Source organism: Ammodytes marinus (genome assembly GCF_949987685.1).
Source record: "Ammodytes marinus genome assembly, chromosome: 15".
In the NCBI taxonomy this organism is placed as follows: domain Eukaryota; kingdom Metazoa; phylum Chordata; class Actinopteri; order Uranoscopiformes; family Ammodytidae; genus Ammodytes; species Ammodytes marinus.
The window spans coordinates 21,501,543-21,555,117 of NC_137219.1; the positions used below are offsets into that span (position 1 = coordinate 21,501,543).

Genomic DNA, 53,575 nt, shown 5'->3' on the forward strand with positions numbered 1-53,575 from the left:
GACTGTTTTCTATTCTCATACTTTGGTAGTCTCTAGTCACTATACTAGGTGACCTTTAAACATAACACCAATACTGTTTCTAACACAAAAGAATATCTGTACAGAATGTTCTTCATGGCTTAGCCTACTCCAGCGACAGACAGGGGTAATGGAGGGAGCAGCGAAGAGCACAAAGGCTTATCTGTAGTAGATTAAGTGTAAGTCATTGCCGGCAGGGCAGAGCATATCCTGTCAGTGTGTCTGTTAGAGACACTAGACACAGGTCTGCACACTGTCTGCTGTTTGAAAACTAACCTGGATCAATTATTGAACACGACAATATCAATTTACTGTTTGCCTGTTTTAGCTGTTACCATGGCAGGAGGTGCTCATCTATTATTAACCATTTGGGTGTCTAGTTTTTGCACTGTCTGTGTATTTTCGGCTCATTTCGACACCTCCATGGGGATATTATTGTTTGATAATTGCACAGCCGCCTACCGCTGCTATGGCTCACGCTGAAAGAGCTTGTCTGGCTTCTCTGAATGGGATGGTAAAAAAAACCATGTGAGGACATTCTTGTATTTCAATGGAGAGGCCAAAGTTGAAACAGGAGAAAGAAAAGGCTGCGGGGAAGACAGTGCGCTTTAGGGTAGCGTCTGCCAACAGCGGCCGGGTCCTTACGGAGGTGTTCAAGGATGAAGGGGCCTTGAGGGGCTCGGGGTCGGGTTCGGTGAACTCTGACTGTACTAGCAGCCCGGAGGTAGAGCCCGGGACTAGCTCACATCCCACCACCACCAGTAGTGAGGCCAACAGGCATCTGAACGGCCTGGCTGTGGGGACTGCTGCTGGGGACCAGAATGGAGGAGATCCAGAAGATGACCTTCTCCTGTATGCCAGTGCCAAGAGAGAGATGGTCTTCAGCAACAAGCGCATCAACATCTGCAGCAAGAACGGGACCATACGCGGAGTGAGGAACAAAGTGAGCGCGGGCCACATGCTTTTCAACAACCTCTCCAACATGTACTCTGTAAGTAGAGCGTTTTGAGGCATTTTCATCGTGCGTTAACCTATGATGACCTATAAAAAGTAGCCTATAGAAGTTGGTTAGGGGATTGTTCAGTCATAACCGTTATTCTCTTTCTCTTCGAGGGTTCTTTCCGTCAGAAGAAAAGGAGGCCCTGGGAAAAGGAGTGAACAGTTTGGAAGTAGCAGTTTCACACAATGTGGTCAACAGGAAGAGATGGCCACGTGGAGGAAGATTGTCTTGCAGTTTGGTCTACTCATTTGGTAGACTCATTGTTTCATTTACAAGTATCTGTTTCAAACAAACTCTTTCCCTGTCTTCTCTTACAACATACAAAAGACAATAGCCTTAGTGAATAACAGCAGTCTACTCGGTTCAACTTTTTGATTTAAATAATAAGTAATAACATACTATAATGCAGTGGAAGGCAAATACATATCTTTTAACTTCAATATGTTATTATATATTATTTTGAAAAAACTTTCCATCAATACATTAGTTGAATGTGTTTAAAAGTTTTTTTGAATACATACTATACTGACTTGTAGCCTAAATAACTTAACAAAGTAACTAAACATGTGAGTTCACTACTTGACCCTCTGAGACTTTGAATGAGTTTTGTATTTTTCTAAGACGTTGCGAGTATGACTGTGACCTTGTATTTCATATGATTTTGATATTTGGTGGAGTGTCGTTGATGAATTCTGTAAACATGTTTTTCTAAGTATTTTTATGATGATGTTCTTCGATTGCGTGTGATTCATGTTATTTGTAATCCATAATTACACATATGAACAGTGACTAGCCTGTACAAACCTTCTTTGCTTTAAGAGGCACATATTCTTCCTTGCTGCTATGTTGGAGAAGAGTGTATGTCTTGTTGTACACCTTGTTTGTTACATTTATTAAATGCTGACAAGTTTTTGAAAATATTTGACACACTGTGTGGCAAACATTACTGATGTAGACTTTGTGGTTCAAAGTCAATTTCAACAACTGAAAATGAGTTCTAGAAAGGCTGTAGCTTTGAGCATCTCCTGAATTAGCAAAGGTCACTTATTATGCAAAATGCACTGTTTCATGGTTTTTCAAAATGTATATGGGACCCGGTGTGACCAAAGACTCCTAAAATATGAGAACATTTTTTTTTTCTCTCTTTGGCCGTCTCGAGCCAAAAACCCCAGTCAGATTTATCTCCCCTTATGATGTCATAAAGGGAAAAGTCTTGCCCTTCATTGACCTAACTTGACACTACCTCCACCTATGTTTGCTAAACCCCCAGATACCCCTGAATCGAACTGCCAGTTAGATTCAAACGGGAAGTTTGAGACAGAGACAGGCACTAAAACGGACCGTTTCAGACTGAGGCTGAAAATGGGAGATTCAGCAATGGCACTGTGAGAAATTGGAAGGGTTTTTTGGACATTACACCACGAAAATAGTTAGACTTGATTATTTTAAGATCGGGGTTTTACTACTGAGTACTAACCCCAATGCAAGATGTGCCAAAGTCTTTGAATCTCGTATTATTTATCTTCCAAAATTCTCAAGACTAACTTACTCTGCATATTTCATTAAAGGCACCAACAATAAACCAATAACTTGATGAATTTGATGCATTTATGGGCTACTATACAACCACTTTAGACTATTACTGTAAGGTTCCTACATGAATGTCTGCATTTTGTAGTTTTTATACCCTGTCCCTGTAAATAGTGGGTATTTTATTTTGTAAAGTTCACACGGTAAAATCCACCTCAAAATCGAAAAAAAAATTCTGTAATATTGAAGCAACCCCTCGGACTCTGATAATTACCTTAGATATTTTCGAATTCACAACCTTTACATTTAAATGCGATTTCATTTGCATATAATATTAGCCTACTAAGAAAAATTTGATTAGTTGACAGATTCAGATTGATGGTTATAGCCTATTGATGTCAACAAAACGGTCTCTTGAAGGTATTGTTTTCACCTGCGCTTCACTTGAAGCCTCGGTGGTTTTAGGGTGGACTTTCCCGTCAAGACACAGATTGATGCAACATCATCTCGGCGTATACACCTGCCTCAGTCAGCACCATGGACAGCGACCCCGACAGCTCTCACTATATAGCGGCTAGCCTTTAGATGTCCTGGGGGTCCGCGCACGCTCTTATGGTGATGGCCACCAGCTAATACAGCATGCTCCACGACCATGTTACTGCGGCACTGACAGCTTTAAGCGTATAAGGCAGGATGCGGGCTTCGAAGTAGACTCCCCCCTCTCTCTCTCTTTCTTTGTTTTTTTTTGCACCGGGAAGATCTCCTCATTTTAGGCTTGACCAATCAACATGCCGTCGATTGGTTTTGGGCTTTTCTTAGGGCTGCAGCGGCTCTAGGTAAATGATAACAGATGTACTACGACATGTAGCTCGTCTTGCCCGAGGGACTCTGCAGCAGAGCAAGGTAGTGAACCCTCTTCTTCCTCTTCCTACTCCACGCCCTGTCATCATTATTATCAATAGCTGCCCGGCACCATGTCCCCTCCAGCTTCGGCCGCCACAGCGAGTGAAAGCAGCACCACCACCACCACGGTGGTCCTCGACGAAGACACCAGAGAGGAGGTAGATATTGTTTTCTAGCTTCCCCCTCAAATGTGCAAATGCATTTTGGTCTGGTGTGTCGGTTGGATCTTGGCGCAGGGCTTCGAGGAATCCCGTGTCACACACTGCAGGTGAAATGTTTGGTCTCACAAATAATCTCCCTGGTGAGAGCTTCACAAAGGAGAATTTCCAATGATCTTGGTACTACCTACAGTAGGCTAATAATCCCAGCATCTTTACCTGTCTTTACCATCTGCTTAGTGGGCCAGTATAGCTCATCTTAATATCTCTCCAGGTCTTTACTAAAAATTTCATGAAATGCCCAAAAATACCTTACCTGTTATCACAGTGCAGACTATTATAGATAAAAAAAATGTTTTGTCATTTAAAGGTGTTGCTATTATGTTTGCATGGCCTGTTCGTTCAATATCAGTTTGTTCAAAATCCATATTCTGCTAAAGATGCTGCAGTGATCAATTAGCATCGATGTAGGCTACAGTGCAACAAGCAAAATGACACATTAAGTCATGGGTAAATTACTGTATATTTTAACAGTTCTTGTCTCTTTCTCTTTTGTTTTGTTTGTGCTTCACCTCAACAGCAAAAACCCCTGAAGCAGTCTCTGAGCAAGTCGCTGTGCCGGGAGAGTTTTTGGAAATGCCTGCTCCTGTCTATCCTCATGTACGGCTGCATGGGAGCGATGGTTTGGTGTCATGTCACCAAGGTGACCCGCCTCACCTTTGACAGTGCCTTCAAAGGGAAATCCATGATGTACCATGACAGCCCCTGCTCTGATGGCTACATCTACATCCCTCTGGCCCTACTGGGCATGCTCTATTTGGTCTACCTAGTGGAGTGCTGGCACGCTCATGTGAAGCACGAGCTGCAGCACAGAGTGGATGTGGAGGGCATCTACGAGCGAATCGAAAGGATGCAGCAAGCTAAGCCCTGCATCTGGTGGAAGGCCATCAGCTACCACTATGTCCGACGAACACGCCAAGTCACACGCTACCGCAACGGAGACGCGTACAGCAGCACCCAGGTTTACCACGAACGCGTCAACACCCACGTGGCAGAGGCTGAATTTGACTACAGCCATTGCGGTGTGAAAGATGTTTCCAAACAGCTCCTGGGCTTGGAGAAGGCGGCTCTCACAAAGATGCGGTTCACCAAGTGCTTCAGTTTTGCCAACGTAGAGTCAGAGAACTCTTACCTTACACAGCGAGCGAGGTTTTTCACAGACAACGAGGGCCTGGATGACTACATGGAGGCCAGGGAGGGCATGCACCTGAAGAACATCGATCTGAAGGAGTACGTCATGGTGCTGTCTGACCCGGACCACCACCCCTGGTACCTGTCTCACTACGTCTTCTGGTGTGCCTCGTTCCTCACCTTCTCCTGGCCTCTCAGAGTCTTCACAGAGTATCACACTTCATACGTCCACTATCGCGTGGAGAAGCTCTTCGGCCACGATTACCTCCCCGTGACCCCGTGTGAGGAGCGGCCATATTGGCGACGCATCCCTCGAGTGAACACCATCGACAGTACAGAGCTGGAGTGGCACATTCGCTCCAACCAGCAGCTGGTGCCAAGTTACTCTGAGGCCGGCCTGATGGACCTGGCCCAGGGCCCGTCCAGCTTCAGTGGGACACGTCAGAACTGCGAGCGCTGCCACAGAACCATGAGCTGCTCCTCGGTGTTCTCCAGGAGCGCCCTCAGCATCTGTACTGGGGCCAGCTCCCGCATCCCCTTCAGTGGCAGTCGCTTCTCCTTGGCGCGGCGCTACGGCTCCCAACGCAGCTGCTTCTGGAGGAGCGGTAGCCTGGACGACCACGAGAGTCCCAGTGAAAACACCCGCTGTCTGTCCGAGCGCGTCGCCACAGACGAGGAGGGACCACCGGAGTATGACGACGCACTCTGCTACCCGGTGCTCATCGTCCACTGCAGCGAGAATTGCCACAACCACCGGTCTCTCCACAGAAACGGCTCCTGTGTGGAGACTTCCCTATGACACTGACAAAAACCACAGTGGCATTTTTTTCTGTAGCATACAAACACTTTGGACATGAGTGTGTTAGACAAGTCTTAATGCGAGAGCTACACAGATAGATCCGTTGCTGTGTTGTCATACTATCTGAAACCAATGCCTGAATCCTGAATGTGTGAGTCACCAAAGCAATAACAGTGAAGAAGTGAATGGAGAACAAAACATGGAAAAATGATATCTGTCCGGCTTCCAGTGAAAACAAATAGGACGACGACTGTTACACTGCACATCGATACCATAGCTTTTAGGGGTTTCATATGTAGCCTGTCGTAAATATGGAACTGAAACTGAAGCTGCAGTTACCTCATAAGACCTTTTTCAGAGGCCACGGACGAGATAGGCAGGTTTAAACATCTCATCTATTCAGGCAAATCTCACACCAACCCTTCAGAAAGAGCAGAGAAGATAAAGTTAGAGCTGACATGCTAGGAGGATCTGTCTACAAGTTTAACCTCCTTCGAATTACATGAATAACTGTGTAAGCAAAAGCCGTCTTCTCAAGTGACACGGTAAAAGGTGACATATAAGTCAAATGTGTTGCGCTTGATGCAGATCACAACGATATGTTAGTCGATTATGGAAAGTTCAAAAGAGACAAATGAAGTCGTTGATATTCTCACTCACTGTTATATCAATCTGTGATGTTTAGACATTTGCATTACTTATGTGGAGTGTGTGTACTTGTTTCGTGTACTTTCTGCATTTCCCAGAATGCCTTTTGATAACTGCAGTAAACGGGCCCAAACTATGTGTTGTGAAAAAATAGACTTGACACGAGGATAGACAGTAAGAACAGAGTGAACTATGAGCTGTTTTGATTGTGATAAACTAAGACTTTTGCCCTTTACTCAGAACGAGCCCATCTTGTAGCAGCATTGCATTCTGGTCTATTGAGCCTACTTTAGGATGGAGAGTTTGGTATATCTGATGTGCTTTCTCATCAATGGAATTTATCCCTGTTTGACTGTTGACTGATGGTGCTAAATGGCAGCTCCACAGACAAAAAATACCTTTCTTTTGGATGTCATTGGACTAACATCTGAACCTGACGTTTACAGTTGGTGTTTTCCAAACGTTCTGTCCCACAGACCTCCACTGTATTTGCAGGATTATCTCAACGTGATGACACATTGTCACTCTTTGGGTATCTGCAAGGAAAGGAGAAAGAAAAAAAAATCAGAATGAGGAAAGCATTTGGCATTGTTGAGGTGTTTTAAGGTTGGGTTTTTGCTATTACCTTTGATACTGATTTGACGTGACAGTCCCAGACACCCAGTCATACGAGCCTCCACCTGAACCATCTAAAACACATTATTAAATGTCAATCACCCATACAAGTACATGAGCGGACTCCAACATTACGTCTTAAAACTGACTTTTTTTCCCCTACCTACTGCCACAACAAAACCTGCCACAAACTGTGGTGCAAGCACACAAACACATCGTTACATTACTTTTGGGGGTCAGAAAAGACAAAGATAGGTTTACATTGAATCAACAGTGCATTTGAACAGGTGGGTGTCACATCAGTCACTACCATTGTCATCAGTCAAACAACAAACAATGGTGTGGATTTTACTTGCAAAAAAAGATCATAATGTTCATTCAATCCAGGCTCAGATTTGCATGATTTCCCTCTGTGTTAAAAAGATAGAAAAAACATACCTGAATGTAACCCACCAGCATACATGATGGATGTGTGGTATATGTCCATTATGTTTATATAGTAAAAGATCTTTCATCTGTTAAATGAAGATTTCACTGTTGTGTGTGTATTGAATGTGCTCTGCGAGTGAAAGAGCACAGCACACCCCAACATGTCACCATGTTTTCTACAGAGACTTTGGATGTTGACTTTTTGACCATTTATCTGGAGGATCCCCGACTCTTTTGAGTAGAGTTTACAGGCAGTATATGCAAGAATGTAAATGCACTTCCGTTTACACGTGGACAGCAGACAAACTTTATAACGCTGACTTTTTTTTACAACACCTAACAGGAATCTATTGTATGCATCCTAGCACAGGACATCCCGTTCTTACATTGTTTTCCAATAATGTAGTGACAACAGTATTATGCACTTGAAGTGAAACTAGACCTTATGAATTGTAGTGAAGCTGAATGTTTATGTAAATTCCCGTAGAGTACAACAGTATTCAAGCTGATATATTGACAAATACGTAACTGCTCAGACATGAACTTATACACAAGCAGTTAAAGCTTCTTGTAAAACTGTTAGACATGTCCTTGTTGTCATTATAACCAAATGGGCTGTATTAATAACTTGGTTACCTTTTAAAAATGTGTAATAAAATTGATCTTATGCTGGAAAAGTAAACGTTGCAATAAATGTCTCTAACAAACTGTATGGAGGCTTATTTTCATTAAGCTGATGAAATATGTATATTTTTAAAATCATGGCTGATAATTATTAGAAACATTAGTTTAAATATATTTGAAAATGACATGTAAATGATGCACAGAGGACTGTTGCAGGTACTATAATAGCAGAGAAAGAAAATGCTGAGACTAAAGTAGACTGGGGAATTACTTTGTCATAAGAATAGAAAAAAAACAAGGAGGAGAGTGATTAAGAAATTAAGAAATAATATTCTAGTGAATTTGGACTGGTAGCCAGTGTATTCAAACGTATTTTATATATAGTCTTGATTAAAATGTGAAAAACCCCATTGTGTTGCTGTCCCCTCACCAACTTGGCCATGTTATGTCGTTCTCCTCCAGTGCTGTAGGTGGCAGCAGAGTTACATGGGCCCGGTACACAAGTAACCCAGACAGAAGTGGCGATGAAGTACAGTAACAAGCTATGAAAGGTTATTCTATAGGTGAGTGTGCCACCAAATAATTATTCCATGTTTGTAACTCCGCATGACGCAACGACATGTAACGACTTCTGTGCTGTGTTTGTTGGTCAACAAGCTCGTGGTGGGCTGCAATTGGACTGAAATATTGACTCCACGAGCTTCCTGAGGGAAAGGTGAAGCTAGCTAGCCGTGTTGCTTTCAACTTCAGCCTGAAAAAAATGTAAATTCCAGTTAAACGGGGACAGCCACTACAAACAATTATGAAGGGAAAGTACACAAACAAGTTACTATTTGGTGATGTTAAAAATGACACAATGTTATTCAGCTGAAGTGGGATAGTTTGTTGTCGAGTGTTGTCAAGTATAGGTTTGAAAAAGAGATAGAAATCATTTCCGGAAAATATAGCAATTAAACATTAATAGTTCAATCCAGATGGTGTCCCTGGTGCTATCATCGTTTCACAGAGTGAACATTGCCACAGTGTTCTACTTTTACATGAACACAACTCGGGGCTAGAAATAAAGCGAGGCTTTTATTTTGAAGGTAAATGTACTTTTGGCCATTGCTGTACATTATAGGCCTAATCCAAATAGTTTTACTCTTACGAAGATGGTTTAGTAATTAAACAAAAAAAAACCCCATCATATTTATGTAATAAAATCACACACTTGATGTTATAAATTTAGAATTAGGATTAAAGGGGACATTAATGAGAAAGTTAAGACATTGAGATTTATTCTTGCACTTGTGGGCCTAAACAGCAGAGTTGTAGAGGTGAGATACACCACAGCCCCCTGATAGCAAAAGCTTAGTAAGTTATTAAGAAGCTTTCACTCATGAATGCCTATTCAAGGTGGAGTCAGCGATTCTGCAGAATGCTTGTTGACAAAATCGCTTTTTGTCAAAGTCAGTGAATATCTCCTCACGATCCACTACCAGTCTGTACTGTGTGCTTGCTGAAATCTGGTGTCAATACACAGACTAGTCACTGTAATGTTTATGTAAACAAAGGGGTGGGGGGTCACAGTAGCTAGCAACATGCCTGCTTAGAGAGCCTAGCCCTTGGCTGTGTATTTAACACAGGATTTTTTTTAGTGCAAGGCAAGCATTATCCAGGATCGCTGACTCCATCTTTAATTAATGGTCTAACATTGCTGATACCGCTATAATGTTGATGCATTGACTGTTAGTCACAGGACAATCCATATTTTTTTCTAGTGACTGGGTGGAGTGCCAACATGCAGAGTTTGGTGGTGCAGGCCCTTGCCATGAGGCAGCTAGGGAGACTGAACCCCCGCCACCTGCTGGCTGCCGGCTATGGACTGAGGCAGACAGAGTGGTGTCCCCGGGCCATCCACACACGCCAGCTGTGGGGGTGCTCGGCTTTCCCTGCACTCGGCTGCCACAGGCCAGCATGCCGTGGCAGAGACGCCGTCAGGGGTTGGTCCGTCCATCCACTGAGGTTTAAAAGCAACAAGAAGAAAGGAGCTGCCAGGACAGCAGCGCCGGAGGAGGAAGAAGAAGATGAGGATGAAAAAGACCCGGAGGACAGTGATTATGAAGGCGAGGTGGACGAGAACCCAAATCTACCCAAAGACTATAAAGACATGGAGAAACATGTGCAGTCCTTCCGCTACGACGTCATCATGAAGGCCGGCCAGGACATGGCACGCAAGTGAGTCACAGCTCCCGCCGATGGGAAGGAGACATGCTGATACATTCCCAATCATTATTTTCTTTGTTTGTTTTTAACACCAGTAAATGTAAATGTAGTGCAAACCAAATAGGATGCAGCTTTTGTAACATATTTGTTTTTGTCGTTTACCCCCCCATGCTTTTAGTAGCGTTTTAGTTTCAAAGTAATAACTGATGGATTTTGGAGGAATGAACATGCTCAAATGTAACTTGTAGACAGCAGGGCCTTAAAAACTACTTCCTTTGTCTTATAACAGTAAAATTGAAGACGCTTTCTATAACAACAAGCTCAGGCTAAATGGACAGAAACTCATCAAGAAAAGTAAATCGGTGAGTGACATTTGGTTACATATTCTTTGGGCAAAATGTCAAGTCTTTCCACCTGTGTCTTTAGCCTAATTTCTCATACTGTTTTCTTTGTCAGGTGAAAGTAGGGGACACCTTGGACCTGGTGCTGTCCGAGAACCGAGACACAAACACTGTTACTCTGATGAGAGTCATCCTCCGGAGGGATTTTGGCGAATCAACTCAAACAGAAAAGCACAAAGTTGCCATACGGCGCTGGAAATGTTTAGAGCTCTCCAAGGATGAGGCCTTTAAGCCATGAACTTGAACAGGACAGTATTGACTGTAGTACCATTGGCCAGTGAAGGCGCTGCAACACTTGCAGAAATAAAGGCCATCAAATGGGGTGGCGTTTGAATGGCCTCCCAGCAACTTTCAACTAGAGTGGATAACAAAGGTACAATATAAAAGGTTGTCAATGGTTGTAGATGTAAAGCAGTTGGTAGGAAGCTACATTTTGAATGTTTACCCTTCCCTGCTATATTGTGAGACTCTCCCAATAAAGGTGCACGATGGAGATTTTGACATCAGAATCTGTTTGAGTGACTTGTGAGCACACCATTTTGACTTCTTAATGATCTAAATCATTAACTTTGTGATATGTTGGGATACCCCTAATAACTTTTTTCTACAGGATTTAGGAAAGGTCCTCCACCTAATGTAAAACTTTGGTCAATCAATACCCAATAAGTACAAGTTGGGTACCTCAACATGTACAGTTTGATGCTATTATGAATGTAAAACAGTCCAATCATATCTCATTTATAATTGTGATTTTATTAGAAATAGGTTATCATGATCCATTGTCATGTTAAATTGTCTTTACAATATAAACTTCTATAAGAAGGCTTAACATAAGCACATTGTTATTAAAACAGTGGTGGCACAATGCTACATCATTAACTGCAATGGAAGTAGATCACATCACTGTGATCCATTTCTAGGTAGAGCAAATGTGTGCTGATCTATGCTATTGGCTGCTATCATTGTTATTGTTAAGGCTATAACATTGAATAACACATTTGTTAGATAAGCTATGACAGTTTCAGCTTATAAATAGAAGCAGTTATAACTCTATGCAACAATATTATACAGAAACTATAATATCTACTACTGTTGTCCAAAAGTAAATTATGACTTAAGAATAGTACTGAAGAAACATAACAGCTTGGCTTCATCCTACATAGGACAATTTGAAAAAGTTCAACAATGCGCTTTCAGCTTATATAATGTGCAATATTTCTTATGAGAAAAAGTGTTGCCTAACAGAAAAATACTGCAACTAGGACACAGTGCTTGACCTCTTGGCCTTCTTGAGAATGTCACACTTCTTGCGATTGGGGCGCCGGCATCTTTCGTCAATACTTGGCACACATTCATAGTGCCACACCTCCTCCATCTTATCCACAGGATACACTGCTTCCACATAGTGACGAATCAAGCGAAGGCGGACGGGGTCGAGCTGCTTCTTGTTGCAGGCTCCTGAATGGTTGTACTGCAGCCGTAGGTTCTCCTGGGTGAAGAGCTCGGGGAAGAGGCGCACCAACAGGCGGGCGGCAAAGTTCCCAACGGAGAGACTCTCCCGGACGATCTTCCGTACCTCGGTGTCTGAGAGCAGGTAGACTGGAGGTACGGGGAAGTCAGGTGTGGATACAGACAGTTCGTCCAGGGGAATCTTACAAAAGTCTTTGCTACTTTTCTCAGGCGGTAAAGATGGAATATCTGGATCCTCCCCCATACTATCTTGGTTGAGCTGGTTGAGCTGGCATAGAAAGTCCTGCTCCGAGTCTTGACCGTACACTTTGCGTTGCTGCAGGTAGGATCTTCTCTGCTCCGTGTCACGCCTCCTGCACCTCTCGTCCAGTTTGCCCACAAACTCCAACATCCACACTCTGTCGTTCTTGGCCCGAGAGTAGACCAACTGCACGTAATGACGGATCAGATTGATGCGAACGGGGTCCAGCTGTTTCTTCCCGAGAGATCCACTACAGTTGTACTGCTTTCGCGTGTTCTCCTGGGTGAAGAGCTCAGGGAACATGAGCACCAGCAGCCGAGAAGCAAAGTTCCCAATGGACAAGCTACATTCATAGTTGCTCTTCAGCTGCTCCCTGGATAAGAGGTACTCCTCGGGAACAGGGAAGTCAGGAAGCGGAAGCGGAAGATAGTCAAAATCCACAGGTGGAAGCAGGGACTTTTTAGGCTTGCGACCTGGCCTTTCGTAATCGCCCACCTCTGGAACCTTAATAATAGAAACATCTTCGGGAAGGCTGGCCAGGTCGTAGCCCTCGTCGTTGATATTTTCAGGTTCACTACCATTGCCATTACTGTGAGGACCTTCAAGGGCATCCTCCATGTTCTGAATGCACACCTGAAGCCAGCTGTCCTCAGGCACATCAGGAAAATTTGCTTCCATGTACTTTCTTATTATGTCCATCTTGTCAGAGTCCAGAATGAGCTGAGTCACGCTGCTGTAGCTGCTGGATCCTTCAGGCAGTTTCCCCTCTTCGAAGACCTCAGGGAAGAGACGATGCATGAGGAACATAATAAAGTCCTCGGGGGAGGAGAACTCATCCAGCTCCTCAGTAGCTTGTGTATTGAAAGCAAGGTCTGACGCAGCCAGGCTAGTCTGCTGGTTATCTAGAGAAATCTGCTCCTCCCGGCCCTGCTCATTGATGAACCGGTAGGTCTGAGGATCCTCAGCCTTTATCCCAGCACCTGTGATTGTCTGCTTCCTGAGCAGCCGCGCACTGTCCATGTCCCTCTGGGCCCAGAAGCGATTAAACAAGTCATTTATCTGAAGCAGGCATTCCTCTTGCCAGACGCTGTTGGTCTTCACCGAAGGGTAGCATACCTCAACATAGTTACGGATCAGCTGCAGATGCAGAGACTCCAGCGTTCTCTTGCTTGCCATGCAGTCATGAGAGCAGTCCCTGGCTTTGAAAAGCTCCGGGAAGAGATGCACCAGCAGCCGACACCCAAGCTCCCCGGCGCTGGTCGTCTGCTCCATCAACTGATTCAATTCGTCGCTTGTTAGCAGATATTCCGGAGGAGGCTGGAACTCGGTCACCATATCCGCTGGCTTGATCTGCTTCTTTATTCGCATGACCTCAAGGGTCAACAAGTCCACCTTGCTGTGCAGTTGTGTCATGCTTGAGTTGAGGGTGTTGAGAATGAGGAACATTTTCTCAATCAGCGGATAAAGGCTCGAGTCCGTTGACGAAGCTTGGCCTAAAAGGTCTGCGGCGGAAAAGGTCTCTATTGAGCCGTTTCCCTGTGAACATGGGAGCTTGGATGGAAGGAGGCCGCTGTAGTCCAGATGATTCCCGGCACCCAGACTGGCCTGCTGCTCCAGACTGGGTGTGTTCCTCTTCTCCGAGATCCTGTGGGAGATGCTGAAGAGGGGCTTTCTGTAGGACGCTCTGGATTTGGGCTGGACGCAATCCCTCTTCTCTCCGGTTGTGGTGAGGCAAAGAGGCTCGTGTTTGCTGCTCTCCTCTAGCAAGTGCCGCCTCATCTAGACACAGTAAATAAGATTAAAAAACACACATCTACTGTAAGAGACACCTTTTCCTATATAACTGCATACTAATGTTTTTGTTTAGATAAATGGTCTGAGATTAGCTTACCTCTGCAGAGACTCGGACTCTCTTGCTAGTAACGGACTGGTTTGTGTTAGGGCCCATCTCTGCAGATGAGCGTTTACAAGCCTCAATGGCCCCCGGAGATCCTCCTCCAAGACCTTCAGTTGGCTCACAAATAACAAAGTCCTCCGTTTCCTCCTTAACTTCCTGGACATGCTTGTGTTCTGCAAAGAGTGACAGATTGTTTGGTTACAGCGTTTGTCTTCTGGTTATTTAATACACATAACCATGATGAGCCTCTTTTTTGACAATTAAAAGGTGTATTCAGCAGTTGTCAGCGATGCTCAAAATCACTTTTTGCCAAAATCAGTGAATATCTCCTCACGATCCGCTACCTGTCCGTACTGTGTCCGCTGAAAAAAAATCTGGTGTCATTACACAGTTAAGGCTCTGTAGACTTGTATGTTAACAAAGGTATAGCAATACAGCTATAGCAACATGACAGTTTATTTTCATTTTGACAACAAGCATTCTCCAGAATTGCTGACTCCACCTTTAGAACATGTTAAGTGAGGAGGCGTTTGTGCTGTTGCAGAGACACATATACAGTTACCTTTCTCAAGCATCGCGTCATCTGAAACTTCTCCATGCTCAGGGGAATTCATAGCCTAGAAAAACAAATAAAACATTTGAAGTAACTGACACAGTTAGTCAATCTCTTGATAAATAAGAACGTCATTGACACCAGTTTGATGATAAGTTATTAATTACGTAATTTCCTATTGGAAAGTTGACAAAAATACTTCAGTTGCAGCTTCTTATGACTAATCTGACGATAGGATTTGGACACTTGCTCTGACAAAACATGACATAATACAGACTTCAAACTATTCCGTTTTTAGTTAACATACAGACGGTGTTGTATGTCAGGTATGCTGCCGTTATGACGCTTATAGCATGTGATCAGCTGCAGGCGAACACAGAGCTGGTATGCAGCCTGAGCTTGCGTGCCACTGCTGCCAAGCAGGTTGTCAGCGTCTGACAACAATCGTCTGTAATGCCAAACTATTGTCTGTTACAAAGAATAAGTAGGTACGTCATTGCCAGAGACTGTAGGCTACTTCGCATGCCACCGTACAGTGAGTTGCCTCCTAGCTCTCCTCCAGCCTTCATTAAGCAGCTACTTCCTCATTCTTCCGCCCCATGAACCTTTGAACTAAAACACAAGCGCTAACTCTGCACACAGCCCCGTCACAAGAATGTCATTTAAATTTAACCGACCATGCATTGTCATTATAAATACCATTGCACGGTGTTGCTTTAGTAGCCTAGTGCAACATTGTGTTTGTCAATGTTAATGACGCGGCAATGTTTGCGTGGACGAGTCCCCCCCCCCCTCTCCTGCTCTGACTCTTGTTAGATTAACGGTAAACGCGAGTGACCGGCGGTTTGAGCTCACCTTTACGAGTCCATGCGATCCCCGGGGGCCGTTAACGAGGTGTTTAACATGTCTGCGGACTGTTGCAGCGGTTTATTTGCAGGTTACTGTTTGTTCGTCTTGTTGATGTTTTTTTCTCGCGCTCGGGCTCCTGTGCTTTCTCGCGTGACGTGACGGTGCGCGCGCCTGCTGTGTCACTTCCGCACAGCTGTGGAAACGGACGAGGCAAAATAAACCGAAGTGCAACAATATTTATATTAGCGTGTGTAAATGAAGCAACATTGTCGCCAAGCCCATGTAAGTTTATCGAAGCAATAGCCCCGCCCTAACAGTTTTTAATGTCAGCTTTTTTGTCAGACTTGTTGCTGCATCAATAGCTAGGCTACTATTTAAGAGGAGTCAAGGATACATTGCATAGGCCTAATTTTGGATAATTTTTCTACTAATGTAATGCTTATAACCCCATTATATGCAACTGCCTATATGTTTATGTCTGGGTTTACAAAAAAGTTTTGTAGGCATATTTAAATTTCTTTGAGTAGCATATAGGCTACTACTTAGCACTTGTAGTTTATACTCCTCTAAGTTTATCGAACAGCAACAGTACATTTGCATTGTAAGAAATAAAAAACATACAGTAAACATATAAAATCGGATGCATATTCAAACATTCAATTAAAGCATTTACGGTATCCTAAAAAGCTTGAATGCACCTTGGCCCAACTATTATGTTAATGAATTAGTTATAATGATCTAATATATATACCCATAATATACAATACAACTTGGAAAGAGTTTTTTATAATGCACTTTTCTTTACTTTGTGTAGGCCTAAATTATTATGCTGATAATCCATCTGGATAATACTACTCAAATTATGGTACGAGCCATAGTATAATGGCATAGACAACCCCATATAAAACATAGTACTCATTAACTACAGACATTAACAGGAGAGTAGGGTTTTCACTGACTAGTAATCCACAGTCATTACTGTTTATATTTCTATAGGCATATCCTGTGTATATGAGTTTGTATACATTTAGCAGTAACATAAGTACGTCACCTTACTTTCATACCCTCTGTAGTCATAAAAGTAATACAACAACAGTAGTAGGTAGGAGGGATACCTCTTGTTTGCAGGGATATTCTCTGTTCACCTTGAGCTCCAGAGCCCACATCGTGTGGGCTACATCGCCATCAAGTGGAAAGAGACTAAATGGCACACACACTCCTTAATACACATGTTAAGACCATGGAGGAATTGACCGGATTCCTTTTAAAGTGTATCTAGATATAATGACAAGGCAAAGACTGTGACGAGGATGAGATGGTTACACAGAATTACTCAAACTATGTTAATCGCAATGGAATTGTAAATAGGTTATGTTTAAAGGTCACATATTATGCTAAATGCACTTTTTAAATGTGTTCTAACATATCCATGGGTCCACGGTGTGCCTAGAGACTGCCAAAATATTTAAAAAAATAACAATCTCTCCTTTTCTCACTCTCCCCCTTTCTGAAACCCCCACCCCTCCCCCCCAATATACTCCAGTCAGAATTCTCCTCGTTTCTGACCTCAAAAACTGGAAAGCCAGAAGCTTCCACTGTGCAGCCCACACCCCTATTTCTTATTGGTCCACGGCCCTGACAGACAGAGGGCGAGGCGTATCTGGCTTCGCTTCCGGACAGGGGGCGGGGGGAGCTCAAAGATTGTATATTTACGAGGGGAGCTGCAGCTCTTTTTAAAAAATAGGCCATTGTGAGATTAGCTGAACATCAGCATAGTACAATAAATTATCTGAAAGTTTTTTTCAGCAAACAATTCAAGAAAAACGTATTAGGGACCACTAAGACCATATAATATGGTGTATAATAGTACCGAAAAGTGTATAATATGGGAGCTTTAAGGTTAAACTCTTTTTTTCCCCGCACTGCATCTGATTTTGATAATCCCCCTCAAATATAGGCTACCTGGGGACTGATTTAACCTCATTCTATATCATCCTCCATACATTCCTATAGGCTATACATCACTTGAGGTAGTCATCTTTAAATGCTTTTCAGAAAACAGTTGAAGTAGAAAAAGAAGGTATAGCAGTCATATGTATGACTGCTATACCTTCTTTTTCCACCAAGCTGTTTTAAACTTTTCAGAGTTGAGGAAAGCATATAGATACCTTGAGATTTCAACAGGAAGCATACTTGTTAAGGAAACCAACAGAACTAACACATTCTGATTTGTGAGAGGCAACGGCCTTTAAGACGAACTGGTTACCTGAGCTGGTAATCTGGTTTTCCTGTGATGAATAGAGATTTCAATGAGTGAGAGATGATGAACCCAAGACCTCACACGTGTCATAATTCTGTTTTAATCATTGGCCATTCCTTGCACACACTAGCACCCAATGTTCCGTTCCTATCAGCCAAAAATATGTCGATATAGAGATGATATAACAAGACAACGTGTGGCTGGTGTGGTACTCATTATCTGACTAATGAGCCGTCTCCATGGCAGTCTGATCTGTCAGCCAATGGAGCGAGCAGGGCCCTGTGCGGGGGGGAAGCACGGCCCGGGGTCAGCCAGGCGACGGCTCTGCGACGAGGGGCCGGCGCTCGGCACTTAACACCGGGAAGAGCTCGTTAAAGTGTCATCTCTGCCCAATATGCTTCGTCTGTGTGGAGGAGGCCAATCAGCCATACTGTTCCCATCGCAGGAGAACGACTTTCATCCATCACCGCCATGCCATATGATGATATTAGCAGGTGTTTACTGATAGGCCATTCACAAGGAGACAAATGGAGCTTCTAATATCTCTCCACGCACTTGTATTCACTCAGTCATTTTACCTACTGGCTTAATCCTAATAGGGCCATAGGGGCTGCTGGGGGATCGATCCCAGAATGCACCTTGACTAGGTCAACGCATCAATCCATCACAGAGTTTAAACACTGACAGTCAGACGATCACGCACATCCTGTGTTTGACTCTCCCCTGCGAGTCTTTGATCTGGTAACTTGATACCAACACTTTTAAGTGCGGACACCAAAGAAGTAGGCTAATTCAGAGATGATCAGAATTCTGTTCACTGTGAAAACCCTCCAAAGCAATGTGTTAAAAATGCATATTTCGGTACCAGTGTATGAAAGAGGACTTGACTGTTAATAAGTAGTTATTTGGTTATTAAAGGGGAAGTCAGCAATTCTTGTGTTAAGCCCTTTTCAATTGTTTTCAATTTGTCAAAATCAGTGAATATCTTGTCATGATGCACTACCTGGACGTATTGTTTTGCTCTGAAAAGAAATCTGGTGTTAATACACAGCCTAGGCTCTGTAAACTGGTATGTAAACAAAGAGGCCCACCATAGCAAAATGCCTGTTTACAGAGCTTAGGCTGTGTATTAAAATCAGATATTCTTGTCAGCGCGCACACACAGTATGGACAGGTAATGGATCAGGTGGAGACTTTCACTGATTTTGACAAAACCTATTCTCCAGAATAGCTGATTCCACCTTAAATGAGTTATGTGGCATTTGTAACAATTATTGCCAAGATGTGAGAAATCACTTTGGTAGGCATGATTCATCTCTATTTGTTAATAATGTTCTTTAAATGCTGGCATCAAGTTAGTTATAATCTATAAATAAATGTTTTTTTTTTACAACTTGGAAACACAAATATTGTTCTTATAGTTTCTGTTTCACGCTGAGAGGAAATAACTTCTGAGAAAAGACTGTAGAATACTGGACTTTCATAAAAATTGTCAAATGAATGTTTGCTTATTTGCTTGTGTGTGTGTGTGTGTAATGGAATCTGTGTTGACGGACTCTCTCCACTTGGCCCTTCTGTAATTACAGCACTCGTCGTCTGGACCGGGCACACTAAGGCTGCTAAGCCTGCTTCATGTTTTGCATGTAAACTCATAGTCTTGCCAACTCTGGCGTTCATGATACCTAAGACTCTCCAAATGGAATAAAATGTAAGCAAAAACAGAGTTGGGTTTCTGTACAGCTGACACACCTCTCTTCTTACTGGTTCTGCTCTGCATCGGGGCCATGAGAAAGATATCAAAAAGATTCATACTGGCACGGAAGAAATAAAAAGCTAAAATGTTGTGTTCCAACATTAAACATTTAGCCTAACACTGGAAGAACTGTGTTTTTTTCTCTTGATGTCAAAAACAACAACAAAAACAACTCATCCCATCATATCCTGGTCTGCAGTGGCAGTTTGATGTCTACTGGGAGCGTCTATGAAACTCTAAAAGAAGAGTACTGTTTAGTAGTTGTGTTTGTCAGTCTGGCTGTGCCCCAGCCCCCCTCCCCTTGTTTGGTCCTTTTAACTTTCCATGTAACTTTCCTCATGTCACCTCACAGCGAGGATACATATTTCATGAAGAGCCCGAGGCTTTCCCTGGCACATGCTGTACCCGGGCCTGTGGTACCCAGGAAGCCCAAGCAGCGGAAACCTAAAAACAGTGAAAGGAAGAGGACCTACAAGCCAGCAAACAAGACAGCAGCTTGTTTTTGAAATGGTTAACGCCACATCACTTCCTTCTTTTATATCCCACTGTCCCTCAAACCCCCTCACCTAACCCTCCGCTTCTTCCTTTCACTTTTCCACCCTCTCTCCACCACTACTGCCTGGTGTTTTTAAAAATTGTCACGAATTGAGGAATCTGATCAGAAAATCGTCTGAACAAGAGCTTTGAAAGATAGCAACACTACCAGTGTATAGCAGCGTGTAGTTTTTGAATGTTGTTACTATTGTTTTTGTATCCAACAAGAAAACATTTGTTTTACAGACATGATAGGATTTATATTTCCTTTAGATGGTGCAACAGGAATGCAACTTCTACAAAGTGTTTTTTTTAAGGGGGAACTAGTCGGAAACAAGACTATTAAGAGACCTGCTTGATGCCGGGAACTCACCAAAGTTATTATGATTCATCCCGAAGTCTGTACCAAATGTCACAGCAATCCATCCCACAGTGTTTGAGAAATTTTACTCTGAATTGAAATAAATTTCAATGTCAATATGTTGCAAGAGAGAGGAGAGGTCAGGCGGTCACCATGGTTAGAAGGCTTCTTCCTCTGGGGACAGTGACTGCCCTTTTCAAATTTCATGGAAATCTAATATTGTTGAGATATTTCAGGACCAACTTCAGGACTATCCATCCCTAGAGAGATGTCGCTAGCTTTACAATGAGTTGAACAGATAGTAATTGTTTTAGTAAAATGTTCTGCGAATACATCTACTGTAGTTACAATTCTTTTTGTCTCCCCCCTCCCAGAATTCCAAAGGTAGAGCATAAGCCTTACACAATATATCATTACCAGAAACATTTACTTTTTTAGAATATTTATGATCTCATACATTATTTCCAATACCCAGATATCGGAATTGGAAAAATAGAAAAATAGTGGATTGGTGCATCTCTACTCATACTCTTCCTTCTTCATGCTAATTTAAAGTCTCAAAGACATGTCCTGATTTGGTGCCAGCATGTGTTGCTGTTCTCTGCCACTACCCAGACTCCTGTGTGTGAGCTGTGTAGCCCTCGGTCTGTCTCCTGTGCTCTGTCCTTCAGGTGTGGCCCTGATGTGACAGACAGCTGCCAGCGGTGGCCTGCTTTCACACCTTGACTCCCCCCTCCCTCCCTCTCCTCTCCTCCGCAGACAGCAGCAGGGAAACCACAGGCCACCAGGCTGGCGCCAGCCTGTACAGCTTGGAGCAGGGCAGCCGGCCCAATCAATACCTCTGCATTTCCTGTCCATTTGCTCAGGTCTCTTCATTAATAATTACTGCCTGGCGGAGCTTCAATGGCTGGGCCAAGGGGAGAGGCTGTGACCTTTCCCCGCCCATGGCTTGACTTGGATCACATACACAGGCATGGGGACAGACATAATAAAGCAACATAGATGACATTACTCCTGATTGTTGCCATATACCCCCTCAGTGGAAGGGATCTCACGCCAAGCACCATTACCAAAATACTGATTTTTTGCACCTGTGCTTACCAGCAGCGCTACATACCTGATAGAACATGGCTTTTGGAAATTTTTACAACTGGTTTGGAGCGGCTCTGCAATTTGGCAAACCACTGCTACATCCAGCAGCTATGATTTCAGCATCATCTGAGGTGTGCTGTATCGAGCAGGGTGAACGTGCCTGATTTCTAAAAATGAAATTTTGACAGAGTTAGTGCTGCTTGGGCCGTTCATGGCTCATTTTCTGGACGACAATAAAAACTCCTCAAAATATCTTGAATTACGTTCTGCCTGGTATGTGTCTTTGCTGATAAGCAAGGTAACAATAAACCGCCAGCTTCTAAAAATGCAGCTTGGCCTGATGTTTTCTCCACACAGGAGAGGAAGTATTGGAGCCAACACAACGCATGACATGATGCTGAAGTAATGTGTTTGTAATTCTCTTTTTAATGATGACCGTTTATGGATACAGCCTTTGCATTTCTGATGCACACTGTCATCCCCAGCAGAGCAGAACGCTTTCTCCCGACATGAGCCAGCACCTGGCTCAAAAGAAGTTCATTTGTCTCTCAAGTGTCAACTGTTCCCTGGTTCTCGTCCCGCTGCCTCTGCAGACAAAGACACCGCAGGCATTTAGAAGCAGGAGTATGTGTGTGTGTGTGTGTGTTTGCGCGTGCCAGCACGGGTCAGAATTTGGTGGTGGCGGAGGCGATGTTCTCCAAGGCAGATCGAGCCTCGGAGGAGGGGAAAGCCTGGATGGCCTCCAGAGCCTTGTTGCCATGGTAACAGCATAAGTCCTTCGCTGAGGTGACGCCTTTCTCTGACTGAACCGCTGCCAGGAGCTGAGGAGGATGAACACACACGTTAGTCCTGTTACTGTCCAGCTGTCAACACAACTAACTGTGGGGAAAGTTAGCGTACTCTACTACTAAGAGGAAGAGCTGCACCGTGCACAAACAAAGCATTTCATTTAATGACAGTAAAACCCAGTGTAAAATACAGTCATGTATTTGCATGGTGTCCCTGGCACCGCTGGAGGCAGCTTACCACATTTAACTACAAGGGGGAAATGTCAGGCACATCACTCCCATTTTTATATTTAAAACATTGGCTTTCCTTTTTTGACAATGACAAGGGAGTGCTTATGATTTTTATTTTTCTCTAGGCCTACATTATACAGTTAAGTCCAAGCTCTCCTGTCTAATGATGGCACCAGATCATAGGGCTGCTTCATGGACAGTTTTGTAAGTTGCTGTAAATAACTGTCCAACCCAATCTTTCCTATGATGTCCGTCCTTGTGTGACTGCTTACATTTTTTTTAATTATTTAAATTCCAATTGTATCTCAATAAGACTAAGTGCCAACCAACATATACATTTTATACATGAGGAAGTGGCAGACCTCAAGTCAGATCAGCCCCAACCAGCAGCTTAAACTGAACAGACTGAGTGAATTTGGGCGTCTCCTGCTAAGGTTTTGGGACATCTTTTTGCTTTAGGCGTTTTACCTCATGAATTCTGGAGGTGGAAAGCCCCGTAGGCCTTTCTTCTCTTTACAAAAATGCAGGTGTCGAACTCAGCATCACTCTAGCAGCTTATTTCATTTAGGAAAGGTTCTTTTTCCCCCTCACACCATCTTATTTGTTATCCTCAGTTTGTCCTGCGTTTGCCTTATAGATTTACTCAATACTTAAGCACCCTGGTCTTTCTACACACACTGTTACCAAATTCTTCTCTCTTTACAGCTTCAATTGCATCCCTTGCGTTCAGATCTCAACAATAATATAGAATAAAGTATTCTAGCCAAGACATTACTTTGCTTACACTTCAGGTGAATTTTTTCAATCTTATTTGTACTATGAAAAAGATCTATCAACTGTATCTGTTAGCATGAACATTATGAACATTAGGCCTGATGCAGGCAGCCTTGCTTTCTTTTTTGTTGGTGTTGCCATTTTTACTCGCCTGACTTAATGATACAGAAAGAGTTTTAACCACAGCTAATTAAGCCGACATTTATGTCTACACTGATGTAGCCACACAATGTTCAATGTGAAATTAATAAATAAATTAGACCCAGTGAAATAAATCATATAAATAAATAAAGCTAAATAAACAAACCAAGAGCTTGTGAGAAAGTCAACTCATTATAATACTCATTACTCACTATAAACAGCTGTATGGCAAAAGTGTGTCATCCATCCCTAGTTCTTTCATTCGCTCCGATGTTCTTAAATTATCAGTGCAACATATTACTGTCTTCAAATAATGTTTATTTCTACCCGGGCTCGACTCTCCTTCTCCTGTAATGAGTCATTCTACAGCTGGCAAATCTGTTTCTTTGTATTTTCAGGGCAATGTTTCTAATTGGGAAATATTAGGTCACTATCATAGACTAAATGCTAAACAGTATAAAATGGGAGTTTCTGTAAAGGTTTATGGTCATTTATCGGAATTAAAGGTGGAGCTATTCTGGAGAATGCTTGTTGTCAAAAGGACTTTGTCAAAATCAGTGAATATCTCCTCACGCTCCCACCTGTACGTACCGTGTATCCGCTGAACAAAAAAAAACGAGTGTCAATACACAGCCTAGGCTCTGTAAGCGGGCACGTTTCTAGCTACGGAGGGCCCCCTTTGCTTCCATACCTTTTGTTTTCATACCAATTTACAGAGCCTAGGCTGTGTATTAACACTGGATTTTTAATTCTCCAGCGCGCACACAGTGAGGACAGATAGCATATCACAAAGAGATATTAATTGAAGCGTTCTCCAGAATGGCTGAGTCCACCTTTAATGAGATGAAGGCAAATTCTATATCATGTAGAGAATCTGTGGATGTCACAAACACACACGACACATTCCACTAATGACATGTTGCCACCTTTGATCTAAATCAAAGAAAAGTTTCACGCTCACGGGCCCAAGGTCTCTCTCTTCCTTTCCTCCCCCTCTCGGCCCTGCCCTCATCTCTCCTTCCCCTCAAACTTTCTCCCCGTGTCCCCGTGCGTTCCGACAGGTCTGCTGAAGGAGATTCTCTCACAATGCCACTGTCTCAGAGCCTCGGTGTCTCCTCCACAAATAGGCCTCGGTAACTAATCCTTCCTGCTCTGGTTTCAGCCTGGACCAGATAACTCAAACACCATCAGACCCCTCCTCTGGTGCGCCACAGTCTCCTCTTGCACCCCTATTACCCCTCCCCCCCATCCCCAAATCGCACACTGACTTTGGAAAGCTCATTTCTCAACTTCCATATAGGTTACAGTGAGAAGAAGACGTCCGCTCTCTCTCTCTATCTCTCTGATGGCTATGTCAGATGTGGTGCACATAAGTAAACCAGGTGAAAACATAAACAGTGAAAAATTTAGCTTCCTGGGATACTTAATTCAGCCCTTTTGGGAATATAAGTCTTATATGTGACACAGCTAAGGTTGCTACATTGGCTAAGAACATAGCATGTGTGTAACATTGTCAACCAGTAGGCTTACCTTTGAGTAATCCAGTTGGTTCCTCATTGTCTTTGCCTTCGGAGAAAAGAGAGGAATTGTTAGTTAAATTCAAGGTTGCGTTAAAAGTATGATAAACCAATTTCTATTTTCAATTTGATGATGTCAGGAGCTTTAAATGAGCATATTTTACTGTACATCAAATTCACCTTCAACCAAGTATACAATTGTTTGAATTTCTCAAGGCAAAAACATAATTTTAATAATCCTGTTGCGACAGTACCTCACAAAAGCCAATACATGGTTTTCCTTAAGATGAAAAGTTTTAATTAGGGAAAAATGTAGAAAGATGCTAGTCAGAAAAAAATAAATAGGTAAATGAAACGAGTAAATCAATAAATTCAGTGGATTAGAGGTCGTCCATTCATTCTCTACAAACCTTATTTCATTTCAATATCTTCACGGCCAACATTTCTTGAAAATCAAGGTTGCATGCATTGAGCGTCACACACAAAATTAATCACGAGAAAAAGAAAAAATGCCAAACATTTTCAATTAAAGTGGTAAACCCAACCAAGGTATTCTAGAAGAGTCTGAAGACTGGAATGGACGTTGCGCCACAGGAGTGCTTGGAGTTCAATGGCATTGCTTGTATGATAACTTGCTCACAATGTTAACCATGTTAGTTTAACATGTAAGCACAATGACGTATGTAAATGCCATTAGTTTGGCAGGTGTAACGGACCTGATGATCATTAGAAACTAGATTTTCTAAAAGGTACAGTATATTCCCATAATTGAAAATACAAACTTTCCTCATAGGAACAATTGGATCCCTGGAACACTGAAGTTAGAAAGCTACCTGAAGTTACTTTTTCGCTGTTGTTGTTAACAGCAGCAGGGCCCACAGTTTTCTTTACAAACATATTCTAGTCTTACTTTTGGCTCCAGGTGAACTCAAAATAAATTAGTTTTGATTATGATGATAGAATTATTCAATACTAACAATTACATGTAGAGAAAATATATTTTGTAAACTAACTATCAACTTAGAAACCCCTTCCCCTGAACTGCATAGTGCACCTTTAATAAAGCTACTTCAGCTTTACCTATGAGACTGCACATGTTGAGCTAAGACAGTTTATTGTATACATATTCCAGGGACAGAATGACAGTACCAGTAACGGTGAGGCTACATATTTAAATGAAAGGTAAATGGTCAATGGTCTCCACTTATATAGCCGGTTCCTGCTTTTTCACAGACTCAAAGCACTTTACATTGTTTTTTACACATTCACCCAATCACACACACATTCATACACCGATAGCTACAGCTACCACGCAGGGTGCAAGCTAACTAACGGGAGCAATTTCGGGGGTTCAGTGTCTTGCCCAGGGACACTTGGACATGTGGCGGGGAGACGGGGGGATCGAACCACCGACCGACCTACCCACTTGACCACAGCCGCCCTACTAATAGTGAAAGATCTGCTGCAGTGTTGTACCTTCTGCAGCTGCTGATGCCACCTCTCCTGGCCAACGATCTGACGGTGGAAGACCACGGGGGCGGCGCTCAGACTGAACGCGGCCGGCTCTCCCACGCCGCTCCTCACAAACGGCTGAAGGTCAGAGTTGAGCTGTACACAAGGCAGAGAGCACACAGTGTCAAATCAGGGCCCAGACTTTGACTTTGTAAAGCAATTACAACCGAGCCGGGCGGAGGTAATGTTGTGTGGACAGGTGAGTCTGCCTTACTATATACTCTGAGTGACCCTGTTAATTAGCAGCCTGAAGAAGACACAGCTAGGCATGATTTGGGGACGCTTCTCCTTCAAAGACCTAGCTCCAGCAGACAGACAGCTACAGGGAGCCACAGCGGGAGAGGACGTGTGAGTCAGATTGTGAATGACTTTAAGGCTAGCACCGATAGCGCTCAGCTGAAAGCCTGGGAGCCCTGAGAAATGTTTGAGCATCTGCAATATGCGGTTCATAAACATAACATATTCATTTCCACACTTTTTTTTTGTTTATCTCTGATATTAGAATATAATACTACACTTAATTCATTTAAAACCGGCAAGAAAGTATTAAAAACTGCTCCATCTACACAGGATTGAGTTGAGTTATTAATCTGTATTGTTTTTAGTGCAAAGACAACATTCTTTTTTGTATCCAATCAGCTAATGTGTAAGGCGTTGGGCTAAAAGACACATATGTAGTGAAAAACTAAAATAAGGTCAATTGTATTTCACTAAGGGAAACAGTCCTAAGTGAATATTTATTTCTTAAGAGTTTAACATGGAAAAAGAAAACTATGTGGCGCTGGTTTGATTAAACGACCCAACAACTGCTATGAAAAGTTGATGCAAGTGTTGCTTCACTCTGATTGGTGTACAGAAATCTGTGACATCACAATTTCCCACCGGAGCCCCACCCAGTGAGAAAAGCAAGGACAGGAACACATACAGGCAAGTCTCTCATGAGAAATGACCCTATACGGCTTTTAGATGTATGCAAACAAAAATTTGTATTTGAGGCCTTTAAACCAAGACAATTCAACCGTGATTATCAATAGTGTTACAGTTGACCATCATTCACTAGGGTTTGCTGTGATTGGTCAGATTGGACTCACCTTGTGGCCCAGAGACAGGTGCTTGCCGTACTTGTAGGCCAACCCTTGGAACTCCTTGTCGTGCTCTGCCAGCTCCATGGCAGCCTGACAGCTCTTGGCCAGCAGCGCCCCATGAGCCAAGAAGGTCTGCTCCTCCCACGTCTCCACATCCACACCATCCGTCAGACTGTCCTCCTGTTGAAGCACACAGAGCTCTCTACCTCACTGCCTGTACTGGACAACTTCAAACAATCAAAGCAGCTCAGAAAGCCTCAATCAAAACAACCCCTTCCTTGCTCTGTGATTTAAAAAATATATATATTTCAGGATGTAACTTGTTGTGCACGAGGGAGTTACAGCAGTTTATCAGTTTTTTCCCCCATGAGTTCTTTGGTCATTTTGACATAAAACCTAAAAACAAATTATCTTGTGGCTTTTTAATAAGTTACACTGCAGTTTTATTTTCTTAGTAAAACAATGATTTTGTATATCTTTCTTATTGTTAAAGAATCTAATGAAAAGAACAAAAAAAAAAGCCCATTGGTTTCTACTGAAGGTGTCAATCTTCCAAAACACATTACTCAAACAGGAGTAAACAGTGCGTTTGTTTGGGACTATTTGTAGTGGTGGATTAATCCTCATTTGGTGCTCTGGGAGTATCTTCCTTTAGCAGTGTGGTGTGTGTGACTGACTCAAATATAGGCCCTTGTCATGGCACAGGCTCACTGATGTGTTTCAAATAGTTTTTCGAACACAATGGGGCTCTATGACACAGAGGAATAAGACAAAGACAAAGCAGGCTTTGGATACACACACAATACTTGTTAGAAGGATCAAATTATTCTTGGTTTTGGCTCTTTCATTGGATTTATTGACAATAGAATGTCTCTAAATGTGTAAGGTATTGATTTAGCGCACAAGGGCGCACGCACAAATACACACACACACACACACACACACACACACACACACACACACACACACACACACACACACACACACACACACACACACACACACACACACACACACACACACACACACACACACACACACACACACACACACACACACACACACACACACACACACACACACACACACACACACACAGGAATTTGCCTTGCCTCAAGTTGCTCAGCTTGTATGATTGTATTCAAATAGAAGGTTATTCTATGAAAACTATTAAGCTCTACTGCCCCACATCTCAGTTGGACTATGAAGGAGAATAGATGCTTTACCTCAGCACTGCTGGAATTCTCAAAGTAGACTCCTTGAACTAAATCACCGATGGCACTCGAGATCAGTTCAACAACCTGTCAATCACAAAACACAAAAGACCCTGGGTTAATATGTAGCCTATATCTTTAAGCATTGTCAGGACACATACACATACACACACACAATCCACTGTGTGTTAGGCTACTTGTGGAACTTAGAAGAAGCCTAGTTAAATAATGGCTTTGACCTGCCAAACAGTTAAAGTGTCCATCAACAGCCACGTGTCCTTGGCCATGGGGGGCTAACTGAATGGCTAACGTGCAACCTGGTTATAAATCACTGTGGGGTTAACAGCATGGAATAAACTCCTGATATGTAGCCCTAAATGAGGTTGATCAGAGCTGACAGTGCTTCACTCAGTTCACCCGTGACATTTGTAATTAAAAACCACAATTTGCCTCCTGATTGAAGCGCCAGCATCTGAACAGCTGGTTTGGTGAATAAATCAGAGGTGAGACGAGGCTGAACTGCTGCAAACTCAGCTGCTCATTATCAGGCCGTAGGGGTGTGTGTGGTGTGGTGTGGTGTGATGTGTGTGTGTGTGTGTGTGTGTGTGTGTGTGTGTGGGGTGGGGGGGGGGGGTAGCTCTTGTTGATTTCCTAAAGCCGATCCGGGGCTCGCCTTCATTCATTATACTTTTGTATTTATAGAGAGAGAGGTCCAGTCGATAGAGAGAGACGGGGTCGGGTGTCTGTCCAGTGGAAACGGAGCTAAAAGGCAGATGGTGGGAGACGAATTAAGAGCCGCGTCCAAGAGAGCAGAGAGGGGTTAACAAGGTTTTTGGAGTGATGATCCCACTACGGGGGTCTTTCTTTCCTCTCCTTTTTCCTCCACACATTTGAAGATTTATTTCACGGTGAGCCCCTGAGCGATGAGCACATTGGTATCGCTAATCTGTTGATACTATATCTTGTACCAGTGCCAGAGAAAGATTAAAAAATGAAAATGAGAAAGATTTTTTTCCTATCACAAGGCCATACACTGTTTTTGGTACAAGTTGAACAATACACTGCATAATTGTGTCACAAATATAATTGTCTCACAAATATAATTGTCTCACAATATAATTTTTATCCTGGGTAAATCATTTTATTATGTATTTTTTGTTCTGTTTTTGGAAACATGTTGTATGTTGATTGTCCGTTATTGTTTTGCACCGTTGTGTTTTGAACCATATCTAAGATGATTTTCTGTGAAGACAAGACAATAAAGATTTCTGAATGGGAATCTGCACAATAAACAAAGTGTTTCTTTGAGGAAACTGAAATTAGAGAATATTTTGTTTTCATTTTGCAATCAACTAAAAACGGGAAACTAAAAAATAAATAAATAAGCTAAAAATGCTTCCATAGTGCCTTGTTCAAGGTCTGAATGGCTGTTGTTTAAGACTGCAGTTGCCCGGTTCTTCTTACAGGGGGCATGCATGACTACATTACAGCTTACAGAAACACTACCGGTCCCTCATCAAGCCCCTAGATGAGAGGCTGCAACTTTTTCAAATGATTATTCAATATCTGGGTCTAATGAATGAGTCCAAATCTCAAGTCCTCTCTTCATTCACTGTGTGGACAGTTGATTCAGGGCCATGCCTGTTGGGATGAATGAGGTTTAAATTTAGAGCTCCTTCAGCTCATCCCAGACATCCTTGGTGGGTGCATCAGAAAGAGAGAGAGAGAGAAAGAGAGAGAGAAAAAAAAGAGTGTGGTGACGCTGGCTTGCTCCGTCAGCCGCGCGGTGTCCTTTGGGTAACTGAAGCCACCAGGGGAAAAATATTGAGGAAACCGGAGCTTGGCCCACAGAACCTGGAAGGACAATGTGCCTACAGTATTACCAGATGTGGTGTCTCTCTGCCTTGCCTTGGGAAAGTGGGGGCCGGTGGTGTGGGGGTCTTTTTTTGGAAAGTATCAGATAAGCTCTCCCCCTGCCTCCCCCGTACTCCATTCCCAAATCCAGCCAGATCGTGTTTTGCCGACAGGTCTGCGAAAGAAGGGGGGGGGTAAGGGGAGGGGGGGACGAAACCGGAGCTCTACTGTGAGATTACTTTACAGTTTATACAAGTAGCGGCATAGGTTTTCCTCTCAAGGCCACGACACACAATCTCCATCGCTCTCGCTGACTTAAAAGAGCAAAATACAGAAAAAAAGGGTCTGGTTCATGAGGTAGAACTTTGAAAGTTGCAAGAACTTCTCCTCTGTCAACTTTTGTATCAAAAGGATAAAGTACAATGACCACACACACACACACACACACACACACACACACACACACACACACAGAGCACGGAAAGAGAGGAGAGACAACCTGCTGTTTTAGTAGACTGTGATTTTTCATCAGTTTAACACACTTTGAAGCTGCTACAGAGTTATAAATAACAGACAATTAGCAGATGTTAATGAGTGAAAAGGAAATCGTTTTCAGCCTTCAGCCTTAGGGTAAATCTAAGCTTAAAACCGCAACTGTCTTTTTGTGTTCAATTTGTTCGACTTTTTTTCCATTATGAGGAGCTAAACCAGGTTGGATGGCATTCAGGGTTAGGTTATTTGATCAATGGAGGAGTAGGGTTTTGAAATGAGTGTGCTGAAAGATGCTTTGAGTTTTCGGCGCTTGACCCATACTAAGGATAATGAGGATATCTTGTTGTCTAGATTTTGACCACTTTTTCTCTCTTGTGAGCGCCCTGATGTAATGGAAGTGCAACACTAAATGGTTGTTAGCAACTTCATAGCTCTCAGGAGGCCGCGGGCTAAATTCCCATGCTGGTTACAGTAAGCCTCAATGCGTCACTGTTATTGTTCATTTGAAATTATTTTACAAATTCAGACTTTTTTTCTTAACCACTGAAGTCTCCTTGAATTACGACCATACGTTCTGTGCAAAGCCATTCATCCAACACAGTGGTGTTAACATAACAAACCCCTTCTTAATGTATTGTACAAGGTGCTCACGAGGAACTGACAATCACTCTCATTCAAGGGTTCACTTATGTGTTTGCTGTGGGGTTGTTAGTCGTGTCACACCGTCTTATCAGCAGATGATGATTGATCCATTTTTTTATTTTGAATTTTTTTTTGTGTCAAACATTTCCACAGCATTCATCATAGCTTCTGTGTGCGCTCACCATTGTGACATGAATAGTAAAAATTAGAAAAAGTCTCTCAAAAGTACACGCATACCGACACGTTTGATCCATTTTTGTGGATGAATAGATGTTTCGGAGCACCTCTGAGACTTCTGCTTAACCTTTATTTAAAAGAGGCTAACAGTTGACTCTGTCTGCTCACAGAGACGAGTGGACCTTCAGTGGCTGTTAGTTGGCAAACCTTGAGAGTTCATATCATATGATATCGGGCAAAAATATCTTGAGATAAATATCACATCCACAGATTGTCTTTCTTTCATCCACACCGAAGAAAAACGGACACATATTTAGTTTGGGTTCAGTTACAAAAACCCAAAAAGTCAACGTGAACTCCACAAACAGGAGGTGAAGGGGACGGAATTTGGGTCAAAACTTTGGAGTCAAAAACAGATCCCGTTCCTGTAACGTTAGCTCAGCATAATGGACCGTTTGCAGTCATCTCATTTCATCATAAACCAGCGAAGGGAGAGCTTTTCCTAAAACACAGCTGAATATGAGCATCAGCGCGGCATACTGCGGTTTGCCCTCGGTTCATAATGTTTTGCTAACCTTTTCAAAACATGAGTGACTGGCTGGCTATCGGATGTCCATTTCCTTATTATCTTTATACACTTCCTTTGGGAATGTTTCCTGGTGTTGCTCCAGATTACCATTGGCTCTCCTTATAACCACCACAAACAAACCCCTTAACTAACAGCAATCATTTTCGTGCATTGCCGCGGTGTGGCACTTTAAATTGGCCTGGCATTGTTCACACCTTGACATAAACCCCACTATAAAAAGGAGCAGATGTCTCACGACTCCAAATGAACCGATGCCAACTTGCTCGGTGTGAATATCCACTTAACGGGATTGAATTGTCATTAGCTCAAGTCATCATCAGATCTGCCCCTCATTTCATTCTCACTGTGTTTTATTCCAACTTCTAGGCAAACAACAGTATCAATTCCATTACCGTAATTTGTAGTTTAGCCACTCCGAGTGACAATTATCTCGCATAGTACCGCTGCAGTGTCAAACTCCTAATGGAGGCCAATCAGCACTGTAAAGCTAACGCCACACCTTTGGAATTCTCCTTAATTTATTACATGAAATGTTGATTCTGGTTTACTCATGCCATGTTCCGCCATACGAGAGGCACCTCGGATACTAACCGCTTACATCATATTTCAAGAGACTGTCTCTCTGGTGGCTGCCATAGAGGACACATAAATCTAGACGGTTAGTGCTGAATAAGAAGCGGCAGGGAAGGGGATAAGGGCTGGTCTGGACTGATGGCACGAGGGCTGGGCGGGCGGGTTGGTGTGTGTGTGAGTGTTTGTGTGTGAGTGTCTGTGCGTGTGTGTGTGTGTGTGTGTGTGTGTGTGTGTGTGTGTGTGTGTGTGTGTGTGTGTGTGTGCGGGGGAGTATTTTGATCCACTCAGGCAACTGCATTCTGACAGAGCAGCATGGTGACAGCATCTGTCAGAGAGCGCTTACCAGGCTATGTTCCAGATATGATCTGTGGTGCACGCACGTTGTCCAAAACTAAAAACTCAAAGTAAATAAGAAAGGATAGAAAAGCAAAGGAGGGCAGGAGTTCCAGGTGCAATAACATGACATCCAACGAAAAGACCATCAAACAATTGCTTTTCAAATGTTCTGACTCGGGACCCTCATCAAACAACGTTGTTTGTTTTTGTTTTGCCCTGACCAATCAGTAGCCAGTGACCTATCCGTCCAGGCGATGAGTCAGTTGATTTGTCGAAGCTGCCGTTTAAAGGTTTACTCTGAAGTTTTTTTGTGGTAAACAAACAAAAAATTCTGTTTACGTTTGGAGGTATGTTATTCATGCAGGCGTGACATGTTGAGTGTCTGTGTGACATAAGTTGGAGAAATGATATGAATATGAATCTGATATGAAGTGCTGTGAACTCCTATGAAGGCAACAGTGATAGCAAAGATGTCAGGTCAGATATTAGGGGTATACAGTTTGGTACTACTGACAGACAGACAGACAGGGTTATACCTTAGTGTTATCGAGCTGGGCCAGTCCGGTACAAGCGTTGGCTAGCAGGAAGTCTCCGCTCAGGACGGCCATCTTGTTCCCAAACTGCATGTCCTTCAGTGGGCCGTCCGACACCGTCCACTCCCTGAGGTCCACTATCCCACGATGCACCAGGAACGCCGTGTGGATCAACTCAGTGATTTCGGCCAAGTTCCGCTGGCTATGAGAGAGGGGTTGAGAAGAGAAAAAAAAGGAAAATCAAAATCAGTTTTTTTTTTGTATAGCCCAATATCACAAATAGACATTTGCCTCAGTGGGCTTCACATTCCATACGGCATACACTTCAATATCACAGCGGTTTTTGTCAACACCTTTTAGAGGGGGGGGGGGGGGGGGGAGGGGGTTCCAAAGGCTTGACGGTTAGAGAGCTTTTTGACAGAGACCCTTTCTTCCATCTTAACGCTGCTGAAATAGGCAGCGGCTTGAAAAACTAATTCACAGCATCAAGTACAGGTGTGATTAGAATAACCACACAAAGGAATCAACCGAAACAAAAGGATTTGTGGGTTGAATGTCATCTTTTTAGTCAGTAAGACTGGAATGACTAGAACACTCACATTGGGGATTCTTGTTTTTTTTTGGCTAAAAATATTGAAAACTGTTTCAAACGACAGGCTGCTGGGATCGTCACACTCAACTCAGACAACTTAAAAAAGGAAGAATTGACTGTGTGTCTTAGAAAATAACAAGACACTTCTCCACTACTTAAATTGTGATTTCAACCCCCTTTCCCAGTCAAAATCAGTGTACTACTCAAGGGCATAAAAACCAGCAGATGTGTCAGACATCTTGCCACACAAGCATGTCAGGGGGCTGCGTAAAAAAAAGAAAAAAGAAAAAAAGAAATAAACTTATCATTAGCAAATAACAGCCATTCTTGATTATGAGAGAAAAGACATAAAAGTGGCCTTTGAATAGAAGCCTTTTCAGAGCAGCCTTATGGGAGGATATAATCAAATGTTGATTCAGCCATCGGTGGGGGGATAATTAGACCCCTCTCCATATGGAAGGAGCTCGCCGCGCTTACGACGGGAGGGATCCATCCAGACGGGGTTGGGTGCGCTGATAGCCACTTACGACCTTCTTTCAGCCGCTGTGAGAACCTGATGAGCCAGTAGTCTGCCCTGGGTTCCAACCCCCTTCACACACACACACACACACACACACTGACACATGTCTTGTAGCCAGGTAATTGCCGTGTTCGACGTTCGGCGTGGTAAAAAGATGTGATTAAAATTCAATAATGTCTATCTATCTGGCCTCTCAATCACTCCCATTGTCTGGTTGGTTTCTGTGCTCGGTGCCGCTGAGGAACAACACAAGTCGGCTGCCGAATGAGAGTTAATAAGTTCAGGGTTTTAAATAAAAGGAAAATTAAGGGATTGATAGTCGCGTGTGAGCTCAAGGTGCCTCTGAGTGATGATGGCTCAAAGCTTTTCAAGAGGAGAGCTCATTGTTAGCAGGGAGCAGGACGACAAAGAGCTGCATCTGATTTCAGGTCAAAAGAAGAACTTTTTCAATTGTATCAGCCTTACAGTGACTGTTCATCTTGGTTTGTTGCTTGGCAAAACATTTTTTTCTCCCTTTCTTAAACTTTCAAATCTGAATTATTCATTGCTTAACAGAGCTGATTCAAGTGACATCACTTGAGGCAATTCAGCAGATTTAAAATGGCTCCCTCTGGAGACACAACATCTTTACTATACAACTTTTTAACAAATGCAGAAGTAGGCTACTGAAAAAAGAATTTAGAATTGATTTATTTACTTTCTGTATCGATGGCTCTGAAGATTTTTTATTTAAAAAAACCTAAGGGAATAAGAAGGCAATATGAATATATTCCACTACATAAGTATACTACATTGCGAATGTTTTGAATTGAAAAACTCACTTCAATGAATGGTTTTGACAATTCCTCAAAATGGCCCAATTCACCCTAAGATATTAGGATAGCAGTGCTGGCATAGAAAGTATGGTAATATCAATACGTCTGTATACATACCGCCTAACCCCAACTCATAGGGTAAATGGTTCTGTCACTACTTTGAATATTTGATTTTTAAGTATTGAACAACGGCACAAAGTCCCAGCCTTAAAATCAGTAGAATCCTGGTGCACACACACACACATCCCAAAGCTGTGCCTCCAAATCCAGCAGTGCTCATCAGTAGCAGTGGAGCTTGGGGAGGGAAAAAAAGGGGGACAAGGGGGCTGGTGTATAAATAGCTTCGCTGGCCAGTTGCATAGCAACCGATGCCATCTTGCCGAGGTGTAACGCCCCTCCACCACGCCCCTTGTCCTGACTGTTCTCTTCCATCTCTCCCTCTCTCCGCAGTCTGCCTCACCATCAAATACAGCATGCAGATATGTGTGTGATTTAAAGACATGGCCTGTCAGTCATTAGGATGTGTTCAGTCAGTGGCATGCCTTTAATTTGTCACAAGAAATTAAGAGGTGTGGTGTGTACAAGTTGGACTATCTGTTAAGTGTGTGAGAATCTATCTATCTATCTATCTATCTATCTATCTATCTATCTATCCATCCATCTCCGAGGTGCTTTGGTAAATCATCAGTGTCAGGCAGCAGAGTGGGAAATGTTTTACAAATGCTGGCTGTCAGGAGGGAGGAGACCATCCCCCGGAGGTTTCAATCACCCCATCCAAAAGCCGCCCCACCCCGACTCCCTCTATCCCTCCATCTCCTCCATCAGAGGTGCTAATGAGCCCCGGAGAGGTTGGGGAGAGAAAGAGAGAGCAAGATAGTGCAAATGAGGTGATCAAGTCATGCTGTGTGTGTGTGTGTGTGTGTGTGTGTGTGTGTGTGTGTGTGTGTGTGTGTTTGGACCATCCATCAGACGAGTGAGGGAATGCTGCATGTTGGGCGATGTGAGTGCCAGGCTGTGACACGAGGTGAGGGTGAAACGACGCGTCCAGTAGTGAGAACTTGTAAGAAAAAAAGTATCGGGGGCGCCTTTAGCTCAGTTGGTAAGGCGTCCCCCTCCCGGGCCGGGCCCAGCAGCAGACCCGGGTTCGATTCCCACCCGCGGTCGTTCTCTGCATGTCACTCCCCTCTCTGCCCCATTTCACCTATGTCTCTCTGCACTATCAATAAAACATAAAAATGCCCAAAAAATATCTTTAAAAAAGAAAAAAAAAAATTAAAAAAGAAAAAGAAAAAAAGTATCTTTTCGGGAGCCGATATCCAAGTCAAGGTATCGGTATTTGTATCCATGTCAAAAAAAAAATTAAACGATACCCAGCCATACTTGAAAAGGGTGGAATTTGAAGCACTTCCATGGTGTCTGGTTTATTCTAATCAGCTCTAATATTAGGATGCTTATGCACAGAAAACGGCTCCACTACGCACATGTGCGTGCTGCCAGCTAGCAGTACGAGAGAAAGAAAGAAGGCTTTCAGTGCACAGCCACGCCAAACACAGCAGTCACTTCTGGAAAGCACTTGGCACACACACACCCACATCCCTGTTATCTGAGCTGCAGTGCACGATGGTAAGGTGGTAAAGGTGTGTGTGTGAGAAAAGCCAGGGAGGACCTCGGGGTGCTACCGCGAGCATTTTAACAACAGAGTATTAAATCCACATTTAACTCTTTACACTTAGCTAGTATGAATAAATAATGAGCTAAGACATGTTGAAGTCTGCTACATTTATTCTTGCATTTTCGCTATAACAAGTCTCCGGAATCCACAGCCACTCTTGCCGCTCTGTGAGGCTATTCTGCACCCTCACCTGTTAATTAATACAGGGTGAGACAACAAATAATTATTTGGGGATATTTAAATGTTCCTCACAGTGTAGTGAATGTCAATAAAACATTTGCAGATCATTCATTTCAAATAATGTTGGATTGCCAATGCCTTGTCCAATGTCACCATGTTTATTCAGCCCCAACAAGTAAGTTCTTTAAGCTGACTTACTTGGGTGTACATTGCTAGGAAGAATTGAGAGACGGTCTTTTACATGCAAAGATTCCTTAGATGAAACAGCTGTTTGTATGTTGATGAATGATGGTCACTTTTTAATTTAAAAGACTCTTTGGGTGAGCTTGCCTTGAAAAAAGATTTTTGTACGCCATTTTTCGGTCTGATCAACTCTTCATTATGTGACTGCAATTTAAACACAAAGCTGCATCTGCAGGGAAGGATATTTTCTTCTCCCAATTAGCCAAATACAACCACATAAAATGAATACAATCCTGTAAAAGTGGTTGTATTGCTCCGACATTCCATCATATTTGCAAGATGGAGTGCTTCATTGACAGGAATTGATACGGACTATAACCACCGAGGACATGATAGAATTACCTGACACAGAGGTTTCGTTTCACTATTTATCCTTCAGCATGTGTGTAACGGGGGCAAAAGTGGCATTGCATTTCCTTGATCTACTTGCTGTGCACATTTATGGCTCTATCATCGTGTGTTACACATGTTTACTGCCCACACTGCATGTTTACTGCCCACACTGTTTTTTTTAACACATAAAAGAGTATAGAAATAATTTGAAGCTAGACCGGTTGTCTGCAAGTGTGGTCACAGATGCAACACAAAAAAAATGTGGATATGAAAGACCAGTTTGTTGTTGAAAGAATTGAACCAAATAAGTTGCTTGGAGTGAAACTAGTTGTGGTATGACATGACCACAATTCATATAACGATGCTGTGGGACTGTGATTAAGGTTGGTAGACGCCACTTAACATTTCTGATCATCCTCGCGGGGATTATCTTTTAAACAGTGTTTTGCCAATTAGCTCCCTCGTTAGCACAAAAGCAATAGCAAGCAATTACATTGTTCACAGTTAGCCGGACTTCAGGGTATTTCTTGCATAGGAGGAATATTCATCAGTGAATCCTGCTGATGGTTAATAGTTGCAACATTTAGAGCCGTAAATTCAAACAAACAGAAAACAGAGCCATGCTTACTGTATAGTGGATGCTTTAATGGACATCTAATTATGTAGTAAGAGGCAAGCTGCCGTGCACACACAAACACACAGACACAACCTGTAGTCCTCAGCTTGCCATGGTGTGACTCAAACCAATGTAAAATGGTGCAAACACCCAACATGGTGTCAGTAACGTCAGCTGGTTTACCTGGGGTAGATGCCGCTGACCATGTCCTGAGATCCCAGGAGATCAGAGACGGCGTGGCTCGGCCCCGCGGCTTTGGACAAGAGCAGGACCACCAGTCCACGCATCTGGAGGTTGTTCTTGCTGTCGTAGACAAAGCCCCTGTAAAAGACACACCGCCAGTTGATTCAAATGCAATATGATAAATGCCATTCATTACATTTTTGGGCTTTAAAAAAGGTGCCGTGTGTAACAAAGGTGTATTCTGGCGTCATCTAGTGGTGAAAGTTCTAGATTGCAACTAGAACTTTGCAACTCAAGCCCTTCCATTTCGGAGAGATTACAGAAACCATGGTGGCCTTGTGAGGCTTGTTACTAAAGATGGCATCATCCACCACTGCCTCAAGTCTAAATTATCAAGTGATGAGGTGAAGATGTATTTAGCTATGTATTCTATAGTATTTCTTCCTTGTCTTCCAACAGGTGCATTTCCCCAGGACACCGCCTAAGGCCGTTTAGTTTGTTTGTCTTTGCTATAGCAACATGGTGATGCAACAAGTCTGTTGTGAAAAAGGCCAATTCCCTTTACACGCTCAGTGGCATTAAGTAATAAGGACATATGGTCCAATTTAGCTTTGTGAGAGAGGGTTATATCCAACCTTGCTCCACAGCAGCAGATAAATAAATAAAAACGTAACATGTAAAAGTGTAACACATTTCTCAACACACTGCTGCCGTCTGTTGTGAAGACCTTGAACCCAATTGCACCTGCTCCCACAGCCACACACTTCACTGTGTTTTAATGAGCAACATTTGAGAAGAACCAGCAAACAGCTTGAAAGCAGAAAGTCTGCACTAACATACTGGAAGGGAAATACTGGTGGCTATTACTACCCAAAAGTAAAACTGGTTCTCCTTTGCGTTGGGAAGCAGCCTCGCAGGTTTTAAGGAAAGATCACATAAGGACATACTGGTTGTTAAAAGCAATGTAAAGGTCAGCAGATGGTACTCATCCTCAAGGGTTATAAAAGTGTTAACAAGAAGTTGGCAACCATTTTCTCATCCAGGAGAGTGAGAGCTATATCAGTTGTCATTGGTTCATTGGTCTCTTTTTAACTCTCTCCCCCAACTTTTAAAGGAAAATTGGGACTCCTTAGCTACTAAACACTCTTTTTATTTGTCTCCGATTTTCTTGAGCAGACAGTTAAAATATGCTGAAATCCTACACAGACCTGAAGAGAAGTACAGAGTCAGTTGATCATTCTCTGTGGGTTTGTCACAATGAACGATGGATTTCACAATACAATTAGTCTTTTGAACAATCATTAAAGTAACTATGAGGAACTTTCTGTTTTTGTTGTTTCTAGCCGCGGCACCTTTTTTTATTTTTTTACGCCACGAGCACCTATAGGCACGTGCCAGTCATGTGTGAATTTGTTTAGGAAGCGAGTGAAAGAGAGGCTGCAGTATGTATTCCGATGAGGTATTTATATATGATTATGTCAGATTAATAATGGTAATATGACGATGGTGAAAGATGTTGTACAGTCCATAAACACATGATGTACCAGTCTGCCTGCCCTATACGTTTTGTCTAAGTCCCTGGGAAAAACCGGACGTGTGCAAAGGCATTAATAATAATAACTATATAGAAATTTGCGTTGTTTTCGCTGATGGTCTGGTTTGCTGTTACATGGTCATTCATGATCATCAGAGGAAAAAGGAAACGGTTTCATAAATATTAAAAAGTTCCTCGTAGGAGGTTTAATATAAAAATATTGATTATATCAGTGTTGAAGGTGTTTTTACCCATCATCATGTTCTAAAAGGAATATCAAAGGAACAATTCTAATTCAAAACATACACATGCACACACACAAACACACACAGGTCTGGACAATGTATAATGAATCGGTTCATTCCATTGGACCAATACAAAAACAACAAAAACACATGCAACCCAATGACACAACTCAAATTGTCCAAAATGTTCAACCTGTATTTGTTGTGCACCATAGAAAGATAACGGGAATATAATTGATCAGTGTTGCTGCAGGACTGTATTTTTCTTCTTTTTGAGGAAGGGATGGGGGGGTTGTACTCCCGCCCCCTTATCCAACAACCTTCTGACACATTCATAGAAACACCCACACAAAGACAAGACACACACACACACACACACACACACACACACACACACAGCCTGGTGGTAGCTGCCTGTGTGGTGGTGGTGGTGGTGGGCAGATTAAATATCTTTTTACTCTCTCTGGGGAGCGGTTAGACAGAGCACCTCTAATCCTGTCCCTATGGGAGCCCCTTGTGCCATGAATCACGCCCTCGTTAGGGGCTCCGAGGCAGACAGGCAGACACGCCCCCCTCCGCTTCATGCCCAGACACCGGGGCCCAGCCACCTCCACTCCCCCCTCACCCAGCCCTGCACCACAGGAACCACACACACACACACACACACACACACACACACACACACACACACACACACACACACACACACACACACACACACACACACACACACACACACACACACACACACACACACACACACACACACACACACACACACACACACACACACACACACACACACACACACACACACACACACACACACACACAGCGGATGTGAGAGATACAGCGTGAAGAGAGGGAGGGGACGGAGGAGAGAAATGGAAGGAATGGAGGGCCAGACACAAATGAGGAATGCGAGAAAAGATGACAGGAGGATGGGAGCTATTCACAGCGCTCTGGTGCTGAAAGGAAATACACACACACACATCCTGAAGCTTTGTTCCTCCCCACCAAAAAAAGCCCCAAAAAACACCTCACACTGTTTCACTTTTCCATACATTTCCAATAAAACTGATGTTATTTAGGGAGTGTTTTTCATCACAGCACGGGTCTACATTTTCTTTTAAAAATGCCCTGTCTTCTTATTATAGAATAAACTGTACCCGTGTCCATAACACCTCTACTATACCTTCATATTGCTGTAATTACCACTCCAAGTTAATCCTTGTTTAGTCGCGCCCCAGAGTAAGATTTCCTAATCTTGTTCATTTTTTGAGCCTTTTTGGTCTTTTTTGGATAAGTATTGTTTTTTTGTTGTTGTTGTAGATGTCTTGTTAACCGTCCTGTCTAGTTGTGATTGTACTTTATATTTTTATCTCCAAGGACCCCCTCTGAAACAAGGCGGTACATCTCATGGGGTTATTCCTAGTAAAGAATTGTCATATTCCTGTGGACAGTAGAGACTGAAGCCTGGCACATTGATGATGAACACAGAGGCATCTCCCCACTGAACATAAACAGCCACAGAGCAGAAAACGATGAAGCCGCTCTCCTCTTTGGGGGGGGGGGGGGGAGTCTGGGTAAAGCCAGTGGCCTGAGGGTGGCACATGATTAATATTTATGTCACTATCCACACCAGCATACATCAATCCATCACAGCCGCCCTCCCGCAAAGGGGCGGAGCGGGGATGATGTGGAGAAAAGAGAGGGAGCTAGGGCTACAGGGGGAAGTAGAGGTAGAGAGAGAGAGAGAGAGAGAGAGAGAGAGAGAGAGAGAGAAATGGGCTGCTGTCATTTGAAAGGGTTGTGAGCAGGTCACACCACGCCTGCTGCTCCGCAATTGCAGCGTAGGAATTCGGGGAACTTCAGCAGACGTGTGTGCAAAGGGGGGCCGGAGTTAATGCATGCAAATGTATGACCTCGCATGTGTGGTTGACATATTGATCCCTTCCTCAGTTTGCCTTTTTCTCTCCCCAAAGTTTTGACAGAATGAATTAATGCGCACAATATGTTCCTGCACTTCTCCCAAGGAATGAACGTACGCAGTGCAATCGTCTCTATTGTGCACAGCAGCAGATGCATTATGATACGTGTAAAAAGACGCCCAACGGTTCATTCTGATTTCCAGGATTTGATTTGGTTCATTTACAGGTAGACTCACCAAAACGCATTATGTATACACAAGGTCTAGAGGTTATTTTTCTTAAAAAATATCTACAAATGGCAGTTTTTTTTAAATATCTTAAACTGTGCATTGTAAAAATCCATGTCTACTAGCTAGCAGTCTCCTTCTTCCCTGTCTTTTGCTGATGCATGGCTGTGTTTCTTGGCGCATTACCAACTGTCAATCAGTGAAATAATGTGAAACAAATGGCTGAATTGTGGATTGCATTACCCACCTGCACGTAATCCTTCCTGCATGTACACAATATATCTAAAAAGAGGGACCCATTCATAAAAAAAATCTTATCATTGTTTATTGGATAATGAATAATTAATGTCTCGGATTTGAAATGAAGTTTTCAGAGGCTTTAAAATCAGAAGGGGGCTGGTGAAACTAAGAAGACAAAAGGGGATTTTGTAAACACAAGCTGCCCATTGGCAACAATAACTTTACCGAGCAAATATTTCCTGTCTTTCTCTGGTTTAAACCAAAGCACAGATTTAATCCGTCTAATTTACACTTTATCTTATTGGGTATCCTTAGTGCTAAAGCCTACAAATAGCATTTTAAAGGGAAGATATTATGCTCATTTTCAGTTTCAAATTTGTATTTTTGGCATCAACTAAAAGCTGTTTATTGTTTGAGAATCCCATTAGTTTTCTCACACTGCCCATTACTTCATCACTTTTTTCACCCTGTGTCTGAAAGGGTCCGTTTTAGCTCCTACCCTCCTTCTAAAAAGCCCAATCTGCTCTGATTGGCCAGATCCATGTAGGAGTGTTCACTGCTAGCCTGATCAAAGTTACCTCTGGAGCCTCAGGTGGGGCTACCTTTAGGATGCATGATATGCAAATGAGCTACAGAATCTCTGGCATCACATTTGTAGCAAGACATGGGGGGGTTAATATGCTAATGAGCTGCCAAGAGTTACATGACTATCCACAGCTCATATGAACAGCATGCTGATTCGAATTTTTTTTGACATAAACAGCCCAAAAGAAACTGACTGACTAGAAACGCTGTTCTTTGACCGAAGGAGGAAAATGTTCCAGTGCTCGCCTTAAATTGAGTTAAACCAGAGTAGATAAGAGCAGGATTGTGTGACATCATGGCCAGTCTGGAAGCCAGCTGTGGTGGAATATGCAACTTACACCATGCAGAGTGACGTCTTCCATGTCTGCAGAGAACTTTAGTTTCAACATGCATTCATGTCCACTCTACACTGTAGTGGGCATGTGCAAGCTAGTCCATTCAAACTGATTTTGACGGTCAGCATATTGAGCTATAGCAAAATATATATATAATAAAAGGTGAGAAAACAGTAGAAGGTAATGAGATACTAGTCCCAAGTCAAACTCTCAAGGACTGTCCTTAAAGCAAGTTAAGTTTCTCCTCCTGGGCCGCGGTCCCCGTGCTGTAACACCAGACTGTGGAACCAAAGTTAGCTGAGCTGCAGTTTTTCAGAATGAAAGGAAAGGAAAAACCGAAACCCAACTCCACGAGGGTCTGCCTGTCTGCTATTGTGGATATTTTTATCTGCTGCGTGTCTATGGCGGAGACACAGTGGGGAAATACGAACCAGCCAACCCAAGCTGACAGTGAGGAGTCAGACTGTCAAGAGGTCTGCTCCCCACCCACCCCCACCCCCACCCCCCTGCTACAACACCCAAATGGATTGTCATATCAGATTCTGGTGTATAGGTTATTACACCCTTGGGCTCCTGTTTCCAACACAACCGTCTGCATGGCGGGATTGAGTTTGAGGACTCTCTCTTCTTGTTCCCTCAAAGTTCCTGATTTCTCTCAGCGCGGGCAACTCCTACAATAAAGTGACCGACGGTAGAATATTTGGAAGTTGTGACCTTTTCTAACTTCACCTTCATCAACTCACAATTGAAACAATCGTCACAAATCACCTAGATATACCTAATCTAAGATCACAAAGTAACATAGACATATTTTTAATTATGAATGGGCGCCTCCCTAGGGAGCTGTTTCAGGCACTTCCAGCTTGGAGGATGCCTCTGGGAAAGCTTCAGAATCCCCCAGTCAGAGCTGGTCAATGTGGGCCGGGAAAGAGAAGTTTGGGGTGCCCTGCTGGAGCTGCTGCCCCCGCAACACGACCACGGATAAGCGGTTAAAGATGAGAGATGAGATGAAACTTTATTTTGAAACTCTGAAATGACTGACGAATAGGAAAGCCATCAAAACTCTGAACATCTACTACAACACCATACTTCTTCAATGTAAATTGTTTTAAGTCTTATTTTCTATTAACTGTATTCCTCCTGTTATTACATATTTGTCCTTGAACAGTAAACATTTCGAGGAAAAAAGTAAAAATATAGCTCAATATAAAAAATATGGCATTAGTGTATTCCATGGTATTTAGACTCATATGAGGGGACTGTAACACAGGAACAGTCTAGTCTTTTCTCTATTCTGCAGGAGAAATCAATGAACAGTAGTTCACTTAATATAAGTGATAGGATTTTATAAACCTAACTGGGTAATGGTGGTACAAGTCAAGGGTCACCTTTGTTTGCAATCGATGAAGCAAACTCTTGGGTCAATTGATATTTTTCTCTTAAAGTGAAGCATTTGTGCAAAGAAAAAAACAGAACATGACTTTGCTTTTGCTCTCTGATTTAAATGACCACAAAAGGCCAAATTCAGTTCAACAATGCTCTTGAAAGTTTTCTAATTTATCTGAACATTTTAGAAACAGGCTGGCGGCCCCCCTCTCCTTTTGAGTATGGCCGAGTTATTCCATCAATGCTTGTTGCTCCGGCAACACGTTTCTTGGTGCCCCTTTATAGTAGGATTGTTGCTTTCTGAAGTGGTTGCTGTTGATTATCATGTTATGTGTTGTGATGTGTTTTCTATTAATAGCAGGTCACACAGAGTGGATATGCAAGTATTAACATGACATTATAGAGTCTTATTCTTTAAGGTTCTCCATGGAGATTTGGACCATTTTTCTAAATAACAGGTGTTGTTATCCAGACAACATATGCTGCAAGCAATAATGACATGTCATGGATGTGAACAATTCAGAATTAAAAAATATTTAAAAAAATCTGTTTTGCAAATGTTTTATGAAGAAAACAATGGGTTCAACTCATTCGTAAAGAGCTCAATGAATGACACACACAATGCACACTTAATATAAATAACTTTTGTTTGATAAGAACACTCAACATTTTAAAGGTTAAAATGGGATTGTAACTTATTTTTCCCTGACATGAAATAGTAAAATGTTGAAAGTTTAGGGAAAAGAGTTTGGCTGACATAATAAGAAATCAGCTGCCTTTACACATCTGGCGGATTCAGCTTCGACCAAAACTGCTTTTGTTTCAGCTTAGTTTGCATTTAGCTTATGACTGAACCACACTAAATGCTCTTAGAACCCGTCACTCTATTCTGAAGCAACTGCTTCTATCTCTGGAAGGTTTGACAAATCAATGAAGCGCCTCATCGGTTTAGTGAGTGTACACATCCAAGCTAAGGAAATGACAACAGCTGTGTGTGAGTCCCATGTGTGGCTGTGCAGACGTAAACAACCAGAACCAATCATGTCAGAATCGGAGCTATGCTCCACCTTTCCTGATAAAGACACTTTCTTTTCGGGGTTTCGGTCGGACTTTTAAACTGTACTAACATAGGGCTCAACAGTGCCCTTTTTCAGCTGCTCCGGTTACAGAAGTAAAGTTCCCATTCAAAACCACCATTGACATTTGAAAACTTCCTTATATAAAGGTTATGACATTATGGCTTATAAACAAATCCTCAACGGAGAAAATGAAAGGGATTTTTTTCTTCCGGAACCACACTGTTGAGCCCTATGAGCTATGACAACAAACAAACTCCCACTCCCAAAGCAAAAACATCCCTCAGCATAGCCTACTATACTCACCTTATTAAACTAAAGAGTATGTTGCATGTAGACAAATGTTTATATGGGTATCACAAAAATATAAGCTCAGCATCTGATTGCTATCATAAGGGACAACACCCACTGACAATGGCTGATCCTTGACTGAAAAGGCCTTTTATTGATTACAGACAACGGCTGTTTACCCACATGCCTACAGAATGATGAAAGTGGATACTAGAAGAGCACCTGCAGGTGCAGGTCAAGTGTGTTTGCGTTTGCACAAACTAAACATCAGACCACAATGAAACGACCTATTGACCCATTTATAATGTGTTAATGAATAAAGCAGTGGCTAATCATTTATTACTATGTGAACTTAGCTTAGAAATAGAAAAGCACTCAGTCTTGGTAGTTCATGACTAAAATAAGTGTTTAAATTTGGTTAAAAGTGGTCTTTGAAGCTGGGCTGACACAGACAGTTTGGGTGTTATTTTGCCATATAAGTTTGGTGTGGGGCGTTAGGAAGAAAGCCGCATACCTGGCCGTGTTGAGTAAAGGGTGCTGAGTCCCCACCAGCTTCCTGACGTGCATGGCGACGTTGCTGAGCTCGTCGCTGAGCAGGCAGCGGAGGCTCATGAAGGACGTGGGGTATCCGACTATCTTCTCCGCGTCGGAAACCACTTTGCTCCAGTTTGAAGGTCCCGAGCTGGAGAACAGGCTGAGCGCCCTCTGCCCTCGACTGCACCTCGCAGCCCCGCAGGACAGTCGCGACAATGTAGCTGGTAGCATTTTCTCTCGAATGTTTTTATAGTTTAAGCTTACTCGGTTTCTCAAAGTGCAATTCAAGGTATTCAGGCCACCATCTTTAAAACTGTATCGCCGGGTTCAACCGCTACCGCTGTGGCATGTTGTCCAACAGCGACACATTTGTAATATCTACAAAAACGGTGCAATTTGCTATTCTTACAGCTTTGACATAATGGCACAGTGACAGTTACAAGAACATTTTCATAACACACGACCTGACACTGCGCGCAGCCATTTTTGAACGCGTCACACGTTACGTCGTAAAACGTAATGACGGCTGTCGCTAAATTCCGACACGCCCCATCCTGAGGAGGGCTCCTCTGGCTGAACTCCCTTAGAAAATCAGACATTTTAACATTTCCTTGATTTTTTATCAAAGTTCCTCGCTTAAAGAACATCACACAGAGCGTTTTAATACAAGTTTAGTCTCCAGTGCTTCATTCGGCATTCAGGCCTAGGCCTATAAGAACTTAAGCTTAGTCAAATTTAAACTTTCAAATTTTTTCCACACCTGTTGTCTTCTGTTACAGTTAGACTATAGGGGAGAACGGGGGAATCTGAGGCATCGGGTAATGTGAGCCACCCCCTGTATCTAGGCAACGGAAAACATTTTTGGTCATGTGAGATATATGTTTTCAAGCCCCTCTCATTTCCCCATGGCCCTGAAAGAGAGGACCTCATGGTGCTGTGGTAAGCATGTTTTTTTCACCAAAATAGGTATTTGGCATGTAAAAGTAAATTTCCTTGCTTTCAACTTAATCAACTGTTGTGCCAAAGCAAATGTATTAATGTAGAAAAACTTATATCATACGTGTTAATGAACTACCAACATATAAAAACCATGTGATGATATTAGCTAAAGATTAGCCTGAAATGTAAGAGAGGTAGTTTTTTCTCAAATTGTGGTGGTGGGGGAAAGTGAAACAAATGCTGTGGGGGAAAGTGAGGCACTGTCTCACTTTCCCCCGCCATGAGGCACAAGTTAAGTTTAGTCTTAAACATATTTTAATGTAATATTACATAACATATGTTTTATTTTAATGTCATACACATTGTAGAAAAGCCATCATGCCAAGGAAATACACCAGGAAGACGACCTGGGGCAACCACACAGAAAGAGCACCTTCTCATCTTTCCCTGTAACCTTCAGGGCTGGAATGTAGAGTAGGCCTAGTTGTAGAGTATGACAGGCTGATGTTATAATCTTATTTATTTATTTATTTGTTTGTTTGTTTGTTTGTTTGTTTGTTTGTTTGTTTGTTTGTTTAACAGGGACAATGCACAGCACATAAGCAGTACTAGAGTTAGCTATAAACTAATTTTCATCTGTAGTCCCTGGGCAGGAAACAGAGTATTACATCTCTGTCAAGATGGGAACCTAACACTGAAGTATAAAAACAATAACACACAATTTCACAACAGTAAAACACAACAACACAATACGAACAATAAAATCACAACATTTAGGACACCACAACAACAACAACAACAACAACAACATTACAACAGTATGGTAACATGATGGCTACATGCTTGGGTTGATTTCAGCCATGATTTCATCTTACATTTAAAACCAGCAAAGGTGTTCCACTCTCTTATGTCCCTTGGTACTAAGTTCCAAGACTTGGTGGCTCTAACTGAAAGTACAGACATGCCAAACTCAGTGGATCTGTACTGTACTACACAGTCCCCTCTGTTGGACGTTCTAGTTATCCTATTGTCTGTGCGCAGTGACACAAACTCCTTTAATGGAGGAGCGGCCAAATCATTCATTATTTTATAAACTAAACATACATCCGCAAGAAACACAAAACTATCAAAAGTCATGAGATTATGTCTTTGAATTATGTTACAGTGGTAATATCGTAATGGCTTTTTGTCCAGTACCTTGAGTGTTTGTTTGTAAAGTGTTTGCAGTGGAGCAAGTGTTGTTTTTCCAGTTTGTGACCAGCTTGTAATACAGTATGAGATGTGTGAAAAGATCATGGAGTGCATGTAAAGTTTTGCTGCATCTAGAGGGAGCTGGTTCCTGATGTACCTAAAATTCCTTAAATTGAATTTGACTCTATTACACACCTGCTTCACATGTTTCTTAAATGAGAGCTGCGAGTCAATTGTTATTCCTAAATATTTAAAATGTGAAACATTCTGGATCCTTTCTCCATTAACAATAATATCAGGCTGATTTCCATTTTTTCTATTATAAAAGTACATGCATGCTGTTTTACTGATGTTGAGTGTCAGGCAGGACTTTGAGAGCCAATCAGAAATTTTGGCCATTGCTTCTGTTAATTTGGCGGCCACCTCACATCTGTTATTTCCATGTGCGAGGATGACGTGTCATCTGCATACATTTGTACGTCCAGTAATCCAGTTGGGTCTTCTCCCGTGTTCTGATTTTCCTATGCTTTGACCCCCAGACACAAACTGGCTCTAATGGTCCTGTGTTCTGACCACCAGACTGTGTTCTAATCTAACTGGTTCTATCTTTCATTTTAATCTTATTAAAACCTTTTGAATTATAATATGTTGTATTTGATTTTGTTCAGAGTTACTTTCAAGTGTTTAGAAAATTTGCTCTGCTTAATTGACCAAACCCCATCATTCTTTTACTAGTCCGACATTAGTTCTGGAATGTGTGGCTAGCTTTCAGGATTCTAACTGTTACAATATGTGTTGTTATGGTATTTTCAGAGTGGAAAAAGTAAGTGGATAAGTTTACCCCCAGCTGGTTCACTTTACCCCTTGATTTTTCTGGTCTGTCTCAGTTTACCCCACAGCTGGGGTAAAGTGAGCCACATGACAACTTTTTTTAAAACAATCATATTTTCACTGCCCTTTGTCTTGAAAAAATTCTGCTAATGCCAATTTCTAGGAAACATCCTGAATTAATTGGAAATGTGTAAATTTGTGATAAATAGTGATAAATCATTTTAGCTCGCTTGGAGGGGAGCAAATGTAAAAAGTGGCTCAGATTACCCCGTTCTCCCCTACATCCTTTTTAAGTCTTTTATAAGTTTTAGGCTAGGCTACTACAATGTTCATTAAGATGGATATTGTGAACATCTTTGAAATTAAATGTATAGTTATCTAGTGTATGCTGCCAGTTATCGAGTTACGCTACATTTATAAAAAATAATCTGTTTATGTAGGCCTACCATTAAAATATGAAATCTCATCACTGATGTTGTGCAATAGGCAAATAGCACAATGTAAACTGATACAATGCTAATTTACCTTCAGCACTGTCTCCCCAGGATGGGGCTGATACACACAAGTAGCCTAAATACCAAGCAGTACCAGCACTCTTACACATAGGCCTATGGGCAAGTAATGCGGGGTGCCCATCTGCTCTCCATTTGCTGTGGATTTTATTATTTTTCACATTTGCAAAGCTGCTGAATGAGGACAGCACCGACCTGTGGTCTGATACATTAGCAATGTTTGATCACTTACAGCTTAGGCTACCATAGGTTTAGTATAGGAAACCCATTGGTAATGTTAATGTGGTGTTCTTATTTCTCCTTTTTCCTTTTTTAAAGATAAGGGAGCAAATAATCCCTCACCGTTGTTTGTTTTATTTAAATTACTTAAATAACTTGGTCACTGCTTTTGTCAAATAGTTGTAAATGACAGACATATCTGCATGTTTCGTTAAGTCTGATTAGGCATACTGTTGATCAAAAGCATTAATAGATTGTACACCAATGTAAAGACACCTTTGGATAAAAGCTTTCTTTGTTATGTCCTACATAATTGTGTTTTTCTACAAACGTCACACAACAAAACCACACAACTCCTATGTTGAAGTTAAAATGATTTGAATAACATTTGAAAACAGTGGTGAAGTCTATTTAAACCTATTATTTACTATCTATGATTTAAACCAATCTTTTTTGAATTGTAAAACAAAAAAACTAAAAAAAAAACTCCTCATGTTTCGGTTCATGTAATACAATCCTTGTGACAATATGACAGTTTCACAGTGTGATAGGGAAATGCCCCGGCAGCGTTATAGGTTAAACAATGCTTTCATTGAATCTTCTCCTGCTGCTTATTAATGGACTGGAGCGAAAGTACTTCAAGGACAGCTTACATAACATGGTGCTGCAGTCTTCTTTACTGAATATGGTTACAAAACAAACACATATAGGCCTACTGTAATGGTATATTCATGTGTCAGATAAAGGAAAACTGTTGTTCCACTGTTGTTGGGGAAATGGAGTCACTTTTTTATATTGAAATATATATTAAAACAATATTTAGTTGTAAACCAAATAGTTATAAACCAAATACAACATGATTTATTGCAACTCAAATAAAAAAAAATTAACAAAAGAACAACTGTATTTTTCATCCCATATTCTATCACACATGCTCCTCTTAGTGAATCATTACACTAAACTGAACTGCTGTTGCCAGAGAAACTGCTCAAAGAAGGATTTTTTGGGATGCAGGCGAGCCGCTGGTTTGCAAGGCATGTCAAGGGCCGCACTGTAACACACCAGTCGTCTCCCCCTGACCCTGAATGTATACGGTTCACAGCTCCTGTTCCCGCTGATGTTTCAGGCTCAAACGGGTGTCACAATGCCACGAGCAGCAGCCCCCCCACCGAGACACTCTCAACGGCTTTCCACCCTCCAGACTCATTGTAATTCCAGTGGAAGTCAGAGGACATCATGTAGCACACACAGTTGAAAATGGTAAATTCATGCCCGAAGCAAAATATCATTTATTGAAAGGATCTGGATGCGTTTCATATGCCAGGGATGACCCTATTTTGCATGAACTGAGCGGCCCCTAGGAAAAAGTACGTGCTGTCACAACATAGGCCTACTCAAAACATGTAATTTCAACATTCTAATGAGCTAGGCAAAAAGCAACGGTAACTTCAAATTGCATCAAAACGTATTGCCTATTTTAATGCATGTGTTTGTGAGCACGTGGACCCTTTTTCACAGCGGACAATTACATGGCAGGTAAAGCACAGGTGACACAAATATCAAAAAAAACGATGGCTCGGATGATCCATTAGGGGGTCAGGGCACCAGCATGCAGAGTAGTATACCAAAACACTGCAACTATAGCTCACCTAAAAGGAAATGCTCGTTTTTTGTCACGTTATCAATTATGCCTGCGCTTTTCTGAAATGTCAGCTGTGAAAGAGGCCTGCATGCATCTGTATTTATGGTTTCCAAGTGTGTAGAAAAAAGAAAATCCCCTGGGACAATAAAGACTATTTATTTCCTATTATTTATTAGAATAATTGTTTTGAAATTGGATGGCTGTTATCTTAAAAGTCCACTTGTTGTCTTAAAACCACTGAAAGGCAGGTGCATGTTTAAAAAAAAATCAGTTTCAGATTTTTTTTTTTTTTAAACCTTTTAACTGGAGCTCACCGTTATTTGTGTGTAACAATGTAGAACGCTGTCAAGGCTAAAAGTGTGATGTATTCGGGTTGAATCTAGCCTACGCAAGACCTTTGTTGAATCTTTGCATTATGTTACTTGGGGGAACAGCCTGTAGGTTCAGTCATTAAAAAATCTACACGCCTAACATGTTCCTTCTGGTCTGCAGAGAGTGTTGAACCTTTTTCCTTGCTATGATGACATGATTTGTTGTGCAGATTACACACACACACACACACACACACACACACACACACACACACACACACACACACACACACACACACACACACACACACACACACACACACACACACACACACACACACACACACACACACATTTTTTTATTTTTTGACTTGCATCATCAACTTTCCACCATCAGGTTTCT

At 42.3% G+C, this 53,575-nt stretch overlaps 4 protein-coding genes across 4 annotated transcripts; 2 read left to right on the forward strand and 2 right to left on the reverse strand.

Moving 5' to 3' along the window:
* Positions 1-3,522: 3,522 nt before the first annotated feature.
* LOC307261768 (transmembrane protein 151B-like) lies at positions 3,523-5,599 on the forward strand (the record flags this gene model as incomplete). Its single annotated transcript, XM_080042373.1, has 2 exons — positions 3,523-3,609; positions 4,190-5,599. 2 exons carry the CDS (start codon positions 3,523-3,525, stop codon positions 5,597-5,599), a joined length of 1,497 nt encoding a protein of 498 aa, XP_079898499.1.
* Positions 5,600-8,422: 2,823 nt separating this feature from the next.
* Positions 8,423-11,008, forward strand: mtres1 (mitochondrial transcription rescue factor 1). Its single transcript, XM_080041798.1, has 4 exons — positions 8,423-8,478; positions 9,676-10,132; positions 10,410-10,482; positions 10,577-11,008. Exons 1-4 carry the CDS (start codon positions 8,460-8,462, stop codon positions 10,757-10,759), a joined length of 732 nt encoding a protein of 243 aa, XP_079897924.1. The 5' UTR covers positions 8,423-8,459; the 3' UTR covers positions 10,760-11,008.
* A 315-nt stretch (positions 11,009-11,323) lies between these two features.
* Positions 11,324-15,673, reverse strand: bend3 (BEN domain containing 3). The gene is made up of 4 exons (XM_080042564.1): positions 15,538-15,673; positions 14,692-14,746; positions 14,124-14,302; positions 11,324-14,011 (listed from the first exon to the last, which is right to left on the reverse strand). The coding sequence occupies exons 2-4, from the start codon at positions 14,741-14,743 to the stop codon at positions 11,780-11,782; spliced, it is 2,463 nt and encodes an 820-aa protein (XP_079898690.1). The 5' UTR covers positions 14,744-14,746; positions 15,538-15,673; the 3' UTR covers positions 11,324-11,779.
* A 6,268-nt stretch (positions 15,674-21,941) lies between these two features.
* On the reverse strand, positions 21,942-47,975 carry pdss2 (prenyl (decaprenyl) diphosphate synthase, subunit 2). Its single transcript, XM_080042459.1, has 8 exons — positions 47,508-47,975; positions 39,144-39,281; positions 33,993-34,191; positions 28,806-28,880; positions 27,586-27,759; positions 26,459-26,590; positions 24,996-25,031; positions 21,942-22,352 (listed from the first exon to the last, which is right to left on the reverse strand). Exons 1-8 carry the CDS (start codon positions 47,756-47,758, stop codon positions 22,197-22,199), a joined length of 1,161 nt encoding a protein of 386 aa, XP_079898585.1. The 5' UTR covers positions 47,759-47,975; the 3' UTR covers positions 21,942-22,196.
* Between the last annotated feature and the right edge of the window lie 5,600 nt (positions 47,976-53,575).

Coding starts and splice junctions, on each gene's coding strand:
- bend3 (XM_080042564.1), bottom strand. CDS start 14,743: ATGAATTCCCCTGAGCATGGAGAAGTTTCAGATGACGCGATGCTTGAG. Junction 14,303..14,691: donor TGACGCGATGCTTGAGAAAG/GTAACTGTATAT, acceptor CACTCTTTGCAG/AACACAAGCATGTCCAGGAA. Junction 14,012..14,123: donor GAGTCCGAGTCTCTGCAGAG/GTAAGCTAATCT, acceptor TACTGTGTCTAG/ATGAGGCGGCACTTGCTAGA.
- pdss2 (XM_080042459.1), bottom strand. CDS start 47,758: ATGCTACCAGCTACATTGTCGCGACTGTCCTGCGGGGCTGCGAGGTGC. Junction 39,282..47,507: donor CCTTTACTCAACACGGCCAG/GTATGCGGCTTT, acceptor TGTCTTTTACAG/GGGCTTTGTCTACGACAGCA. Junction 27,760..28,805: donor AGAATTCCAGCAGTGCTGAG/GTAAAGCATCTA, acceptor GTGCTTCAACAG/GAGGACAGTCTGACGGATGG.
- mtres1 (XM_080041798.1), top strand. Junction 10,133..10,409: donor GGCCAGGACATGGCACGCAA/GTGAGTCACAGC, acceptor GTCTTATAACAG/TAAAATTGAAGACGCTTTCT. Junction 10,483..10,576: donor TCATCAAGAAAAGTAAATCG/GTGAGTGACATT, acceptor TTTCTTTGTCAG/GTGAAAGTAGGGGACACCTT.